Source organism: Haliotis asinina, chromosome 6, assembly GCF_037392515.1.
Source record: "Haliotis asinina isolate JCU_RB_2024 chromosome 6, JCU_Hal_asi_v2, whole genome shotgun sequence".
Taxonomy (NCBI): domain Eukaryota; kingdom Metazoa; phylum Mollusca; class Gastropoda; order Lepetellida; family Haliotidae; genus Haliotis; species Haliotis asinina.
The window spans coordinates 48,517,697-48,578,644 of record NC_090285.1 but is presented as its reverse complement, the minus strand read 5'-3'; the positions used below and the strand labels follow the sequence as shown (position 1 = coordinate 48,578,644).

The following is a 60,948-nucleotide window of genomic DNA, read 5'->3' as shown; positions in this document are numbered from 1 at the left end:
CCTTTCTTGTCAGCCAGACTATCGACGGTGTCCCATAAAAACAGGAATACGCTGAAACGGAAACCGGTATCCATGAAATGTAGAAGTTGAACATTAGCAGCGGTGTTTTTCAATTGTCATCTGTATGAGACAAACTAGTGGTAATAAAGAATACGCTAGGCTATACTAGGTTATACTACGCGAAGTAGGCAACAAAGTGTTTCTAAAGATAGATATCTTTCAGCGGAGTCGTGTGTTCGCCTTATCAGCGAGTGTCGGGTAACAGTGAAAACGAGATTCAAACATATACGGCATAGCCAAGTTGACAAGAAGCGGATTACTTCTAAGAGACTTTGCTTCTTCGGTAGTGAATATATTACTCCGAGGGTATATCACAAACGAAATCGCTGAAGGTAATTTAGATGTGCATTTTATCTGTGTTATGTATGCGTATTTCTCGAAATGCTTCCTTAACAGCGTAAGATACCCTTTCAATGTGGGTAAGAATTTGAGAGATATGTGCATGCATGGTCATGTATTTGTTGTCTATGATATTTTATCCACCTATATATGTCACAAGCATGTCACAGTGTATATCTGTTTACCCGTTTCGGAGAGGATTGAGGTAGCTATCACGCACCAGTATTTGAACAAAAATTGATATTTCATTATGACATCATTAAAGTGGATCAATTGTACCTTTACACGTGCCCACGTGGTATGTTTGACGTCATTACATGTGAATAGTCAAATGAATAGAATGTCACCACAACAAGAGACATTGTTACACATTCAAACAAACCAGCATAAATGATTGCGTTATTTATTCTATAAACTATTTTCATCTCTGATAAACACCATTTCCTATTGAGCATCTACTTGTTAAGATGCATGTAAAAGGGATGTTGATAGCTACTTTTTAAAATAAGATCCATTTTTTCCTCTGGGATTAATCACAAATATACATCGTTTGACACTCCTTTACACCCGATGAGCGTTACACAACATCATGTAAAATTCTCAGAACTACCAATTTTCTGCCACCATCGACCATAGGGAATGATTTAATATATGTACGTCCATTCTTGTGACACATTTTCGCAAAATCATCGAAATGTTAAGGAAAGCCATGTACTTATACAAACTGAAAAAAGAAAGGGCGTTTTAATAAGTGTTATTTTCACGTGTTCTCATGCTTAACATTCATACGTGTCATTTTGGTGGCATGGTGATTTTCTTCGTCTCAAATCTAAAGAAAACGTTGCTAAATATTTGCCAGTATGACGGCTACCATGTAACTTCCCCACTTAACGACGTCACAGACCACGATAGCCTTCAGTGTTCATACATTCACCCCATACTGGTCTTCAGCAACCCTTTCTTGTAGTAAAATGCTACTAACGGGATCGGGCGGTCAGATTCGCGGACTCCCAGTTGCACGTAGTGTTGCCCATGACGTCAAGCAAACACCACATGCACTCACACCACACATTATGTTAAATTAGAGTAGCCCTGTGAGAACCCGTCGTGATCTAATATGTTGCTGGTATCATGTCATGTTTTATATCGTATTCCGATGACGTTTGATGTTGCTCATGATATTAACCTCTTGATTTGCTGTACCTATTTACAGGAGTAGGGTATCTAGTGGTTAACGCGTTGTCACTGGTCACTCCCCTAGTCTAGGAGTAATCACCCACATTGGTACCATGAGTAAAGCCCATTTATGGTGTCCCCCGCAGCGATATTTGTTGAATATTGCTATAAGACGCATAACCTCACACTCAATCACTCATTTCAAAATTTGCAGGTAGATGCAAAATACTTGAAAGCTGTAAGCACAGCGTAAAATAGCAATCTGGACATCAAGGGTATTGAAAGAGCCTAACAGTCGTAATCTCACAAGCTATAACATGCATATCTTCATTGTCAAGCCGAATTTACTTTCCCCAATTTCCATAATCCATTACGTCAAACTTTGCGAATTTATTCAAATTGCATGTCCGTACACTAGTGTTACTATCCACCCAAGTTAAACGTCTAGAGCGGGTCTTTTAGCAAACGCGCACCTGCTTTAAGTGTCAGAGATAACAAAGTCGATATTTGATCGATCCGTTATCAATAAGAGGGCTTACTGCCGCCAATAGCTCACACGAGTGAGAGTTTTACTGCGGCTGTGTAAGTCGTTCACTGAGTGGTGCACGCCAGCTTCGTTAAGACACAGGGTTATGTTATGTCAGATCGACCTTACTCTCCAGTGTGTGGACAACGTGTGGGGAATGGACAGCAGGAGGATAGTGGACGTTTTATTTTTGTGATAACACGACACGTTGTTTGGACAGGTAGGTTAGGTTGCCCTTTGGTAATATGAGTCAGTCCGGAATGGGGTGGGGGATTCAGTCTGGGCAGGGCCAACTGATTCGTGTAGTTTCACCGAGTTTGATTCATTCCAACATTCATTTCCCCGTGTTGTCATCAATATCGCTGCTTACGGCTTACACCGTGGCTTATTACCAACAGAGTGAGTGAGGCTTAGTTTTTCTCCGCTTTTAACAATTCTCTTTCAGGCTCGCAATTCCTCGGGGAACAAAGGGTTCCATGCTTTTAGCACTATTTCAGCAACATTGCAGCAAGTCACGCAAGAAAATAAGTGCAACCCGTATCTTAGAGTATTACTCATAGAGGAGTTTGTGTTGTCGTATATAATGTCCATTTTCTTATTTATGGTTCCTGGTATGTTTAACGCCAGTATAAAACTTTATCAAATCAAAATGTTTGTAAATAGTATGGATATAGCGTCATTTGCTCTTGTTCTTAATACTGAAATTAGAGACAAAAATAGAATTGTTCTATTGTCATGTTTTAATTTGAATCAGTATTTCATGTTTACACGTTATTTAAACTATATATGATTTTAACAAATTCAAGTTTCGTATTCAAATTCTGCCTATCACTGGTCCGCGTTTTAGCACGCAACTGTTGCCACCAGTGCTGCTAACACCTGGTATCATCACTGTTTGAAAGTGATACTTAAAGACATGCCAGTAAATTCTGAATCATACAAAGAACTGTGCTTTTTACAAAGAGTTTCTATATCTAAGAAAAAGGTTGGTCGTTTGTTACAGGCTAAAGAGATATTCAGTAGTTTCACTCCAAAGTTTATTTTGAGGTCTGTCTCTCCTTTCAACTCGACAAAACGATTTCAAGCTATTCTGTTACTTGTAGATGCTTTGCTGTGGATAGACTCTGGTAAATCCAGAAAGTCATATGATCGATCTGGCTTTTCCCAGTGAGGATCCAGGTTAGAATTGTTCTTTAACAGCCTACGCTTGTGGTTAGTGACGATTAACAGTATCAGATGGCTTTGATTTGGTTGATGCACGTCATTGTATCCCAACTGTATATATCCATGCTCATGATGTTGATCACTGGATTGTCTGATCCAGACTTCATCATTTGCAGACTGCAGCCATAAAGCTGAGACATTGCTGAGTGCGAAGTATAACTCACTCACTCACCAAACAGACACGTGTCCATGCAGAAACCAACTGATGCCCCCCCCCCCCCCCCCCCCCTCTCTCTCTCTCTCTCTCACTGTCATTCAGGCACGGACACAACACCATTATGGCCGTTTTTGTACTCTCAAAAACTACTTTGTATATAGAATCACCTTGGCGTGCTTCCATACACGGTAAGAGTTTCAGTGGCTCTGATATATTAATAAGGTGTCCTGATAAGGTCTTATTATGCGGTATATGTTTGTCCCGACAGCCGTTGTAGGTTGCTAGTGTAATGGTTCAATCGATCTTGATACGACCATCATTAATACTGACACCCTTTCACTGGTTATTGGTACAGTCAATCGTACTGCGTCTGTAAACCATCAATACTTGTAAATGTATAGCATTTGTGCTCTGTATGACTGACACCTAGAGCCCAGGCCAGACTTAATGTCTTTAAGCAGCGACTGGTTTGTGCACTGAGTCTAGTTTATCTCCAGCACAGACTACTGTTTCCTAATTGAATAATTAGACCTAATCTGATTCAAATACCTATATATAATGTTCATATATAGAAACAGACTGATGGCCTTGTTTGGTTGCCAAGTAGTTTAAGCACTGGTACCGAGTTAGTTCCAAATGCCGATAATTTAAAGTCGAAGGACAATGGTCAAAACAAAACTTCTTTTGCTACAGCAGTTGATGATTAGCTGATTTGGGGTTTACATAAAAAGTGTCCTTGATCACTACCCTCGGTTTTCCGTAACCTTTCTTGTTGACGAAATCAAGGTCGAAAATGTCTTGTACATGTATAAAAAATTCAGTAACCTTTAATGCCGTCCATCAACTAAAGTGAGTGAGTGAGTTTAGTATTACGCCGGACTCAGCAATATTCCAGCTGTATGGCGGCCCATCAACTAAAGGCGGTGGGGTAGCCTAGTTGTTAAAGCGTCCGCTCGTCACGATGAAGATCTGGGTTCGATTATCCGCATGGGTACAATATGTGAGGCCATAGATGGTGTCCCCCGCCGTGACATTGCTGGAATATTGCTAAAACCGGCGTAAATCCCTCTCACTCACTCAACATCAACTGATACTATTTAATTACTGTAGACATCGAATAAGCTCCTTTATTCACTGAAGAGCGGTTCCGAAAAAAAAATTCTCATTCAAAGATATTTGAATGGATGTTACGAAATGGGTAAATTAAGACTGGCGAATGTGCACGCACAATACATGCATCGTCAAAAAGGCTGTCAACAAACAGCTGAAGTAGAAGTAACGCCAAACACCTTCAGGTGTCTCGCCAACCAACTGTCGTTACGTTGAACTCGTCAGTTTTCATATGCTTAATAACGTCATAATCACAATCTAGTGCTTTTTAATAAGCTTAGGCGAGCTTAACCCCGTATGTCAATCTAGAGTAAAGTCTTCTCCATACGCTTATGTATCTGGGCTAGAGCATAATCCCCAATAACACAACACCCCCGTACTGTTAAAGCTGACATGATCTTATTGACCCGTTAATTCGTTTGTATTTTGCCACTAATGCTAATGTGCAGCAATCCTCTTTTATTGACAGGCGTGACCAACTGTAAAATCTGGCGCTGAACTGACCGACGTCTGGATCTCGATTTGCTTCAGACACCACCCAGCGTGAAGTAGCCACAGATGTACTTTAGGAGTTTCAGTATTCACTAATGGTACGTGTTAAGCGGACGTTGGCAACACGATGACATTCCTCAAAGGATGCGTTTTTGTACAGCGAAATTTCATGATAACCAGTGATGCATTTTGATGGAGCGGATGAAGGTTTTGAACCTAATTATTCGTGTTGAAAGGATATTGATAAGACTAACTATTCGTGTTGAATAGATGTTGATCAGGATTTACCTTGATGGAGACACTGTTTGACACCCTGTTCATCCAGATGGTACCAATGTCTTTGGAAATTGGATGATTTGAAACATTTTTAAATATTTGATGACCTGACAATGCCTGCGCGAGAAAATCCAAGTTACAGCAGTTCCCGTGTCCAGCGGGCTTACCGCATCAACAGCATCGAGCAGAGCCGTCTCCATGGGAAACTCCATCTCCTGGAGAAGCAGAAGGTCCACCAGGTAAGACTGACCAATCAGGACATCAGGATGGTGTCCGTATCCTTGGACTACATCCAGAGTTCCAGTGGAAGGAGCCCGGAAGGAATGTCCCCCGAGAAGGAGAAACTGAAGTCCGAGTCCGAGGATGAGTCTGAAGACGAGGACAACGAGCCGTGCTTTATGTACGGAGAACGGATCGTCAGTAGACGGGCTAGAAGGTTCAAACGACCTCAGTCGGCGATGGAGAAGAGTAGTAACCGTAGAGAAAGTGTGTCGTCTGTTGTGTCTGATTCCCTGACGTCACTTCCACCCCGACCGCAAAGCAGTCCCTCGCGTCGTCTTCCGGCAGTGACGTTGCGGCTTTCAAGCGGAGACGATTCAGACAGACATTCGGATTCTGGTTCCGAAAGAACTGATATTTCCGGTCGTGCTACTCCCAAGTATGACTGGGAAAAGGATACATCTGACATTACTAAAAAGATTCTTCGAGCGCAAGCGGCAAAAAGAAGGGATCCTCGTCGAGCCCTACCTCAAGCTATTCGAAGACATAGCGCCTTTAACGACATGTCCTCCTCCACACTTTCTCTCTCCCCAGCTCCGTCTAGATCCCCGTCACCGAATCTCTACCCACCACGCCGTTCATCTGTGTCACCGTCACTTGGACGAAATGCTGGACTGTCGGAAATCCTTAACCAAAGACGTCCAACGATGTCCGCAGTCGATTGGCGGAACCATCTGACTAGAACTCAAAAGTCGCCGATGTCTATAACGGCGGCCAGACAGATGGCTAGAGACGATAAGCTGAGGGAGAATGAAACCGCCCGCAGCAAGGTACAAGTTAGAGTGCAGAGTTTCATGAGAGATTACCCAGTACGGAGATCCAACGTTGCCTCGTAACGATTTCTTTGACGACTCACGTTATTCTTGACACAAAGGCAGTGGTCAAGGAATGTGACTGTGATGCCATTCTCGATAATCAGTGAATTATGACTCATAACAATAATGAAAAATACTCTGTACCCATTCGCATACGTATCTTTAGAAATTGACATAACATCTGCATTATCATCTTTCCGTTGAATCCACCGCTTTGAATAAGATTTTTCATTTGATATTTTATAATTCAAACTGTAACATCTAATAGTGGGATAGCTTACTGGTTTAGGCTTTCCCCCGTCACGCCGATGTCCTGGGTTCAGGTTCCACATGGATGCAATGAGTGAATCCACGTTCGTGTTATTGCTTGAATATTGCTTAGATCGGTGTAGGACAATACTCGCTCATTCAGGAAATGATCAATCGGCACAGTGTTTTAATCAGAACACAACGAAGATGAAAAACCCGAAATAATAGTTGTTGTGAGACTTAGTGCTTCCAATTTCTGGGCAGACTGAAACTCATATACAACGACTTCCCATGGAATCTTTCTGGTGTTTTCTTCACATGGATGGTTTCCATGGAAGCAGTACTCCTTTGAGGACAAACCTGCAACACTTGATACCATGTCCACATATGCACTGGCCAATTATTTTGGAAATGACTGATCAGATTTTATACCACGACCATTAATGTAATAACCACCGACACTTCATTAACTTAACTGTAATCAAAATAACTGACGAGTTTTTGTCGACTTGTCGATGATTCGTACAGACGACGAGCTGAAGAAATCATATTTCGATATTTATCTGCAGAGATTCAGTGTGTCACCTTTAATTAAAGGTAAAATATATTATATCAAATGTGAACAGGGAAAATTGTAGTTTGGGGAGCAAACGTTGGAGTGCCGTTTATAAAGTGGAGGCTTAAGAAATTTCTGGAGTGAGTGAGTTTAGTTTTACGCCGCACTCAGCAATATTCCAGCCATATGGCGGCGAGAATTTTCTGGACGAAAACGAGTTAGAAGTTAGCGCTTATGTTGAAATATATGAATTGCAAGTGATTACATGCTTGACAAGTGCTTGACAATGCGTACGTGTTTCCACAAAACTGAAAACCGTCCACGCACAACTCTACTATTATGGCTTGCAGGCGTAACACCTGTTTAGACGACAAGTCTTTCCTTTATTTTGACAATGACGACGTTACAGATTCATATACTGTTTTCAAGCAACGTCGCCACTGCAATTGTCAAAACAAGAAGACACAGTCATTAATATTGCCCGCATTACCTCCAATTTCAGTCTAAGTCACATTTGTTGCCATGGAATAGCCAAAAATATTGTATTCAGAATTCCAAAACTATCAAAAGGTACCAGTACACTACTAGACCAATCTATGGGTCAAGTTTGGTGAAGAAATATTGAATGGTTTTAGAGTTCTGCTCCTGAAAAGATAAATGTGCACGGACGGACGGGGTTAATAACCTCCGCAAAACGCGTTGCAGGGAATAATATAGAGTGAGTGAGTGCGTTGAGATTTATGCCGCAATCAGCAATATTCCAACAAAATGGCGGCGCTCTGTAAATAATCGAGTCTGGACCAGACAATCCAGTGATCAGCAGCATGAGCATCGATCTGCACAATTGGGAACAGATGACCTGCGTCAACCAAGTCAGCGAGTCTGACCACCCGATCCCGTTTGTCGCCTTTTACGACAAGTATAGTCGCCTTTTTATGACAAGCATGGTTGGCTGAAGACCTATTCTACCCCGGAATCTTCATGGGTCCAAAATAAAGCAGTTAATCATCTATAAAGTCTTGTCACTCAAACAAAAGTACCAACTGCTGTAAAATAACGTTATTACTCTTGCTGGTATGCACATTTTCAACAGTGGAAAGAAAGGTACTCAGAAGATTTTTTAATATTTACAGGCGACATGCTACATACCGACTAGGTTGTACGAATTCTTTCACTGTCGACACAGGGCTTGGGGTCTTTTATAGCAAATAGGGATGATGGGGTAGTCCTGTGGTCAACGCTTTCGCTAGTCATGAGGAAGACCCAGGTTCGATCCCAGACATGGGTGCAGTGTGCTTAAAGCGGGGTAAAACTAAACTCATTCACTCACTCATGTTCGGCAAAGATACAGCACCAAGTCGATCAAACGAGCAACTGTGTTGCATTTTTTAGTATATATTAATTTACCATGTGTTATACCAACAGGCACATGTTACACTATTTACCGTGTGTTATGTTGTGTCATGTGGCAAGGATACATGTGTCTCGTTGATCTCATTGTTGATTTATAAAATTTATATGTATGTTTATGGATATACTTCAAAATAAACTATATCACGGTCTTGCCACTACGTCATCACAAGATATTTATATTTTGTTTGCGCATTATTGATGTTGTTGTGTGATTAACTATCCATTTAATAACCTTGTGTCGATTTAGATAGTTATGAAACTTTATCTTCACCTCAAATCACCGGATTACTCGGTCATATCAGTTACATTTTGACCTGTGTACCTTTAGCGTGGACACCAAGTGTCACATTTTTTCACTAGTTCTCGTGTTTACATATTCTTGTGTCATTGGGTAGCCTGGCGGTTGAAGCGTTCGTTCATTACGGCTAAGACCCGAGTTCCATTCTACAGTGGGTGACGCCTATGTCTGGCGTCCACAGACTTATTATTGTTGGAAAATGTTTAAAAGTATGATCGCTCACTCATGTAATCCACAAGTTGTTCGTCAGGTAACTGAGATTGATTATTTTCGCGTGCTGACGTTATAAATCTCACCCTGGCACGCTGAGTGATGAGGATGTGTTAAACTGACGGCTTGTAACGGCAGTTTTGACGTTCCTCGACGTCACGTTGATGCAATGTGATTTGGAGCGTCATAAAGCACCATTGCGATAAATGAATGAGTCGTTGTATTTTTTAATGTGTTCATGTAATCCAGCTTGGCACTTCACCTTGTGAAGCCAGGGCGGGTCTTTTCGAGGTCGAGGTCCCTAGTATCATATTTGTGGTCCACTTAACGTCATGCCATGGGATTCCTGTGACATCATGGTTGGCATGTATGACTATACCGAACCGATCATAAAATGGACATACAACACAGACGAAGACGATCGATAGCACTTCAGCTGAAGTTAGGCAAGAGTTGTCTCCCTTCCCATGTTTGTGAACATAGTCAACGATAGGTCAGCGTCATGTCATGAAATTAAACTGCAGTCAGCTCTCTGAGAATACTTCCACATTATTCTTCAGAAAATGTAACTTGCTTCAAAACTTCTTTAAATGGAAAAAATCAAACAAACATCATTCTTCTGTATACACATCCGTTTGTTTCGGAGGAGCACAATTGCTTGCATCATTTAAGTATTAACGTTGCCGCCATGTGGACCTAAGAAACTTGAATAAAACTGAAATATCATTAAAGACTCCATTAAAAATTACACACTGGGTTAAAGGGTACATGAATGAGGGAATTAAAATCTAAAGTCACATTGGCAGGGTTTGGTCTGGGTATTGGGAAACAGAGGTAACACAAACACGTAGAATAAATTAATGACACCAACCAACCAAACTCAGTACAGAACACGCATACACACACGCGCGCGCGCGCAAAAGCAAAATGAAATAGAAAACCGAAAACAACCGAACTCGCCAGGACCAGGCGTTTGAAGCGCTCTTACAATGCCCGTAGCTTGTCGACATTCGAATTGACCGAAAGTACGTTGACTTAAGTTACAGTTCGAATGAATCCGTGAAAATATATAACAGTGGATGATGGTGTAACAATGAATGAAGACGAGTACCACGTCACGGGGCAGCCTCCCAGTCTCAGCACTGCAAGCTGCAGATAATGGAGTCTGGCTCAGACACAGTCAGTAACTGACAAAGACTAACGCTTAGTCTCTGACGTTATTTATTCATGATGGTAACAAAAAAACCGCTAATCTCTGAGAGTGCATGTCTGTCTGTCTGTCTGTCTGTCTGTCTGCATGTATGTGCGTGTGTGTCTGACACACACAGAGAGAGAGAGAGAGAGAGAGAGAGAGAGAGAGAGTGTGTGTGTGTGTGTGTGTGTGTGTGTTGGGTATCAAATAAACCAATGTAATTTAGAAAGGAGCCCCTCGGAGATTCAGAGAGCATAGGGAAATCTAGACTTGATTATTCATTTAGCACTTTAGCATTGATTGCAGGGAGGGCTTGGATGTATGAAAACAACGTGGTTTAGGAACTGTGAGAGACTATAACTAACATTAAGATCACCGATCTGTGCAGTTGCAATGATACGCATCAGTCTGGTCAGCGATTATGATCATTCGACCCTCTTGGTCGTTTCTTAAGACAGGTTCTCTGGAGATTAGTTCAAACCCGTATCTTCACTGGTCATATGATCTAGATAATACTTATTGTTTTATTCTGTCTGATCAACAGCATTAAGGTGATAAAACGAGGACATGCAACGGCAAATCAATTCTTGACTGAAAAAATCCATGGGAGCTTGAATAAGGAATAAAGACACGCTGACAAAACCATTGTTCATTACTCGTGTTTACTCAAAGCATATATGTACGTAAAAACATACAACACAACAGTGACTTGACAGATAAAATATTCTACACATACTAATATTCAAATAAATAAGGTCAAAAGGAAATCATAAACTACACTGCCCTTAAGAGGTCGCTCTGCCATCACACAGATACACGCTTTAACTGTCTTCACATAAACTTAACAGACGCAACAACAAGTCATAGCAAAGTAAACATAGAACTCTTCGATTTCATTTCATAATTAAAAATATAATACTTTGTGTTCGTATTTACCATATACTGAAATATATCAGATAATATGTAAACGAGGCACGTGCTGATCACGTGATCCAGCTGCCGAATGGAAGGGTGGTTGATTCTCATTCTGTGAATAGTCTATTCTCAGACGATTTGTCTGATACACGTTGATTATCTGTCGTTGGAAGTATGTGTGTGTGTGTCAGTCTTTGTGTTAGTGTAAAAGCTTAAAGTTAAAATCTTAATTTTGCAGATATTGCTGAATAGGTTACACAAGCAATACCTGCATTTTTCAAATTCACAGCATATTTTTAAACTTCATGATGTCATCTGCGACCAACGATGTCATTGATAATCTGCCGTAGTATCCAATCTCCCCTCAGTCGAAACATGGAAAAGGAATATTCAATGTTTCCATATTGCTTGAAGCTTGAAACATTTAAACTCCATCGACTTGTTTGAGATTAGCTGAGAGCAGAACTTGCAGTACAGACGAGGTGATGATAATGTTAAGTTCTCCTCGACATATCCGGGTCATGTTGTTCAAGATAATGAGTTCACCCAGCAGGTTTTCGTCCATTATATGAAATCGCTCAAAAGCACGGAAATGAATTGTTTGCAACGATTTGATAAAAAAACATTAACCAAATGATGTTTAGGTTATAAATGAAGTGGACAGGTTAAAAAGATATAATATAAAGATAAAAGTTAAATTGTGTTGACACGTGTGCCTAGCGTGTTTGGCTATTTTTGGAGTTGGTCGTGATTGTTTCTGGGTCCAAAGGTCTCCAGAGACCATGTTCTGAGACCTCTAATATTCTCAGCTGTTTCTGATCAGAGACGGATAATATTCACAACTGTTCATGATCAGAGATTCATAATATCCTCAACTGTTTATGTCCCCATAAGACCCATAACATTCTCAACTGTTCATGTTTATGTTCCCATAAGACCCATAACATTCTCAACTGTTCATGTTCAGAGACCCATCATGGTTCTCAAGCGTCAGTGTTCGGGGACCGATAATATTCTCTGTTGTCCATGTTTGGAGACCAATATTATTCTCAAGTGTCTAGGTTCGAAGATCAATATTATTCTCAAGTGTCTATGTTTGGAGTCCAATAATATTCTCAAGTAACCATGTTCAGAGACCCATAGTATTTTCTTGTGTCCATGCCCTTGTTCGTTGCGTCGCGATGAAACATGTCCGTGCAGTATTAATCAGTACTAAGTTCATTAGACTGACATCGGTTCAAAGAATTTCATTATATTGCTTACATTTCAGCCATGACGCCCCTCTACACAACCGATTCCGGATGGTCTCCCTCCGAAGGAAAGCGCAATGTTCAACACATGTTCGGAATCAGGAGTAATGTTCTATATACACAGACCTATCGGGCAGGAATGGTCCGTGCTAACGGATTATCTGTGTACTTTTGTACGCAGCAGATTATTAATCTGTAGCCAGTGTCTGGTTGGTTCTTGTATGATCCCTCATACCATGGTTTCCGTTTTTAATACACGTGATAGTATCTCACTCGTGTCTTTGTCATTTGGCATGTTTGTCTTATTTGGTGTCCGTCTTCATAACATCGTACATACATCGATATATGTCCATTAACTTGAAGTCAGATATGCGGCCATTTTGACCCGTATTATTACGTCACAGGTCACGCGAGATGACCTCTCATCTCGCACGGATCTCGCGAGAAGCTGCACTAAGACATACCAGAAGCAAGCAGGTTCACTTTTCCTAAGGCAGTATCAGTCGAGTTTATTTCTTCCAGTCAGGGCCTGTCTCTGGACGTCATGTTTTCGTGACGCCATTTGTCAGCAGTTCATAGGCAACACATGTGTGTCACGTGTACAAGGCAGGGTTCTCCGACGATTTTCGACGACACGCGGGGCATGGTCGTGTCTTTCCAGCCCTTCCAAGAGTCGATCGGGCAAGATAATCAGAACACCTGAAATGTAAATATTAAGAAATTACTTAAAGGGCTGTGAGTTATTAAAATCTAAAAACGTCCTTGCGTCAAAAGCAAACATTCTTAGTCAGATTACAAAAAAAAGAGATATAGTCTTTTGTATTGCCAACTTTCCAATCACCAAATAAAATTGATTCGATCTACAGTGATACGCAAATAGACATTATATCTCATCTGTGACCTACATGTCGTTCGAAACAATTGTTCTTTGGAATCATCTAAATGAGCATTTAAATACAACTTTCAGCGATTTTCTATCGCTAGCAAACTATAGTCCGGTTTCAATCGGTATGAAATCTGATATTTATCAATATTGTCCGGATATTAACAGAAGAAAGAGTATCTTTTCCTGCTTAAGCAATGCGATATTGAGTGGTACCGCCATTTCTTCCTGCTTATTTTACAAAGGGAAACATCAAGCTTAGTGATCTTGTCATGTTGAAAACTTTATTGTTTACTTGTCGTTGATGGATTTTTGTCTGTTTGTTGTTTAACGCCGCACTCAGCAATATTCCATCTATGTGGCGTCTGTCTGTAAATAACTGAGTCTGGACCTGACAATCCAAAGATCAACATCATGAGCATCGATCTACGCAGTTGGGATATGATGGCATGTATCAACCATGCAGACCTGACTACCCGATACGACAGCATGGGCGGCTGAGGACCAGTTCTAACGGGATCTTCACGGGTATCCTTCATAGACATTCCTAACCTGCCGTGTATGAAGTGGCCACAGCGGAGGGCGTCTAATTTCTCTGGGCGTTCCCCGACAACTTCATCACAGACACCACAGAGGAGCTCCATCTCGTCTAATAACTGTCGCAGAACAGAGAAGTGGCGATGGGCTAGAGTTTCATCTCCAGTGGCAGCGTACAACGTCCTCAATCGGGCATGGCACCGTAACATCTCCAACTGCAATAAAACATGGAAATATCAAAACGTTATCAACAAGACTCTAGGAAAAATCACTGTATCTTTAGATTGTCCACAGTCGATATTGTTACGAGAGTGTGCTTTTCTGTAATTTGTATTATCATTGATTAAGTTGTAGTTATCAATGGGTCAGAGTTTTTAGAGTTTTGTGTGTGGATACCATTAGTCGACTCATACAAACAAGCATGGGTTACGGAAGAAGTTCCAACCCGGATCTTTACGGGTATATTTATTGGGATGTATTTAAGAGGGCCATCATAGTTGTATTTTAGACTTAACGTTTGCAGTTACGATTTTTTCATCTCCGTAGCGTTTTGATACCATTTGTATTTTTTCTTAATTCTTTACTGTAATGCTTGTCACGTTTGAACAAAAATGGTCATGCAAAATATATAATCAACGTACAGTTAGTTTTTTTAACACTACACAGAGTAATGCAACAGCAATATGACGGCGGGCGATAAGTCTGGAGCAGACAAACCAGTGATTCACGGTAATTATAACCAAAGCCCAACTATCTGACTGTCCTATCCATTCTGTAGCTTTCTGCATTTATGCTGGACTCCACCACTGTTATTCAATGGCAAAATTAACAAAGGTCGACATGTTTAAGAATGAGAATTCTAAACGATCTCCTTCTTAAGGTTTTTCGTATTTTCGTTTCAGGGTAACAATAATATGCTGTTATTAAATACGTTATCGCATTTAAATAATGCGCATACGGAATTGGTGATGGACCTCTATCAGCCTTAGTAGCAATACTTTGGACTACGAAGAATATAATTTGGAGCTATGGGTGTTGGTTACGTACCTTATTGCCGATCTTCTGCGATATATCTAATGCTTTCAGATTCACCTCCGTTGCCTGAAAGAGAAGGAAATATCAGAATAAAATTTACAGAATAATCAGCTAATAATGATAACCGTGATAACCGCTGGTCACCGTGGTCTAACATCCGTTAATCATGCTGTCGTCCACTAGTTTGCACGGCATAGTGAAAGCGTTCAGTTTTACGCCACACTCCGCAATATTCCAGCTATATGTAGGCGGTCTGTAAATGATTGAGTCTGGATCAGAAAATCCAGAGATCAACAGCATGAGCATCAATCTGCGGAGGTGGGACACGATGACGTGTCAAGCAGCCAGCGAGCCTGACCATCCGATCCCGTTAGTCACCTCCATCGACAAGCATGAGTTATGACATTATTATAATAATACGAGGCAACAAAAATAATATTATGGCTTTGCGGTGTAAAACAACATACATTCAATCACTAATACAGGTCGTACATAGTATGTGCCGAGGTAAATAAAAATGGCAATGTTCTTTGACTAATATTTGAAAGGTGAGCTGCAGTCCCTTGTAATACATTATGCCTTATGAGACACACATCAGCACTTTGGCTACACGTAACGATCCCACCGCTAAACATAGCACCTTGTGTTATCCCGAATACAACCGAAAACATGAGTAAGACCTACAGCAATCGGGAACTATGAAAAGACACGCCAAGAACATTCCGGAGCTTTCCCACGGAGGTCGCATTACGTCGCTTTGCTCACCCACTCCTCAACTCCATCGCAAAGCGCACGAGCGCGTTATTTTGGGACCAGCCTTCTACCTCATTGGTTGAGATTCACGAGCATGCTTCTAAATACTAGATTGAGTTTTCAAGTTTAGACTTTTAGACGAAAATAAACGGATTTTTTCTGTGGGAACCGCTCTCTGCAGTTGCAGATGATGCCGTTCCGACGTGACCGGGAACTGGCTTCTTGCGATACTCGTCCCCTGTAATCACTAAAACTAAAGGCACGTGGATTGTTGTGATGATCTTGTCATATCATATGCAGCGTTCGTCACACGGGATCCTGCACACGCGCATGCGTAAATGACCTTATCTTGTTGGATGTTTTTGTTACTGTCAAGTGCTCCCGATCACCTCGGGTAATAACTGACTTCCGATGTTTTGATACATGACACATATGTCCCATGTTTAATTGTGCTGATGTGTGCAACATTTGGTTTACATTTCAGAGGCATATTGCACTGGTCGTATCATTAGCTGGAATCATGTCGACAGTGCAAAACCTGTCAGAAATCGGGATACATTGCAATTGTTGAATTTACCTATTTTTTTCAAATAAATTAAAGCGACAAAACCCTTTAAAAAAAGCAAGTTGGTCTCTCGAGTTGTACATAGATGCGAGAATAGATGCAAAATTGCTAATGCGGCATTTAGCAAATCTTACATCACTTACTTACTCATATAAGACATTTATTAAAGTGAGTGAGACATACGTTGTCTTATTACAGAGAGTAAGTGAGTGAGTTGGTTCTTACACCGCTTGTAGCAACATTTTAGTATTATCACGGCGGGGAACACACGAACTGGACTTCACACACTGGACGCATATAGGGAATCGAACCCGGGTTTTCGACTTCACGAGCTAACGCTTTCCCCTCATGGCTACCCCTCCGTCCCCTTAGTTTAGTGAGTGAGCGCAAAGCCGTTTAATCAGAGTGTATCCACGTTATCATTTTCATAATAAGACTGTGATAAATGCGGTTTGTTATAACCATAGTGAGTGAGACACAAAACATGTGTCCAAATGCAAAGGGGCGGTGCAGTAGCCAAGCGGTTAAAGCGTTTCGCTCGTCACACAGGAGACCCGGGTTCGATACAGGCAGATACAGCTACACCAATACATCTATGATACTCGAGTGAGAGAACCATTGTTCACTATTTACGACAAATGTATACACATTACACTATTCTTCGCCGGAAGCCTGCAATAAGTATCGTGGAAATCACCCGTTTAATATACACACGCACCAAGATGCTATACACATGTGTTACACATTCCCAGGAAATATAAACATTATTGCATGTATATTATAGGAAGTCGAATAATGGGCTTCTGTTAGTAATTCTCGTGGGTTTCACTAGGCCACACGTATCTTATGACAATATGACAGTATCATTTTATATAGCTGAAGATCATGCTCAACGAGACGTTGAGCCTGACTCATTCATAACCGCTCATTCACTCGTAACGTTTCTACAATAGTCGAACGCGCCGCAAGGGCACACTATATACAGCGTGTTTAGTCGATGATCGATCTTTCGTCATATCGTGAGTTTCACTTTATACGGAGCAATACTCCAGCAGTTAGTGCTGTCGATGTTGACCTAGTCTGTCTCACAGTCTCTGAACCATATTATGTCCCTTCTGCCCAGCACTCCCTGCAATGCTAAGGCTTTAAATGAAGCAGCTCTAAGATTTCCGGATTCCCTGGTCTCCCAGACGCTCATTTTCAAATTAAATTGGTTTACTTACTACCATCCAAATTATGTATATTCAGAGACTAAGCGTTAGTCTTAACCAAACACACACACATTTTGATAAGCATTTCAAACGGCGTCCCTCGCTCAGAGGTTGTTTGATGAAGGTTGCAAGTGTCAAGTCCTCGTAAACTTTCAAAATGTCGTTTATGGCAGACATGTGGAGGATATTTTCAAATTTGAAGCATCAATGACGAAAATGATTTCAGATGCAGTTCTCAATTTTTATTTATACCATATGTTCCAGTGGTTTCCTTCATTTACGTGAACAGCTGATTTGCCTCAACGTTTAGGTGAACTGATTGCCTCTACGTGTGTTTGTGTCAAGAGGGGTAGGATACGCTGATCGTTTAGGTGAACTGATTTGCCTCTGCGTGTGTTTGTGTCAAGAGGGGCAGGATACGCTGATCATTTACCGAACACTTGGTATCTTCACCATTTACTGTTTTAATTAATACATGATCATATAGGCTCTTCTACCGATTTATTATGAATTATGGTAATATGTTTTGTCGCCTTAGTTCATTGTGTGGCTAGAGTTTCTGAAGCTACCATTGCGTGTCTGGTGTGTGTAGAAGACACAGCCACATAGCAGGAGCGCCGTCGTGCGACGATTGGTAACATATACGTTATGACGCTTATCTCTAACACTCGGTGTCACGACTGTTTTTCAGTGACCCATTCACATAATTGCCTCGCCATTGTCCTCCTACGCTTCATGGAATATCTTTATTCGGATAATTGATACCCGTTATTACCTCTGTATATTCACCTGCCTCTAATTCGATAACAGCTGTTAGTCAATACCTGTATAATACGCCAGTCTAAATTCACAAATGAAAATGATTGATATGATGCAATTATTGAGTCATTGGAATAAATATGCCCCAGACAGGCCAGGTTTTGTTCCGATCTGGAACATGGGAGTTGAAAGTTAAGGGAACATGGCTCAGAATGATTGATTGAATGTCGATAATGAATGCCAAATACAATTCGAATTTCTGAATGAGCACCTACACGTCAACATATACTGACACCAATCTTTCAGGCAATAACAATTATGAACGACAGTTCCCATACGGTACAGTTAGGCAAGGTTCGATAATTCACAAGTGATTGTGTTTATGTGCGGATGTAAATTTACATTGGTTACAACAACTTTCAGAAGGTCTTCGACCCATGACAAGGCTCTTCCATTCACTAACACTGCCGGGTCTGTTAAATAGACCCAGCAGCAAATAAACACATTCAGCCCATGCACGTCTAGAGTGTGTCTCAAGTCTAGATTACCATAGTTTCAATTTCGGATAATAAAGGATGTTTCTGGTCTCCATTTTTTTGTATTTTATTAACATGGCTTAGAAACTTTTTTTTCTGCACAACATGTTCATTTCAGAGACTGATTCATTCTCAGTCGACAAGATGTTACTCGTAGCAAAACATGTAGGGCAAAGGATATATATGCACCTATGTTAGATACCGCTCAAAATGAAGCAAACGGAAAATGGTTATTAATTGATGAGGATGCAACTGATTAGGGTGGCATAGTTGTGTTTTACCGTTTGCTTTATTAAGTTTGCAGTGTTTTGACTGTTTCAACCTATAATTAACTCTGCGAATGTTTGGTCAAATCTGTGTTTAAGTGTATACCTTCTTTTGGCTGAATTTGAGGTTGGGTAAACCGGGTAGACTCCAAAAACTAAGTTTCGATTCCCTAACTTGGTATAATGTGTGCAGCTCGTTTCCGGTCTTCTGTCGCCATGTTGCTGAAACATTACTACGAGCCGCGTAAATATTTATACTTTTGTACTGCAGTTTAGTTTAACAACCAAACCGTGCATTCTGCTTATTATACATCTTTGTACACTGTCCACAGAATGCCCACCTTTACTGATAACAGATTGTGATATCGAGATAGCAACACTATATCACGCCAGTGTAATTATTTGTTTGGAGACAGTAAATCGGATTTAATCGTATCCGGCCATAACCTGTGTTGACAAATTTGAAGTTCAAGACAAACAATTTAGTGTAGTGTAATAAACGTACTATAACAGTTCTGAAGCAGGTATACCTATTACATTTACTGCTCGGCTTTGATGATGTCATACTCACACAGACAGTATCCGATGGGCCTCTTGTTTAAAGAAAGTTTAGTTTTGTGTTTTTCTCTCATGACACAGACTCATGAACAACAAACGTGTACGAAGAGTTGACTCGCATCGGCATTTGTTAAGTAATATAGCGACGAGACCAAGTCTGCATGCCCAGACATTTTAAGTACAAAACATAAATGATTTGCATTTTTCAAAAAGCAGATTTGTTCATTTCATTATTATTGACAAACAGACAATGTTATAGCACCAAGTGTAAAAATACAGAGTTACAATTTATGGTACAAGTCGCGGGTCGACTTCCCTCATGTAGTTAACAATGTGCGAAATTAGATCGTGTACGAAGAACGAGGATAGTTTCAACAGAATTTTGAAATGAACAGTGGTGTCTAGACATAAGTTGATTAGCTCAAACTATTTCTGTTTTACATCATCATGTGGCGACTATGTTAATAGTTAGGCCTTTCATTTTTACTATATGGTTTACATGGCTATGATCGGTGGTAGAAATAACATAGAAGATCATCAATCTTGACTATCTTCAGAAACGATTCCGTTTGGTGTGAAGGAAAAACAGCTGTTACGATTATATGAGTGTATTATGTGATGACACCAGGTGTTTGCAGAAAAGGTTCTGACTTGCTGGTAGCATCCGCCATTCACAGCATAGACATCAGTGTAAAATATCAGAGAACTGCAAGCCTCCATTATCCCCGAAGCAGATTCGTGTGCGCTCCCCTGTGCAGTAAAATACCGTTTATTTCAAAACCTTGTTTTCGTTCTCGTCAGCACTGTACAGCAATCGAATTAAGAAAAAGTACCAACCCGACTTTCTGGGTCATCGATCACTTAATTGTCTGGTTGTTCTGCAACACGACGGGTTTTTTTCTGAGTTGTAATGTGATGATAATATCTCGTGGCAAACAGGTCATTTGTAGCTGACGTTTCAGTTAATTACGTGTATTTTTGAAAGAATATAGGGTCAGTTGCTTCAGAAAAAAACCATCCTGAACAAAATTTTGTTCTACCATGTGTATGCAGTCGGACATGGCAAACCAAATTTTGATAGCGTTCACGTGAAGAAAACCTCATCCTGTTTAGAGAGGTTACTCTCCATTTTATGAATGGCATTTGAATAAAGAGTTACGGGCTACTAAACATTCAGGATCATTCTCAATAGAAACAAAGAAACAATTTGTACATTTTTCACAAGCGTGATCTTCAGAGTTCATCGAAATGTGATAAACTGTATTTTCGGTATTCTTGATCTCAGAGGAACCGATAACCAAATTCTTACTACAGGACGCCTCACCTTGGCAAGGTCTCGCTGACAGGTAGCAGTCTTGGCCATTCCGCTGAGGGCTTCAACCTGCCCCAGACGGTCCCCTGTCTCAGACATGATACTGTATGCAGACTCATATCGGGGACTGGCACGCTGGAAACACACAAACAAACAAATGTCAAAGAACCCCTTTATGTTGAACCTCTGTGGAACTAATAGTTCAACTGTCTGTGTACCGAAGCATAGTTATATATGTGCATTGGTGTTTTGGATGTCACTGTCACCAACATTATTGTACGTGCATAACAATATAAGAAAATTGAAACACCTTTTAGAAGAGCGTTGCAGGGAATATACAGACTAATGCTTAATCTCTTGATGTATTTGATTTTTAATGAAACAAATAATTCCGTTAAACTGAAAAGGACCACCAGTGAGTTCGGTGATTCCAAACGTGGGGAAATCTGAACTTGGGCTCATTTTGGACTGGAACATTGCAGGTAAAAATAAACGGTTGGGGAATAATGTCTCTCTCTCTCTCTCTCTCTCTCTCTCTCTCTCTCTCTCTCTCTCTCTCTCTCTCTCTCTCTCTCTCTCTCTCTCTCCTCTCTCTCTCTCTCTCTCTCTCTCTCTCTCTCTCTCTCTCTCTCTCTCTCTCTCAACTTTCTGGGGCAGTTGGGTAGCCTAGTACTTAAAGCTTGTGCTGGAATAGTGATTGAAACCCATCATGCCAGGAAGAATCGCCATTACGTCAAAACATACGAACCTCTAGATCGTTCCTCTTCCTATGGATGTCCGCGAATGTCAGAAGGCACCTTGCCTGAACAGGACGGTCTCCGTACAGCATCGCCAGTTTCATAGCGTCCTGCAACACGCGGACACTGGACAGTCAAGCCTCACACGATAGCAACTATACAGCGACACATGTCATCCTGTTCAGCTTTACCGTAGCGGACGGGTAGCGGGGTCGTTTTAGGGTGTAAACGTTTGTATTTCGAAGCATAGTGTTCCTCATAAGACAGAAGGTGATATCTATAGGTGATGGCAGGGTGACAATATACTCCGAAACGTCGTACACCACACGACGCTTATGTTGAAGAACACTAATTACCCCCTTTTTGTGTTTCACTTCTAAACGCCATTCAAAAATTTGAAATTTTACAGAACACCTGGTGGCATTATTATTTATCAATATCCAAGACAACTATCACCTCACGTCTTGTTCTGCAGTTCCTGATCCTTAATGCATTGCCACGATGAAGACGAAGCTCACATGAAATCTTCATCTAGACGTTCAGATATCAGGATGCTACCGAGTTTATCAGTTTCGTTATTTAAATCCTCTGGATAATAAATCTATAAATATCTCCTTTCATTCATATACATAGTCTGTCATACGGACCTAAAGCAAATATATCCAGGAAAGCCAAAGCAAGTCTAGAAAATGTGACAGCTCTGGAGATTCCACAGCTTAATCCCTGGGCCCCTTTTTATTGCATTTTCAATTTCAATTTGAAAACTTTAATTTCTGTAAAATATGTTCATTTCAGAGACTAGCTGTTAGTCTATCATATACTCCGTGTACAACTGTGTTCTGAAATGTGAACAGTTCACTGTTAAATATATGCGTTACCGTAGTTTTCAGAAAGGTGTAAAACGAAAACTCAATGTACATTCTATATATCTTGAACCTATCAAATTTCATATGTTACGAAATAACTATAAACACGCATTGCTATATAAAATAAATATCACGCCTTACATTGTTATAAATATATACAGTAATACTTCACATGATTATATTCGACCAAACTATAAACCCTGACTACTAAGCCTGACAATTCAACCCCACTATTAAACCACTATTCAAATCTGACTATTCCACGTGACCATTAATAAGTTAGGGATATCGGTATATTGATTGACATTTCATCAGTGAGTCAATGAATAAATAGATCATTATTCATCATTTTCAAAATTTACATATATCCTTAATTACTTTTGTCCAGTATATTTTTAAACATCTTAATAATTTCTTAACAGGGTGATTCAAATTCATAGAGTCACTATTTTCGAAACACAATATGTCCCCCACATAAAGTCGGTGAGAAAAAAATCATGATTCACATGACACGAAAACGATTTCAAGTCGTCTACGGCACATGCTGCCACTTTACCTGAGTTTAAACATTTATGTAATCATGTCATTAAGCGAAACTAAAATATAAGTTATCTTAATTTACATAGTTCACAATCTGTATATATACATTCCATACATAGGCAATGCAGAATTGACTTTGAATTACCCACAAACTGACGTTTTCTTGTAAGGTTCGTAAATATTTGAAAGTAATGATATCCTAAATACCTATAACGCTTCATCCCCACAGTCTCGCTAGTTTTGCGCATGCTCGCGCGTTGCATGAGTTGCACGAGATTAAGGCACGTGGAGTAGGATATTTACATTCACAGACACGCGAGGAATGGCGGAAATAAATTGGAAACACACACACATGTTCAAGACGTGGGAATACCCCAAACATTTCAAACTTAATGCTAACCCAAGTATGGCCAGGTGTTAACGCAGAAATGCCATCTCCACACCGACCCTTCTAACAATCTAAGCACCAGTATGTGTGCTAAGCCATTCCTATAACAACGGTCACCGCAAGAAATACGATTAAACTTTTTTCAGAAAAATAGGAAATATAATTCTACACTGTATGATTTTTTTGTTGATTATTCGATGAGCCAGTAGAGACAAATAACGTCGTGTACTTAAGTTGATTCAAATTTTTTTCAAATTAATACACTTTAAAAGCTTTGTAGCACAGGTGATAAATTTCGGTTCTTATAAAAGTGGATAATTAATTATTTTTAACGTAGGTGAAATGTTTAAATTAATATGGATCTATGAGTCATTTCCCCTAAATTTTTCATTAAGAGAGATACCATCGTTACTTAATACAAATGGTGGAGGTAAAACACACTAGCAAATACAAAACCGGGATTCGACCTCAGGATCATCAGTTTCCGAGGTTTTAAGGATTCGCTCAGACAGACAGTGTCATCCTTGCCCTGTACAGCCAGTGTCCTTTCATTCTAACTTTAGTTATATATCAGTATGAATCGTCTCCCCTTTGATATTTTTGGCCGGCGGTTTGTCTCTGTTCTGTCTTATCAGGGTTTCATAAGAACTGACTAGTCAGACACTCCTAATTGCTAATTAACAGGGAAAACCTTCCAATTGAGACTCGTTATGAACTTGTTATAAAATTAACCATCTGCTGTACGCTAGCACACAACATTGTCCATGTTTGCTAAGGAGTCTGGTGCATGAACTCCAATTGGGTATAATGATATTAATGATTAGGTATATATAATGAGTGTATTTATAGCTCCGGAAATACCAAGGCGTTTTATCACGGTAATAATATTAGGATAGAGAGGAGGGGCTGGAACATGAAGCCATCTCGCTAGAGTAGATGGACCGAGTTACGGCCAGAGTTTTATGAAATCTGCTTTCTTCCTAGGTCATACTAGTGGTCTGTGGCGCCGTCGATGGTTGAGAAAGCATAAGAGTACCAGTAGAGGAGTCGCCCATTGAGTCGAATTGTGCTCTGTTGTGTCCCTTTATGTTGCCAGAATTCTGAACTAAGTTTGATTTTAAGCCGTTTTTAGCGATATTCCAGCAACATCACGGCGGGGACACCAGAAATGGGTTTCACATTGAACACATGTGGGGATTCGAACTCGGGTCTTCGGCGTGACGAGCACACCCTTTAACCACTAGGCCATCCCATCTCCATCCTTGATTCGGATATTAGTCTCGGCCTGATATATAGATGTGATGATATGCATTTTACGGCGTTTTCCAGTTTCGTACAGCACATGAATGGGTAAATGTTGCCTCATACCAAGAATTGTTATCAGGGTGAGTCTGGGCATGATCCTGTTATCCCAAAGGGAGGCAATTACCACAAAAGCTTTAGTTCTCTATGACCAATTTACAGGTTGGTATGTGCAATGTCAATGAGTACAGCAGTTACTAAGCTACCTCACGCACCTGACAATGTGGAGCGCAAAATAACTCTGACACAGAAATAGGTATACATAAAGATATATAATTATTGCTTTTATATGGTGATGGATACGGCCATCTATCACAGTGTTTCTACGGGTTAGGCTAGCGGTTATAGCTTTCGTTCGTCACCGGAGATCGGGTTCGATTCTCCACATGAGTACAATGTGTTAAGCCTATTTCTGGTGTCCCCCGCCGTGATATTACTGGAATATTGCTAAAAGCGGTGTAAAACCATCTATCACAGCAACAACAGCCTTGAGCATTGGTTCCAGTGTTAACTCACCCAGACATTATGTTCCATCAGTGCCCAATCCCAGTTTTAAACAAGCCCATATGTGCAACGTTTCACACGCCACAAATATACAACCGTGTCGTACAACCCCGACCGGCACCGCTCCCATATGACGCAATCACCACAATTCCTGCCGTGAGAGAGACCTGTTAACATGGTCCATATGGCAGGTTACGTGACCCCCTCCCACCCTCTCCTCATCCCCCCTCCCCTACCAGAACCGCTATCACCCAGGTGCTGCTTTATCTCACGGGATGGTACCCCCGAGGCCGGGAAGAGCATCTTCTGCTGCTAATATTTCAATGGCGGGATCATCTTTAAGATAGCCTCGAACCACAAGCACAAGCGACGGAAGTTCAATACCCATGGATTTCCGAAAATCAGGCGTAGTTCTTTTTGAATTCGAGGCAATTTTAAACGGCCATCTCTGAATTTAACAGTTAAACGGCTCACAATTTTAAGTCACTCTGTGCACACATGGATACACGGGAGACCTGTATGAGTAAATGTACTAAGAGGAGATCGGGTGGTCAGGCTCGTTTCCTTGGTTGCCACATGTCATCGTATCTCAATTGCGTAGATCGATGTTCATGCTGTTAATCACTGGATTGTCTGGTCCTGTCTGGATTATTTACAGACCGCCGCCATATAACTGGAATATTGCTGAGGGCAGCGATAAATACCAACCAACCAATCAGTCATTACAAATACATGAACAAGATTTAAGGAAAAGAAGACATCTGTTAAAGTAAGCGACAAAACTATTCCACGAACAAGATACCTTTATAAAAGCTATTTCTTGCTATAAAAGGTGTTGCTTATTTATGACACGAATGTTCTACAATTTTTAAAATCAACCAATACATGAACCATGCTGATGAAATCATTCATTTGTTCACTTAAAATAATTAGAATCAAAACAAAATATAGGTTGGGTAGGCTCATTTACCTCCGGGTTATTTATCTCGAGAATGCCCAACGATCCCAAATAAGCAACAGAGGAAAAGAGTGGATAATATCCATGTTTATAATATGTTTATAATTTTTTGAAATGATGCACAAGTTCAACCAGGAGAGCTCTGCGGATATACAACTTATTTTTCCTATTGCTTGATGACAGAGTTAACAGCTAAACTTGCATATATTAAGTATATAGCTGTATAGCCTTTGTACACTCCCGGTTGTTCAAAACTCAGAGTTTTAAATGCCACTTAAAACAGTCATTGCAGAACTTATACCTTTTATGGCTTCAGTATGTATGTTACATCAGCAATTAACGGAAATATATGCAAATTTATTCATATAAATTATAAATGCTTTATGTGTGTTCATCTGTAAAAATAGACACAATACATTTCTGGTTGTGTTGTTACTCGACCACAATTACTAGGTAAACAATTAATTGTTGATTATCGATCCCTACATGACGATATTACAGTCATGTTTCTAAACACGTAATTGTGTTACTGGAACTCAGCCATAGAAACCATGTTTTAGATTTTACCCCCTGTAGTGCCTGGGAAATCGGGATCTGATGACTCAACCATTGTCGGAATAAATGAATAATTGGCAATGAAAGGAAAACATTGAATTGCCATGTTCCATTCATAACCCAGCAAAACTCGAACTACCTGCGCCGTTTTAATGTTCAATAGTAGACATGCATTGGACGCTGTGGCTCATTAATTCAGCCGATATCGATCATTTTCATGAGTGAACTGGGGCTCGCTGGGGCCATAGTGTACAATATAGCATTACACATGTATTGCTGGAACTGTCATTACAAATAAATAAAACACAGCATGTGATGAATAATTGATCTGTGAAAGAGAGGTCTGTACGTTCCATGCGTGCGTTCAGGAAAACTGATGACTTGCCTTTGCGTGTGCTTGTGAGAGGCGCGACCCGGAGGGCATGAGACTCAGTTTACTCGAAACACTCGGTTTTACCACGTCTCGATAGTGTTTGTTTATTGTTTAACGCCATACTCAGCATTGTTCCAGCTATGTGACAGTCGTGTTTAAATCATCCAGTTTGGGGCAGACAGTCCAGTGACAGACATCATGAACAACGTTCTATGCGACCAGGATACGATGACATACATCAGCCTAGTCAGCGAGTCTGACCCAGATCACTCTCGCTGTTTATTTTTCTCTACATTTTGAGATTGTCTGATACAACACTACATGGTACGGTAGTAAGTCTGACTGACTACCTTTCAATAAAGGTATATTGGTTAAGCGTTCGCTCGTCAAGACGAAGACCCGAGTTTGATTCCCCACATGGGTACAACGTGTGACGCACATTTCTGGTGTCCTCCGCTTCGTTATTCTGGAATGATGCTAAATGCGGCGTAAAACTAAATTCACTCCGTCGCTTTCGATAAAGCCAACTATGACACAAGGATGGCCAAACTGGAAACATTTAAAATATGAACCCTGTACATTATTACAAGAATTATGCGAGATAATTACCAGGTCGTTAAAAGATCATTCGACATATCTGGATTTGAAGGCAGGTTTTGACACGTCTTAGCTCGATTTTTGGTATTCACATATTTCAGTTATACTGATGTCATTCAACTATTTGAATTATGCTGGAATTACATGTTATCAATGGAAGGAATTCGAGAAATAACGAAAATGACACCAGGTGTTCCTGAAGATCATCGTAGTCTCACATTCACGGCATATTACTTCCCTACAGCCTAGTCCTCTCTGCAGTGCTTAAAACCGTAAATGACGCAAGCCTTGATTTCATCAAGGTTCTTAACCCCGGGCCTCCCTTATGGTCCTTTACAGCATAAATGGGTTTATTTGTTTCAATCAAAATTGAAAAATTATATTCAGACATTAAGCGTCAGTCTATCTTCGTCAGTGAAACACCAACCTTAGGGTAAAAGATATCTGTGTTTCTGCATGTATGTACTTTAACAAAATCATCTGAAATACCAGTCGCGTGACGCACAGACATGAAGAGTACATGAATTAAGAAGATTAGAGTTCTCTTTCATTACTGTGAGTACATACATAATTTATATTTCATCCACTTTTAATTAATTGGGTTCATGGCTTGAAGAGTATAGTTTAACTACGGAGAGAGTTTATCGAGGGATGAAAAACTTATGTCTTAGTCGCGCTTACTGCTATAGTTTTCACTGAATCATGGCCCGTCAAAGGGAGGTAACTCTGCAGCGCGCGCCCATCGCGGAGAATAGACCCCCCTGGAAACCCGTGTCCCAAGTTCAAAGTAAAAACTCACGTGTCAGGTTTTCTCGTGAGATTCTCAACATCAGCTTCCTATAGTATTGTTACAAAGGCGGTATGAGATGTGAGCGCAGAGTAGGAAAACAGCCCTGATAATCTGAATATGAATGAGCGATATTCACTTATCCCGAATATGTTTATACGATCTGATATCGGTCAGAAGACAAATACCACATATACATGTCGATAAAAACACATCTGAACAAAACGATTGTGTACTTTCGAAATATCCTCGGCGCTGGGGTAGTCAGCGTGGTTAAAGCGTTCGCTCGTCGCGCCGAATGCCCTGGTTCGATTCCTCATATGTATACAGTGTGTGAAGCCCATTTCTGGTGTCCCCTACCGTGATATTGCTGGAATATTGCCAAAAGTTGTGTTAAACCATGCTCACTGACTCACTCACTTACTCAAAAAATACCCTCACTAAATTTAGTAAACACACAACCTGAATAAACGGGTATAAATAACACAAATCATGAGCAATCCGTATACACATACCCTGACTGAACTCCCACCCTTAATAAACGACTACTTTAAATAGTTTAGTTTGTTTAATAGTTTAATAGTATTCGAGTGACCATTGGGTCTGTGGCAAAGGGTAAGTGAGTGAGTGAGTGAATTTAGTCTTACGCCGCTCTAAGCAACGTTCCAGCGATATCTCGGCGGGGGACAGGCACCGAATACAACTATAAGTAAAAGTAATTTTGTATGTGGACTCACGAGATAATCATTTGATTTTGTGTTTTGCATTCACCCTAACACAGCCCCTATGACAAATATGTGTAACATTCTTCTTACACTTGCACAGGGAAACACAGGGTAAAGTTTGGACATCGTTTGCCTCCCGGCTTCCAGTTCTACTTACAGACATACAATATGCACGCTGCATATTTCCCCAATATCGTCAGCGTTACGTAATGTAGGTATCGTGGTTTGAGGCGAACCTGAAGCACATTCTTCATATAGAAAATACCATGACATTACGTAACCCCGGACTCCTGTATCTGATTGTACATGGGTGGTATTCTGTGAACCCCAGGGCTTTTATTCTTCTGTCTCTAAACATACACCCTGTAAATGCCATACTCCGTTATTCGATGAGAACAATTGCCTCTCCGAGCTGGAATGTTGCGTTGATCGCATATCACATCTTTGAACCTTTACTCCGTGTTCCTTGAAGATTCAGCACCAGCTGGCATAATGGGTGAAATAGTGATAATCTGTACTTAAACACTTTGAAGATGCCTTTATCGGGGAGATGATCATTGGTTAAGTGGATAAAGAGTTTGCCCGGAGCATGGAAGGTGATTCGATCCTCGGTTCGATACCAAAAATACAGTACAAGGAAAAACGGGTAGTCATCCTAGATATAGCGCTGGTGGGTTCGAGTGAGTGAACTTAGTTTTATGCCGAATTTAGAAATATTCCAGCAATATCACGAAAGGAAACATCAGAAATGAGCTTAACACATTTTACCCAAATGGGGAATCGAACCCAAGTCTTGGGCGTGACGAGCGAACGCTTTAATCGAAAAAATAGGTTACCCATCCACCCCTTGAGGGTTCTGGGTCCACATGCTGTCTTAGTCTCAGCTGGGTTGCCATATTAAACTGTGGAATGGTCAGTGGGTTTTTATCTGAACTATTGCCAGCAGCCACACACACGTGGATTATTCAGGTGTCCAGTAATCTTGAACTTGACCTAAATGTCTATTTAACTTTAGGTTTGCGCTGTAGTCGACAAAGAGTTAGTCTCTGAATATATATCAAACTGATAACAACAAATATACCCCTAACTGGGAAAGAAATATGACCACCTGAGGGAATCTCGACTTGCTTCTTTTACGGTTTTAGCATTGCATCAACTGCTGGGCAGGAAGGGCTTGGTGGCAAACACAAACATATGCTTCAGGGACTGTGAGATGTACTAAGCTATAATCTCAAGCTATAGTCTCGAACTATTGTTAGTTCGAAGTATTATTCATTTGTTGAGGTATTGAAATTCGCCGTTATTTAACCTTCGCATTTGGATATTTTTCCGCTGCTGAAAGAAAATTTTATCAATCTTATTCGGTTTATAAACTCCCGCTGGTCACCTCGATGAGATACCACAGAGGTAGACAAACTAGTGGTTGACAGTTTGAACAAAAATCTTCACAGTCGGGATGGAGATCTGTAGCTTAAAGGAAACAGACTGTTGACATGATGTTGATAGCACGACTCACTTTCTGAACTCTCGAGGTACACATTGTAAATTTCAAATTAAAAAGCCAAACCAATGGTTGATAGCACGAAGAACAGTCCACGCTGAAAGGAAATCAAAAACACACAACCATCCACATTAACACACGAACTAGGAAACTGTTCCACCTAGGAATCCTTGCTATGGAGGTCATTTGAAACACAGACGCACGGAAAAAATAGAAAGAATGTCACAGAACATTAATTTTTAGATAACTGCAAGCTACGCAAACGAATTGTTTATTAACCGTGAGGTAATTAAGCGTCTATATTTGACAAGAACCGGGAATGCCGGCACAATCATCAATGCTCGACTCCCGTCGATTACATAACACGAAGCCTCGGAGCTAAGAATAAGTCCGACATTAGCCACGATTAGGAGCGCGCGACTATTTATAGCCAGAAACCGTTGTAACGCTGGGGGGATGCCGGCGGTTGATATAAATAGGTGCACGTGGAGACGTGAAATACACATTACCACTTCCTCTATAGTAAAAACAAATTCAAATTTATGTCGGATGCGAAACCCAAGAACGGAAGCCTGTAACAGTCGTAAGTGTCGAGCGCGGGTACAACTTCGTCTACTGCGGAAATGTTATGGTAAAGGATGTGTCTTCAGACCACGTTTGAAAGAACTGGAAGTATTTGAAACTACGTATCATAGAGCCAGCGAAATGATGATGATGATGATGATGATGATGATGATGATGATGATGATGATAGTGGTGCTGCTGCTGCTGCTGCTGCTGCTGATGATGATGATGATGACAAATGATGAAATTATATGAGTGAGTCGGTGAGCTCCCGTCAAAACAGGGAGCGTGGAATCGAAAGAAGGATGTGACGTCGTCGGTAGGCAGACAAATTGTTCAACTGAGTTCAACTGGTGTACAGGACACAAGGTCGCTGTGGGTAGAAGAGTTGGACATTGTATTTGCAGCAGAAATTAGTTTCCATTCATCGGAGCCCTGTGTTCTACTACAAACTACCGCCAAGTCCACGTAGAGCATAATGTCCTTCTGCTCAAATTATAACCGAACCATTGACCATCGAACCACAAGCAAACATGATCAATGTCAACCACGTACTATTTTTTGTCACGTTTCCAGACAAGATAAATATTATCTGTGGCTATAGAATAACAATATACTGGCCCATATATTTACACTAAATTATTGATATGTACCGACCGATATTCCGTGGCCAAACATTCACAAAAAAGACATGTCCCATCGTGCTCAGAAAATGACGATTGTCGTGAATAGGTGCTAAAATAAATACGATGGCCATTGTTACTAGCCCTATCCATACCTAGTATTCCATGGCCATTATCGCGGCATTAGCCTTGTTTGGGCCAACCTACACTCCGTATGTTTGAAGTAAAACTTCTTTCTAAGATGGGGGTTCAATAAAAATGCGACTGGAGAAGAAATTAGGATACCGTCTTTGTTAACTCCACCTAACTCAAATTTAGAAATGAGAACATAAATATTTGATGAAACGATTTAAGGAAGTGAAAATATATGGCTTCCTTTTTCCCTTGTAAATTCGGGGTTTCTTTTCGTTTTTTAGTAAACAGAATTTTCATTCAGATGTTCTGGTTTCTAGACACATTAAAAAAAATCTACCCTCACTGAAATCTATATTTCAAAGATAGACTAAGACTTAGTCTATAATTTTCATAAAAACAATAGTTCATTTCAAATTGAAAAAGAGCCTCATGTAAGAGAGATAACTTCTGGAAGACTTCATTTTACATATACACATGTCTATACTATTATATTTACATATATATCCCATTCGCGTTGACTATGCCATGACAAATCCGCTAATCCTGTATACTTCAGTGTTTGACTGAGTCTCAAAGTGAAACAAAATTCCAAAATACTTCTTATTCTTTTGTGATGTATCGGTTGCAGGAATGTGTGTTTGGAATTTAAATCTGAAGTTTTTCGGTGATTGTTTTCTGTTTAATAACGTTTTGTTAATATTGCTATTTGAATATTTACACTCTTTCGCCCGGCAGTTCATCTTACAGGTTAACAAACTCCAATTACCTCACAAAATCACATTTAAAAGACGCCTGTCTTTTTTTCAAAGTGTCGATGAAATTAGTCAAAGCTGTAAATAAAAACATGAAGGATACATTTCGTAAGGTCATGGGATCAGTCATTCCTCAAAGGTTCTCACCCAGCTGTTATTGTGTAGTAGATTTCACATACAGTTGGCTGTATTTAACAAAGCAAAAGGTGCAAATGTGTATTTCATTGAGTGAGGTGTGTCTCACGGACAGTTCTCAATCAATCACGTAACGACGTGTACCGTACATGCCAAAGTCGGTCAAGGTCACCACAAAGGTTAGCATTAAATATGGCGACGGACCTGTGGGAATGTTTCCGTCCTTTTCGTGACAGCTTGCAAAATAAAAGATCAAATCCTTTTTTCCTACTGGTTTCCTTTACGAGTGAACACATACTTCCTTAACGATTAAAATGTAGCAACAACGTGTTTCCTGAATCGCACGTCCTTGTATGTTGTATATTTTACACAACAACTGATTACGTATACATGAGAATATGTATAATGATAATAATAATAATGCAACAACAAAGTACTTAGTTGGTTATATACGACTGAATAAATACATCTTCGGGCGGTTCATTTCATGCCGAAATCCGGAATTGACAGCTGCTGGATAGCACAGATTTTAAAGGGAAAATATATGTACAACCCACAGACGGGACAGAGGATTTATGCCGGTGTTGACAACTTGCTGGATAGGTCATCAGCCGGTTAGAACAGATTCCACAGTAATCATATTGTCTTACCTGTGCTTTTTTCTGCCCTGATTTGCTGTATTTGTCCGTAGTGTTTATGAAACAGCTGCTTTGCCCTTGCATGTGTTTGTGACGAATGACACCCTTTAGATAGGATACGCTTTCCCGTTCCTGATAATACTGGTTATTATCACTATTACACATACATTACCACATGCTGTAGTCGGAATCGTACACCTAGCTACAGTGTGGGTACGACTTTCGCATGGAAATGTTTCTGTTGTTGATATTTTCGTCGGGGAAGAATAAACGAAACAGGCATATCATGTTAAACATATGTTTGTCCTTCAAAATAAAACGGCTCTTAATTCATGCAGTGAAGTGTCTAGAGGAAGAAGTCGGTGAGTCGGTGGTTCGACACAAACCGCTTGCGTTCAACTTCTGAACTGAATGCTACGTGTACTTACTTTCTGTCACTGTTTCTCGAATCTGGAGGACATACACGTGTTAGAAATACGAATAAAACGTAAGAATACAAGCATTTGTAACGAAATATCGAAACAGTGCTTGTAATTACAAATGGTGAAACTGTGCATATTGATAAATTTATATCTTGAAGAATAACATATTTCGTCTTGCTATGTTAATCCTTGTACGCCTTTCTGAATAATTTGTTTAAAGTAGAATTAAGTGAAATTTTATAAGTGTTTTTCGTGACACAATTACAATGGTACAAGGCTAAATGATACCTGGACAACTCGTGACCCTTAAACAAATCTGAAAAGAACATAAAAATGAAATAGATCTACCCAAAATATTGTTATCAGTTGTCACCACTCATTTAGAATGATACTCATGGTTATATTTACGCAACACATTCCAAGAATGTCCGTATGACTATAGCTCTTTCATCGCCAGAATGAACCAACCGTCACGACCTTCCATCTAACTACCAGTACAATACCTGAACACTATGTGCTGAGTGGTAATGTCTGGTAGCGAGTGGTATTAGTGTACAGCGGGGGAGAAGTAGGAATGCCACAGTACATCACACTAGCTGCAGGAATTAATGGAAATATTCTTCATTCCGGCCATAGTCTGCTCGGTATGACTTACCCTTGCATGTCTACGAGAGCCTGGCCTGCCATTAATATAACGTCTTAGAACGTACCTGGTCAGTTATGGGTGCTATAACGTCTTAGAATATGTAAACGTTCGCTTGCCATTCAGATAGCATGAGGTCGGTTGTCTTTGGTAAATAGACGTTTTCCACATCGATAAGAAATCTCTGCTGAAAACAAAGTCGACTGTATAATTCTGACTGTATTATGAGCATGCGTTAAGGTTGTTATTGTGTATAGCTAGGTTGACGATGTTGCATGTCGTCTGTACCAAGAGGGTTGGCGTTGGTATGACGTCTTGAGCATATCAGATTGGTTGGAAATGTTATAACGTCTCATAACGTCCTAGTTCGTTTGGTGTAACGTCTTAGAGAGTCCATTTGCACCGTGTGATGTACCAAGCCCTAGATTTTCGAAGCTCTCTTAGCACTGAGATAGTCGTAAGTTAATGTTAATGTATGGCACTTACGACTATCTTAGCGCTAATAGAACTTCGAAATCTAGGCCCAGGTCTGTTGACGTTTGTATAACGACTTAGATCATCCAGTAACTTCGATAATGCTCCGGGTCGGTTGACGTTTGTATAACGTCTTAGAGCACATGAGATCGACTGACCTTACCCAAAACGTGTTAAGTCGGTTGACGTTAGTCTGTGAGATCGGTTGACGTTGAGGTTGACGTTGAGGTTGACGTTGACATGTGTCTTATGATGTGTCAAACCGCAGCTATGATGCGTACCTCGAAGAGTGACGTTAGTATAGAGCCGTTGAATACACCAGGTCCCTTTACGATGATTGACGCCAACAGGCGTTGACATGGCGCATAATACCACTGACGTAAAGTTATATAAATATAGCTCCGCATCTTATGAAGTAATAATAGTGGACATATTTATCGTTGGATCGAAATTCTGTGACCTCTTTTAAGAGACACTGGGATTATTGATATCAGCTTTCAGTTCTAGCAGATTAAGAAGATATTTCGGAAGTACAATTTCGGAAGTGACACAAACACTTCTGTTATCACAAGAAATTATAGAGTTCGTTAATTCATTGCCCTTTTGTTTGTTAGATACCTGGAGTCCACTTACAAGTGAGCGTATCCTGTTCTAACGCTGACACCTGTTACAAACACATGCACATGCAACCTATGTGTGTAGCTGACAAACACTGAAGAATGTGCAAATTAAATTAATGCAAGCATGTGATAGCGTCAGTTACGACGATGCCTCGTACTTGAAAATGTCCTCCACTTGTCTACCATAAAATGTTTCAAATCAAGACATAAACTCGGACACTCCGAGCCTCACCAAACTATATATCTTTTGAAATAGGGCATGTGCGAGTGCACCACATCAAATGTGAAATGAGGAAAATAGGAACTGGTTGAATAGTAATAGGTGATAACTGTATTTGTGGTTGTCTATTGAAGAAGGTTGTATACACCTACATCGATCAGATGACCTGTAGAAAACATATGCATGTTTATATTCTATTCTGAGCTGTTGCTGAGAACAATACCTGATCAGGTATTGAGAACATTACAGGTGCAAATAGCATTATCAATGCGTCTAGTACCTCATCTGTTATTTAGGACATTACAGGAGCAAAAATACCAGATCAGGTTTTTAGAAGAGCGCATGCCCAATAATTACCTGATCGCATATTGAGAACCAATAGCTGCAACTGGTACCTGATCAGATATCGAGGAGATTATATATCTAATTCGTACCTGATCAGATATTGAGCACATTACATGTGCAATTAACACCCGGTGTGATATTGAGATAACTACAGATGATATTAATACCTGATCATATATAGAGCGCATTGCTGTTGCAACTGGGACCTGGTCAGTTATTCAGAGGACTATGTATGCAGTTAGTACCAGATCCGATACTGAGAACATTATGGGTGCAATTAGTACCGGATGTCAGTTAGATAGAACATTGCTGGTGCAAAGAATTCCAGGCCGTTTACAACGAACGTACTTGCTGAAGCTGGTTCCCAATCAGTTACCTAAGCATTTTTGCAAATTGGAACTTGATCTTAATCTGTTATTGAGAAAATTACAAGTAGAATTAGAACTGAAGAGTTACCAAGAACGTAACAGGTTCCATTGTAACTACAACGTTATCGAGAACATTATAGCAGCAGTTAGTACCTTGCCAATTATCGTGAGTATACCAGGTGCTGTTGAGGTGAATATATAGTCAAGTGCACTTAGAACATTACAGTAGTTAACACCTAATCAGTTACCGTGACAATTGTAGGTGGAACTTAGGATCTGATTAGTTACCGAAATCGTACAGGTGCACCCAGTATATTATATCTTACATCGACGGTGACATAAGTACCTCTTCATTTACCAACAACACTGAACACCGTGCCGGATCAGTTACCGAGGACATTAATGTGCATCATTGCAATCAACATATCAGGTACACGAATATCAGATCAGGCACCAAAGCGAAAAACAGGTCCCTTTCCGTTATCAAGAATACTACCTAATCAGTCCTTTGTTCTTTGCTAACGAATATATGATAAGGCACCATGGACACAAATAGATCCCTATCCATTATCAAGAACACAGCCACACTAGCCCTGCGTTCTTTGCCATGAACAAATATTGGCACAACGAATACATAATAAAGCACCAAGGAAACACAGAGATCCCTACCCGTTATCAAGAACGGTCATGAACATATGAGGTACAACGAATATGCGATCAGGTATCAAGGCTGTCATATCCATTATCAAGACCATTATCTCATCAGTTCTCTGTTCTCGGTCATGAACATATCAGGTACAACGAGTATATGATCATGTATCAAGCCAGTCATATACATTATCAAGAACATCATCTCTTCAGCTGTCTGTTCTCGGTTATGAACACATGAGGTAGAACGAATATATGATCAGGTATCAAGGCAATAAGGGGAATCATATCCATTATCAAGAACATTATCTCATCAGTCCTCTGTTGATTGCCATGAACATTTCAGGTACCAAAAATATATGATCAGGCACCAAATAGAATCCTGTGCATTTTCAAGAACACTACCTAATCAGTCCTCTGTTCATTGTCATGAACACATCAGGTACAGCGAATGTATGATTAGCTATAAAGGAAAATACATACATCCCTATCCATTATCAAAAACGTTACCTCATCAGTCCTCTGTTCTTTGTCATGGATATATCAAATACGGCGGAATTCATAATGAGGTATAAAGGTCACAAATTCAAATTTTTAATACACGATGGAATGCCAGTCATTTAACTCCCAATAGAGCGTTGCTATTCATACACCACGTGTAGGATTTACCAGATATCCTGGTAATTAGATCACATGCGTTTTCCCCACTAGAGTCTTGCTCTGCATATGATGTCTTTACACTAAGGTGTCATTCATATGGCATCAGTGGTTTTAAGTAAAAGTTTGTTTTAACACTGCACCTGCATGCTATATAAGACTTGGAACTCTTCATGATCAGTAATGTGGAGTCATTGCCGAAGGTGCCTGTCAATGTTATAACATATGGAGATATGCCGCTCTAGACAGTATGACGTATGGTATGACGTATGTAAATTATCGGAAATTATCACACATGTTATAACACCCATAGGTGATGAGGTATTTGAAAGCAATGTTATAACAAGAGTAGATTAACGGAAATGCTGTACATTTCATGGATCTACTGGATCAGAAAATATTGTTATGTGATTTGTATCATCTGTGGGTGACATTGTATATGTTAGTGTATGTACGGAAACGATTTTGACATGCAAATGTGTCATTAAAGGCCCCTAATGTTATATCATGTATAATATAGCAGACTATACGACGTTAAAACACATGTCCGCGTACAGGACTACAAAACAGTGTTATACATGTTCATGCTCTGGGCAAGGTACCTAATGCTATACCAACTACAGATGTGTCAGACATGGAACGAGACTAACGCTTAGTCCTTGCACACACACACACACACACACACACACACACACACACACACACACACACACACACACACACACACACACACACACACCCCACACAAACACACACACCACACAAACACACACACGACTGCGTCTCGAATTGTCTTTGGGCGGATTCAGAAAAATCGATATTGTCACACTCATCCCGGGGCTTTGGGTTTAGACGTGCCAACCTTTTTAATAGATTACGGAAATATTTGTATGTTTGAACAGTACATTCCCCCAAGTCTTCCCCTACAAATACAGTGATTATTGATTTAGGAATGCATTGTCTGCACATTTTCCGCCCTGGTCGAGAAACACGAGAGTTAAAAACAATAGTCGGCAGAAATATGTGGACGAAATATTTCACTTCTCAACCATCGTGTCGCCATGACATAATACACCGCCCAGTTTAACACATTTCACATGTCGATTGCAACATGATGTGGTACTGCATTTTAGAGTCGCAAGATTAGCCATATCCTGATCATAGTCTAACCCTTGGTCTCTGAATATTTATAATTTTGGCAGTACCAAATTGACCCATTTAAATCTAAAAGGAGCCCCAGTCAGGTGGGAAATTTAGAAACCTGAGGGAATCTAGTCTTGCTTCATCTAGGGCTTCCGCACTGAAGGTAAGGGCAAGGTAGTAGGAAAATGTAACGTGGTTCAGGGTCAATGACAAACTATCCTTGTTTGTTCTCGACGTGTTTCTAACAGAGAGTGTAGATTGTGTTTTAATAATTTGACAGCAATATTCTAGTTATATCACGACTGATGGAAATTATCGAATCGTAATCAAACCAGATGTCGACAATATGAACAACAATCAACCAAATCAAGCACGTGACGGAAAGGCGTTGTGCATTAATGAACTATTACACCCTTTAATTATCTAGTCAGCCTTGATAGAAAAGGAAGGGCAGAGAGAGACAGAGAAAGGGGGGATGGGGAAGGAAGGTGGGGTAGAGTGTGTATGGGGTAGGAGCTATGTATTCTCTAGTATGTGTAACGGGGAGAGAGATGAGAGAGAGGGAGAGAATCAGAGTGAGAGAAGAAAGAGGGGGAGGAAAAAGGGCGATAGAGAGGTGAGAGAAGAGGGTGTGTGAAGAGAAAGAGGTAGATAAAGAGTGGAAGGGGTGAGGGGAACGAGAAGAGGTAGAGAGAAAAAAGAGAGAGTGAGAGATATCTCTGTTCACTGTGTCCTCTCCGTCCTATATATCAGCATGTCGTGCACGTTGACATTCCCACTTATCAGACACTTAAGATGGCAGGAGGATATCTGTGTTTACCTCAGTAAACTGCAGTCAACATCGTTAATCTTAGCCCGGGGAAACTTATAACGACATGGAACAACATGAAATGAGATTACACTGGTTGGATTCTGTATGTCAGTATGGGCTAAACTACCATAAATTATCCACTATCAGTTAACGATAGATATGCAAGTTTTATGTCGTGCTACATATTATTTCATTGCTTCCCCTGACTGTTTTACAGTGATTCATAAACAACACATGTAACAGTATTGGGCCTGGCCACTTACAGAGTGGAAGATGGAAGTCGGTGGTTAGTGGTCTTAAGACTATCGTATTTAGTTGCCCCTCATATTTTATGAATAACCAGACCCTAACTAAATAATCTATGCAATACTATACACCTATGATACTGGAATCTTAAAAGAGTACAACAGTATCTGACAAATGTTATGGATGTCAGTTAAAATTGTATACAAGCGTTTCCTGGGCTATTCCTTGGTCCACCCTCACGTGAAATTTCACACGAGTTTAACCCGACTAAGGGACAAGGACAAGCCCAGAAACGTTCATTTTACTTAAATCAACATTCATCATCATCATCATCATCATCATCATCATCATCATCACCATCATCATCATCATCATCATCATCATGCAGTCATTCATTGTTCCCTCCCCACCAAATAATGTTATTATACATTTTTGCGACCCTAATTTCCCTATTTTTAATTGTTATATTCCTTATTAATATAATGGTAACATATAATGGGGTGTTTCGAACTCGTACAGTGGAATGTGGTTTTAGTGCAGATTTATTATATTTTGTGGAATAGTGTTTTATTTGTTTGTTTGGCTGTTTTGTTGTCACCTTTACATCATTCAACTAATCTGGGAGCGAGCACAATACTCCGTCAAAGGATACAATGGATAATATCTCACTCATTCCTGACACTTAACAAATAGCCAATATATATACATAATGTATCGTTGTAACTGCAGTCCTTGGTAGATGCACTGAGTTTACCGATATACACATTCGCCACAATTTCAAGGCGTTACTCACTGACTGAATCAATATCGATGTCCCATAATGTGTGAATGGTGTTATTCACGCAATAAGGACATGAATGGGTATTTGCTATAAACACGCAGTTGCTTCTGAAGTTTCTGTCACGAATTATTCACAGCTTCGTTATAGCGCAAGATCAATGACCTGTCTTGCAAAGTTATACCTGCACTTTAGTAAACATCCAGAATTGTTAAACATCGTTGCCATTTAAGATAGGCCATTAAAAGGATAATCTGTTCCAGTATCATCAATTCAATACTGTTGTGTGTAATAATGAATGTAAAATTTCAGAATACATACATGAATTTGTGTAAAAGTTATTAGAGGGGTAAATATTGTCACTTACCTCACAGTAATCCATTGCCTCGTTATACCGCCCGGTCCTCCTATACGGTGTGGCGATATAAACCGCCAGCAAACGCCTATACCGGACATGAGGGTCGCCCTCCGGCAACCCACTGACCACCTCCCATGCTTTACAACAATATGCAAGTCCAGTGTCGTAATCGGTCAGCAATGAAAACATGTGTCCCATCCTCGCGCTGGTCATCAACTCCAGAAATTTGTCATTTTTAGTCCTTGCCAGGGTTAAGGCTTTGGTGTAGCTGCTCCAAGCTTTAGGAAACTCACTAAGTCCAACGTATGCATTTCCTAGACACAGGTGAGCGTAACTCTGGGTTCGATCCGCCACCTTCTCTGTCTGCAAACAGTACCGGCAGTAGGATATCGCCTTGGTGAACTCACTTAACTTCTCATTACATATGGCATACATGAGAAACGCCTCGGATTTAAGCTGGGGGTCGTCAGCATCGTTGGCCACTTCAATCTGAAGACCTGAATGAGTCAACGCATCCCGATACTTTCCGAGATCACATAACGCAAGACAGATGTTTCCCAATGCTTCGAACTTAGTCCGTGCTTTGGTCATCTTTTTAAGAGCGCTTGACCACTCGTCCACAGCTTCGGCGAAGCGCTGTTCGTGGTATTGTTTCATACCCTTGTCCATCTCCCTCTTGGCCAACGCCTGCCCCATCGTGCATTACCCGTGCAACCTCGCCCACTCTGCCAAGCCTGTACAACAGCATGTGGAATACGGTAAAACTCACCTGGTCCGTCGACTAATGAGCTATGGTGTATAATGTAACTCTCTGGAGTGTTGACAGACTGTCACGTGACTAGCCTTCCAGCAACTTGGCTGAACGGGACGGCGTGTTACTCATGGTGTCGTGAATCGTATCAATGAATGTCGTCACAACATCGTACAGAACCACTCCGGGGCTGATCTATCCTCCATTTCGTGGATTAAGTCACACACGGGATATGGTTCTGTGGCTGGCGAGAAGGCTGTTTCCACGCGAGATCGTCATTGTCCTCGTTTGAACAAACACCGGACGAGAACACAGCGTAGTCGCACCGAGACAACAACCTGCCTTTCCACAAACATTGACACACACAAGCGTCGGCTTAGAGAAGATCGAACTCCGAACAAACAACCTGCGAGATACAGTTCCTGTCTAAATGAACACGAAGTAACAGGCGCTGTTGGTCCAAAGAAATGCTTCTGACCACTGGCCGAGGCAGGACCACTGACCGCTGTATCCTCTCAGCCCTGCCAGGAATGTTTGTCCAGAGCTATCTGCCCCTGAGTGAGGCGAACCTACATTGACACAGTTCACGGTAACAAATCAGTACTTGTCTGAGATTGTGTGTGCCCACGTGTCTCTCCTCCAGCAGACTCGGTCGTATCCCTCCTCTGCCCCTCTCTCGCTCCCTCACACATCCATCCTCCTTCTCTCCATCCCTCTTGGTCCGTTATTGAGAGTGTTGGTACTGATCATCTCTGCCAGTGATCAGTAGCCCCGCTACTTCCAACTACCTAACTACGCTATCCCACAGCCCTGGGAACAGGAACCGCGAGGAGGGTGAGACGGCGTGACTGGATTCAGCCATAGTTACTGATACAGAATCGGTCTGCTAGGCTTGCATCCGTCGACAGTGACACAGTTAGGGGGATTATTTTCCCTCGCGACAAATCTCAAACCCAGATTCTCTCTGCACTTTCAAAGTGCATCGGGAACGATGCATTCAAGTTTTTATCAAGACAGTTGAAGGTTTATCAGGCACACGTGGTAGATATACGCCACCGGTTTAATACACAGCTGAGCTCCGTATAGAGGCAGTGGAAGCAATAACATTACCTCGGTTTACACACACACACTTCGTAGGTGTACAGGTACAAAGTGCGTGTATGTACAAAACCTCTTAACAATAACCGAGTCTTTTACAGAAAATGGAAACACATACACCTGCATCAATCTCTGCTTTGCATGGAATGAATGAAACATGTGCCTACGATTACACTCTGTTAGTAGGTATCTGTATACAGTTCTCGTGCATATGTAAGCATTTTTTCATATGTGTGTATATGTATGAAGGCATCATACATGGGTAGGTGTACACAATGTCATATATTCATATACATAAACGTACATGCTGTAGATATGCCCGTATGTGTTTATGCATAAGCATGTATCTGTACATGTGGAACTAAGCATGTTCATGTGTGTATACATAGGATTATGCACATATGAGTATATGTCGGTAGGTTTGAGGACATTAGTATATGTTTTGGCATATCCGTGCATATGGTCGTAGACATATGCTTGTGTGTACATGTTGGTAGGTATATACATGTGTGTGAATATGTTGGTGGGGATATACGTGAGTGTGTATGTACAGGCATGTGCCTATCTAGGTATATGTTAGTAGGTGTATAAATGTGTCTGTATATGTAGGTATATGTACATCTATGTATACGTTGGTAAATATAAGCATATGTGTGTATGTGTTGGTATATGCATGTGTGTATGTGTACATTCATAGTTGCCAATATGTTGGTAGGTATATGCATGAGCGAGAATGTGTAAGTATGTGCATGTTTGTGTATATGTTGGTAGATATATGCCTGTGTGCATGTGTATTTATATGCCTGTGTGCATGTGTAGGTATATGCCTGTGTGTATGTGTAGATATATGCCTGTGTATATGTTGGTAGATATATGCCTGTGTGTATGTGTAGGTATATGCATATGTGCATGTTTAGGTTTATGCATATTCGTGTATATGTTGGTAGGTATATGCATTCGTATGTGTGTAGATATAAGCATATTTGTGTGTATGCTTGTTGGTATGTACAGATTATCCATAAGTGTATGTGTCTGTGTGCGTGTGTGTGTTGTGTATTGATGAAAGATTTTCACAAAGATCATAAGTTAATCATTTTGTTGGTATGTTGATGTACGTAAATACTGGTGTGGTAAAGCCATAGTGCTTACATCAATGGGCTGTTTTACAAAACCATTTGACTATTATCGAGTACATCTTGGTAAAATTACGTCGTTTAATAGCCTCTTTGTACGTCGATTATTACAAAATTATTACAACATTATTACAACATTAACATGACAATATCCCAGCCATGCCGCCCGCCGTATTCTAGGTATGTTCAAGTCTCCACCACCATCCCCGTTCCTTTCCCATTACACGTTGTGATGTTATTTTCCATGGTCGATTTAGTTAACGACTTTAACCCAGCCATTCATGCGAACGCTGCCTCTTAAATACCAACAAACAGTAAACAGTTGCAGACCCGTGATAATAAACCAGGAAGTAGATCGCACGTAGAAATGAAGCCCATAGTCAATACAGCATCATCAGTATATGCACCCAACATCATCAGTATATGCACCCAACATAGTCAGTATATGCATCCAACATCGTAAGTACATGCATGCATCGAGTGATGAAAAGGTCCGGTTGTGGTGTTGCTTTGCAGCGTTTGGCAACAAACGCCTTCTTTTAGGGCTTATTGTATGAGTGCATGGTGCTACTGTTTGATCAAAGCGTGTTTATCCTTTTCTCGAACACCTGGTGCCATTACTGATTTTCACTGATCCTTTCATAACATTTTCATCACCGTTTTGACTTTAGTGATCAAATGGAATGTGTTTGGACAAGTGAAGTTGGTTGATTGCTGTTTTACGCTACACTCAGCAATTGTACAGCAATATGATGACGTCGGCATATAAGGGGGTTGATTAGTCTCACGATATATATTTACACGAAGGAATGCAGTTCTTGGAAGAGGTTACACGGAAAATCTTTGTCTAAATGAGTTTGATGAAACTTTATATAAGATCGGTTGGTTGGTTGGTTGTTTAACGCCGCAAAAAGTAATGTTCCAGGTATATGGCGACTGTTTGTAAATAACTGAACACAGAGAATGCCTGTGGTCATCATCATTAGCACTGGTGTACGCAACTGCGATATGATGACATGTGTCAACGAAGTCAGCAGGCCTGACCTCACGTCCCCCTATTCGTCCCTTACGACAAGCACGGGTTACAGAAGGCCAATGCTAACCAGAATCTTCGCGGCTTCTATATATTTTCAACATGAGGACATGGCGTTAAGGTTCATTGGTCTGATGAAAGTCGCTCTCCTCTGCACTTATTGTTTAGTATTCCTCTTCTATAAAATATATCGTTACCAGCTTTCATTTTCTCCTTTGTTTCTGTGCTATTTAGAGTAAAGGTGAGTTACAACTACCACACAAATGGGCTTAAAAGCATTAACAACGACACGTGTTTGTACTTGTTATATAAATATGACGGTAATCCTTGATTAATACTCATCTGCATAGTAACGGGTAAAATAATGAAAATTCAAATATTTAGTTCATTGTCCACATGATAACAAAATTGCACATTGCTGGTTGCATTTTAAGACCAGCGCGGTTTTCTATAACTTAAGTACTTTTCGCATGCAAAACGTATTCTTGAAAGGATTTTTCACTTATTTCCCGACCCACCGACCTAAAACGTTGACAGAAACGTCCTCAAACAACTGCATAAATGGAACAGTGAACAAAAAGTGTCGACAAAGGTCAGCAAAACCGGCTTTCCGTGACATCTGCAATACCGAATTTACCCCATAAAATACAATATAGATGTGACGGTGATTCAGCTTTCATGGGATGTACTTGGGAGTCTGGTTGTCTTGCTGACATTCATGCATTCTCTTTATCTTCAGTGTGATTGGTTTGGCTTAGTAGTCTTTTAACGTCGCCCTCAGCAATATTCCAGCTGTAAATGATCGAGCCTGGGTCAGTCAATCCAGCATTCAACAGCATGAGCATCGATCTATGCAATCTGGATGACATGTGTCATCCTTGTCAGCGAACCTGACTACCTTATCCTCTTAGTCGCCACTTGCGATTAACATGCTCATCATTGCTGAAGACCAATCCTAACCCGGGTCTTCACGGGTAATCGTCCATGCGATGGATGGATGATGGATGGCTTCATGAAAATGTGTGCAGTAGACATACTTTTTTTTAAACTAAATACTTAATGTTCCGATTACCTTTTTAAAAGAATGTATTTATCAAATTTATTCCCGATAAATCGTCGAGTTGATGGCCGGGGTTCGATTCCTTCAATCTATTCAGCCAATTTCTGTTGTTTCTGGCCATGATATTGCTGTAATGATAAAAAACGGTTTAAAACCAACTCACTCACTCACTCATTCACGCACTCAATCATTCACTCACTCGCGTGTCTAATTATGTTCACGTCAGTGTTTACAGACAGTTATGAATTGTTTTAGGATATTCGTGTGTGCGTTAATAAATTGCTCTTGTACTGAACCTTCTTTTTCGTCGAATACTGAAGTTAACACGCTGGCGAGAAACAGAGAGTCGAAGAGAGAGACATAGCACCATTATGCACTATCGAAAGTAGAACTATTTCATTCAAATGTGGTTCATTCAATGAAAAGACACAGAACCGAGGAACGGAAAGCATACGTTAACTGTCTCTTAGAGCCTTGTGGCAGCTGTAAGGTGTATTCACAGATATTACAGATCATCTTGTATAGATGATGAGGATTAATAAACTCATTCACTTGAAGACAAAATGTGCTTATATTAGGTGCTACAATTTAAGGATAAAGAGCGCAGCGACCCTTCACATTGTACTTAGCAACATAAAAGAATAACAAGCGTTTTACCATATGTATCGGACTAAATGCACCCGTATGAAGGATGGATGTAGAAGAGGATAGTGGGTAAGTATTAGGTTTACCAACCATGGATACTGGGGCATAAAATGGAAGGATGTTATGAAAAAACAACGTATTCAACACAGGGTCTGTAAAAGGAGATCATGTGTTTATTAGGTTAAAAATGTCCTATCTGTTTTGGCAGGACACAGGTTTGTAATACAAGATGCCCATTGCCCGTCCGTGTTGCATATGTATACCATGGTCTTAACGGTACACAAGTAACGGGGCACATCCCATTTATACATTTAAATGTCGCGAACGTAATGTCCAGTCACGCATCTAGTGTCACGGTCGACATGACCTTTGGTTCCGTACGTGACAGAGCACACTCAACGACACCATAATAGACGTTCGACATACCCTATTACTAATTTACAAAGTCGTGGCATATGTACAGCTTCAGGGCTTAGAACCATAAAACCATTAAACGCATGCTTGTTTGTTTGCGTTTTATCTCTTCTATGTCCATTAACGCTTTTTATGACATACACACACATAAACATTTGGGAAAGAGAAAGTACACGCTTCAAAATCGGATTACGTCAAAAAACTTACAAATGTTACCAACAACGTCCGTTGGTTAGAAACCGTCGGTGTTACACTACAAGCTTAGGACCGATAGTGTATGACGTACGTTACAATCAAACACCATTTTCTGTTTCCCTTTATCTACCGCCATCAGGACGAGAATTGATCTTCAGCAACTCATGCTTGTCGACTAACGGGATCGAATGGTCAACCTCGCTCTGGGTGACACTTGTGATCGTATCCCAGTTGCGTAGGTCGACGCTCATGCTGCTAATTACTGGATTGTCTGGTCCAGATACGATTATTTACAGACCGCCACCATATAGCTGGAATATTGCTGACTGTGGCGTAAAACTGAACTCATTCACTCATTCATCTACCGCCAAACACGGGTGTGTACTTTCTCTTGGGTGTATAAATATATTAATATGGCATAGAATATCTCAAGTTCCGTTTTTCTTCCGGGACTATTTGGCTTGCTCAAGTTTCTCAGGTAATAATTAATAGTTTAAGTGATGATTTCTCAAAAGTCATAAACAAAAGACAGGTCCGCGTATGCAGACCTCACTCTTTAAAGGATAGAATTACTATGTATGCATGTGCTAAGCACTCAGTGTAGTTTTCGATCAAGGCTAAGTACTGTTAACCAGCCTTATGAATATAATTACACAACTTTTACGTTTCCAAGTTAGATATGTGTTAACGTGTGTTAACGTATACACATATACCTTCCGTGACTTCCAGTTATGAAAGAAATGTTAAATTAGTGTCCAAATGAACAGTTCTGGAATATGCTCCAATTACTTAATGTGACACATGTCAGGAGATCAATTACCTGGTTCCATGTCGATGGATTTCTGAGTAGTATATGCTTGCGGGCATGTACTGACATGCAACAGATACATTGTACACGTATACCGTTATCCCCCCAGGCCAAAAATATCATCTCTCGCTACGACACATCCGGGTTACAGCTGGGGCAACTTCCGGCGTAAACAATCTCCATTTACTGCTTAACACCGGCTTGTTTATGCGTTAGGTGCGATATATTACAGAAGCTAAAACCGTTTCAACGGAATGATTTACTGCATCGTCGTCTTTCAACTTTCTCCTAATTTTACACAATATAAAAATAATTAATTATTTTTCAAAACAGAAAATGTAATTTCAAAAAAGCAGTGGCCATGTATACTGGAGAATTAGGATAAAACCAACTGAAAACATGGTGGATTCGAGCGACTGAACTAAAAGTATATCATAGTCAAATAACCAAAATCACAAACCATTATTGTACACATTTATGAAATAACATATCCGAATCGTGATAAAGCTAGAATAAACTTCGATTCAAAATTATTTTACAGACGGAAAGGGACAATTTATATTTATGTTCATTAATATATAGTAATGTTACTACCTGTTGTTAATGTTATTTTGATGCATGTATATTTTTGAGGGGAAACATATTTATAATGCATGTTAAGTCTCACACGTTGAATTGGACATTTGGATATAAACATTATTCAAAGCAACGAAATAAAGCTTAACTTAATGACTGAAACAACGTGGGACATGGACATGTACTAATAATCGTCATTTCCTACTTATCAACTTAGACAGTGCAAATGACGTTTTCACTGAAGGCCAAATAACCACAGGTTAAATACCCTGTCATGTCGGCAATGTCCCACCATGTTCTGAAGCTTTCCATATCAAATGGCCGTTAACTGCCTCTTTTATATCCCCGTACCTGCTGATAACCCCATGATATTTGACAATGCAGCTGTACGTCGATTTTGTGAGACAGCATCATTAAGGTTCATGTCATATATATCAAAGACCCTATTAAGCAAGGTGCGTCAACAATATCTGTTGGGGGTAGAATGTCAGAAGACGGCTGTCTGTTCGTGGGTCAATACAATCGAGACATTCGTTCGCTGGAACACGAACACATGTCCACATTTATGTAAAAACCTTCCCATGCAATGACCGGTGAATTCATACAAACGTGGATTATGGTATTAGTGTTTGTCCGATAGTCTGTCATAGAGACCCTGAAAACAGTAAACTACGTTTAAAGCGACCATGCTTATAACGAGCAATGGATATAACTAACCCTTTTGGCCCTGACCGCTTGCTGTATACTTCAGCCGGAATGCTTGTAGTGAAACAAAGGTTGTAACGAAATTACCATAGTCCCTTATAACCGCACGTTACTGTATCTCCGGTACAGTCTCTGTCAGTGTATACTGTGTTCCTCCTTACTATATTTTTTCGATGACAACCATCTGTAATATTTGGGGAATATTTTTATTTTAAACTCTGTCTCTCTTTTTTTTCTCTCTCTGTCTCTCTCTCTCTGTCTCTATATATATACACACATACACATAAACACACACACACACACACAATATATATATATATATTGTGTGTGTGTGTGTGTGTGTGTGTGTGTGTGTGTGTGTTTTGAGCCAAATGTATGACATTGCGTATAAAATATTTTTCATATAAATGGCTACACGATACAGTTCACAACTCAAAGGAAAATTTCTATTTACCCTATACTCTAGAGTTTTAACATACATACCATGTGTTTATATATAAATCCCCACCAATGGTGACACCATGTATTCGCCGTCAAGGGAAAACCGCGTGATAATTATAGTCTACATATATACAAAGCGTGTTACATTTCAACCATGTTTCGTTCATCAGGACATTTGTTAATCCGAACGATTTAACTGTGCAGTGTCCGAATTAAAGAGGTTTCGATGTACGCAAATTCTATAAGAATTTACTACACCGCCCTCTGTTTTAACAACCAACCGTGAAACGTGTAATAAACATAAAGTCTTTGAATGGCATTTAGAAGTAATATACATAAAGGCACGAGTTTTCTTATGGATGACAAGTTCTTTATTGTAATAAACATGCCGGACACTGAATTTGATTTTAAGTTTCTATATTTAGATTTAAGTATGGAATAAAAGTGGCATTATAATGATATTTAAATGCGATTTGCAATGTATCACATTGGTACCATTCTCTACTTGTGGCCTCCCGGCTTCCGTATTCCTATCTTTTCACATACTACTTCCTCTTGAATTCTCCGTACAAGAGCATCACTTCTTCCTTCATTGTTTACATTCCGCAGCATTTCTTGCCAGAGGGCGGGCTGGGGCTTGCTTTCAGGACATTAGTGGTCATTGCTAATGCATAGATAAACCGCTAAAATAAGACCAACGTTGCCATGGGAACACGCAAGCTAAGTCTCCCACGAGCTATATTTACAATACGCGTGCCTCCTGTCTGTTGATGGGTGTATTTGGACCGCAATTATCGCAAGAATGTTACCTGTCTGTGTAGATCGGGAATATCTATTGCATTTATTTTTATTCATTGTACTGCGATAGTTCTTGCTGTTGAGAATAATAAACAAATATCTGAGAGAACGGTTCGAGATGTCTCTAATTGGCGGTTTTATGTGATGTTGAGAGTGTTATTTACAGTAGGTAACAGAATTATTTCTAAATGAGAGGCTTTTTTTTGCGAATATTTGACTTTCTCAAAGCTGTAATGCACTCTACGTGTCGCTTGTGTGTTCCAAAATAGTATCGGCCTGGAGTATTCCACGGATTGGGTTTGTTGGCTCTTAATCATTCAGGCGTTTACTGCTTTTTTCTTTCTATTTGGATTCTGTTTCATTGAAGTGTCTACCACTTTCATTTATTTATGGCGCGGGTGGTCTCTGTTGTTGTGCGGGGTTGCATTTCCCAGGAGCGTCATTATGAGATGGTAGTGGTTTCGAATCTCATAGTTACCATTATCAGTCTGTCTGAGCCATATTCTGGCCAGTGAGTGGCACTAAACTTAGAGAACTTAGGAAACACGTAGAGATCCCAGGTAGGACTGGAACTAGACTTTCGAAGCTCTTTTAGCGCTAAGATAGTCGTAAGTGCCATACGTTAACACTAACTTACGACCATCTTAACGCTAAGGGAGCTTCGAAAATCTAGGCCCCGGTCTCCAGAAGCCCATGCTGGACGTTAGCGGCGACTAAGGGGATCGGGTGGTCAGGCTCGCTGACTAGGTTGACACATGTCATCCATATGACTGACGTATGGCACCATGTCCGTATTGCCTAGACATAGCTCATGATGTTGATCACTGGATTATCTTGTCCAGACTCGATTATTGACATAGCTGTAATAATGCTTAGAGTGTCGTTCATGAAGAAACAGAGAACGACCAACAGAGGACCAGTTAGTTCTAATCCGGAATTCTCAGTGAGGTATATGTCTGGTTAACTGGCACATTTTATGTCTCTGAAATACTGATAGAGGCAGCATCAACTCGCGTATTTATTCACCCTCTCCTAGCATGATGTACATTTGAGTTGATGTTTTAGAAACACCCAATCCACGATCAAAACCTTTGCTGCTCCATCCAGACAAACCCATTTATAATGAACAGCTTTTGAACCAGACAAACACATTTATATAAAAAAAACCCTCATCAAACATTGATGCACTGGTGACCTCTAACCTGTCCAACCAACTTTAGTCAATTCAGTATTCAGGGAGGCTGATTTGACACAAACGTTGTTGTTTTGTTTTATTTTTTTAATATGCAAATATATTCTCGACAAAGCATAGATGGGAAGAAGATGGCTTTTCTGTCTTAAAGTCACATTTCTGTCTTAACTCTCTTCAGCAATAAAGTTAGTTACAGAAATTATATATTTGGACTTCCTTGAATGTGGAAGACTACAGTGATTATATAGATATATGGGATTGTTATAGTATCTGTACCAGTGGAACATGGATTTGCACCCATGATACTTATGGTTGTGTGTACATTGTTAGTCAACATTCGGCAGCGAGATGTCCGTCCCATTTCGCAGCGTACAGCATCACTGTTCTAACCTTTGCGTTGGAGTGAGTGAGTGAGTTTAGCTTTACACCGCTTTTAGCAGTATTCCAGCAATATAATGAGAACACAAGAAATGTTCTTCAAGCAATGTACCCACGTGGAGAATCGAACCCGCGTCTTCAGTGTGACGGGCGAACACTTTAACCATTATGATACCCTTCGGACCTTTTCGTTGGAAGTAGATGTTGCTGCTTTTATACACGACACTTAATTTCAAAGGTCCCGTCTACGAAGCATAGATTCTGAACCAACGCCACGTCAGACATCATACATACTTTGGAGGTATGTTCATGAACGTTTTGCTCAACATACCACATAAATATTCATCACTTTCAACTTTAAGCGTGCAGGTATGGTCTCATATAAGTGATACCATCTTGGTAATGCATTAGATCACATGTGTGTCATAGACAGTGCTTCGTGGACTCGCTATGTGTTGAAAAGCGAAGTAATTAAATATACAGCCACAATCAAGTGTTACGGTGAATAATTTGCCGTGACAAAAGGTATAAGAAATCCACTCAGAACCAGCAAAATGTAACAATAAGTCTGAAATTTTCAGTAATATGCTTTGAGCAAAAGCAAAGGCAATATACAAAATAACAATAAAGGTTTCATGTAAAAATACATCTGAGTCAAATCTAAAATAATGGGTCACAAATATAAGGTCAACTTTGTGTGAGAGTGAGAAATAGCTTTACTGTGGTCAGGCAGCAGTTATGCAGGTCATGCGCTGACGGAGGCAGGAAGATTTATGTACTCTAGCTAATCCGTGTGTGTCCATCGTCAACACAATAACCAGCCTTTATATACACAGTCACCGATTCCTGAATGTTCCAGCACAAAACGACAACTACCATTAACGTAGATACTTCTGGTAGTCTCCCGGAAGTAAGCTTTACTAATCAAAACACAAACGCAAAGGGAGGTAGCTATAAAGTGCTACCATAGAGCTTGCTGCCAAAGTACGAAAAGCACTGAACATTTATGATACGAAATGTGATAAAAAAATAATTATTACTCAAAACTGTAAACATTGTGGGCCAAAGAATAATTATCGCTTAATCAATAATACAATTTACAGAAGATACACTCTAGTAACGCAAGGTATATATATTCTCACTTATCCCCACAGAGGCGGCAACTGAACAGTTTCTCGCTGGTCTGTATGAACATGCAAGTTAGTGATAGCCTACATCACCAGGATCACGGAACCCACTTGTTTAATGGTGAGAGTATTGTACGCAAGATTGCGGTAAAGCATATTCCATTGCAACGCATATCCACAAGACTGTGTAACGGTATGACAAGGCACCTTTCCCTCCATGAAGAGCTATGTTAGAACAGCTCCCTCTGCATTTAAAAACCATTGGGGTGCACCCGGGCTAATATCTCATACAGACCCTGAAGCAAATATATCCAGGAAAGTCGACGCAAGAGTAGAATGTGCGGCAAGTCTACATTTCCAACAATGAAAATGAGGAAAGCCTCAGGGCTCCATTTCCATATATTTTGTTTACGTTATTTAGTGTGGGCTTCGGTAAAATATGTTCACTTCAGAGACAAGTTGCCAGTGTGCATTCGAGCATGCTATTTTAAAAAAATCAAAGAGCGATGCTCGCTAAAGCGATGCTTTATCGAGATTATTAATAACAATAATAATGTGTATCTATAGCGCCTAAAATACACCAGTAATGTGCTAAGCGAAGTTTTAAAAAACATGTTGTAACGACAAAACGCAAGTAAATATTCAGTTTTTGGAATTACAACGTATAGATTACAGTATTCAAATCCTAGCTATTTAAAGCTTCCAAAATGTTTGTGAGAGACATGCTGTGGACATTTTCATACTTGATACGTCAGTCATCCTCAGTCTCGTCGTAAACTTGATTAGTTAATGAAATGTCATATATTTGTCTTAGAAATATGTTCTTATCAACACCGGCAACTGCACTCCGTCATAATAAACGTCACAAAAGAAACAATAACAAAAAAAAACGTTGTCGTCGATTTATGTGTGTCGATGAATGCAAATGTTTGCATGTTGTTATTGTTTAAATACTAATGTTCGATTCACGCTCTTGTTTATTTTCACTCCTGCCATAAAAGTCAATATTCATGTTCCTTCAACGTATCAAAGCTCTTGCAGTTTTTGTCCAGTCAAATATGATAAATTCAGCGTCATTGTGTGGCATCGATGGCAACTCGACGGCAACATGTTTGTATAATATATTAGGCAGAGCAGTTCATCTCATACGCTTAACGAGCAGATTGTGAAATGATAACGAACTGGCACTTATCTTTCTGAGTTCACAAGGGCTATGATAAAACAGTTTATGGTAGTATCAGTGTCTGTATTCGGGTAAGACTGACGGAGTTACTTCCCGCGTATTATCAAAGGCTGGCCGGTTAGTTAAGACTTTCCATTTGTGAAATGCGTGATCGTACTACAAGTCATACATCACGATCGTGTAACATGTAATACTGGGGTGAGTGAGTGAGTGAGTGAGTGAGTGAGTGAGTGAGTTTGACGCTGATCATAGCAATATTCCTGAAATATCACGGCCGGTGACCCAGAAATTGGCTTCACACTAAGCCATGTGGGGAATCGAACCTGGGTCTTCGATATTACGGGCGAATGCTTTAGCCACTGGGCGCCCCAATGTAGGAACAAATCCGGCCTAGGCACATGGAATATGATAAAGGATCACATCTTCGACACTTCCAATATAAGAGAGGATGATGACATGGACACATGCAGTAGAAGAATGAATCCGACCTAATAAATTAAATAAATAAATAAATAAATAAATAAATGAATGAATGAATGAATGAATGAATGAATGAATGAATGAATGAATGAATGAATGAATGAATGAATATGCAAAGTAGGAAACGTAGGGTGTAGACAAAGAAGTAGAGAAGTCAACACAACCTACTTTCAAGTAGTATGGGGATGGACCATCTTAACTCAAGGAGAGCTTTGAAAATCTAGGTACTGGAATAAACCACATCCTCGACACATGCAATATGGGAATAACTTACAACCTACTCATATAAAAAGAATATATAATTCCTGGACAAATGCAATAAAGACATGAATTGCAACATAGACACACGAGAAAGAAATATATAATACCTGGAAAAAGGAAGATGTAATTCCTGGACACATGCAATACGGACATGAATTGCAACCTAGACACATGAAAAAGGAAGATATAATTCCTGGAAAAAGGAGTATATAATGCCTGGACACATACAATAAAGACATGAATCGCCACCTAGACACATGAAAAGGGAATATATATAATTCCTGGACACATACATTAAAGACATGAATCGCCACCTAGACACATGAAAACAGGAATATATAATTACAGAACATATGCAATAGAGAAGTGAATCGCAACCTAGACGCATGCCATACACGAATAAACCCTGCTCACACATATGCAATGTTGGAATGTATACGACCAAAACTTATTGTATATGAAACAACTACTGTTCTTTTACGGCCGCTTCGTGCCATTACAAGACCATCGTCCACAGCAAAATATTTGGACGAGATGTCTATTTATCTAAGGATCATTAAATTCAGATATATTTGTCCGATAATGTGCACCAACATGGGGATCTGTCCGTGCCGTTGTGTGGTATCATAATTCATGGGTTACCTCCCTTTGGTCAACACTGCTCCTGCCACCTGAAACGACAAATGTGTCTGGCATTTCTTCAGCACTGTCAGCATTCTGAAGTAAATGAGGTAAAACAATATATCAACAGATTTTTGTATTTGTAATAAATACTTCTTTGGTGTGTATCACTAATGTGAAATGATATTTTTATGCTGTTTAACTAAATCTAAAAAAAAAAGAATAGATCATTGTGAATATGAAATTACCCATTACCTTCAACATCATTGAGGCCATTTTGACTGGTAGTGAGTATATCTTTTATCGACGCTTTGGCAATATTTCGACGCAATATTTCATCACTGTCACGGCGGGTCACGCTCTTAACGGGGTTCACGCTTTTCACGTATGCTGGGAATCGAACATCGGTCCTCGACGTGACGGGCAGACGCTTAAGCAACTAGGCTAGTGACACAGGCTACCCTCCCCATCATGTCTGTACATGATCGATTGCATGTCTATGGTTTGTTAATAATCAAAGCGGTATCGTATATTTTCCATGTAAATCAGAAGAACAAAACATTCATTAAAACAAGAAGGATGTTTTTTTTGTTTTATCGAAAACCTGCTGCATACTCCTCCGCGCTTGGCACAATGTAATGTGTATATGTGTATATATGTATATATTAACTGTCAGCCTGTTAGTAATGAAGACGTCAAGGGAATCATTATAAGAGAAACACGAAGACGCTGTATCGGTGAGTGAGAGAGTGAGTGAGTGATTTAGGTATAACCTTGACAGTGTCGTGGTTCACGTCGATCACACCAACAATGTAACAATGAGTCTGACTCGTAATCCATTCATCAACCAGGTGAAGCCGAGAATGTGACCTTTGTGTTTATCTTTGTACATTTAATTTCTGTATCAATATACTGAAAAAGAATGAATCATCTCGCCATCGTCTACGGTAATGCATGCAGATGTGTTGTTATTTAGCTCAGATCTCAACATTAAGCAATACAGTATGAATACATACTTTCGTTTTTGCCGCGTTTTATGTTTATTTCACTGATGATAATGAGGTCATGTTTATATCAAATGAGGTCATCTTTATATCAAATGAGGTCATCTTTATATCACGGAAGTAAATCCATCCACTCACACTGCATTTTACGTGGACCTCTCGCATCACACTGAATCAGTGTGCTGTGTAGATACATTTTCAGTTTCGTGAAAGATTCTGATCTGCTTTCGTTCTCGCCGCACCCACCTGATTATTTTGGTGAAAAGATAAACACGAAAACGCTGCAAACATGACGCATTTATTCATGAGTTTGGAAGAGTGTGGTTTTACGTGAGTGGGGTTTTATGGTTCAGCAAAATCAGGTCGGGGTATGCAACAAAAGCGCTTCATACATTGTAGATGTGCTCGAACCCGGGTGTTTGGCTTGCTGGCTTGACGAGCGAACGTTTTAAATACTAAGCTAACCCACTTCCCCGTATCTAGTTCAGTGATGGAGGACTGTAATTGTGAACCTGTATCGATGTTTACTGACAAGTCATTCCATGATTTAGGTCAATCACTGCTGTTTGTATTATCCAACCTCTCCAACCACTGTTGTCCAAGAAACACACATACACTAAACGTCAAAACAGACGTTACCCAGCTTCCTTAATGAATTTCACCATTCTTTTGGAAATAGCCCGAAATAATTCGCGAACACTACCGAAGCGCCGGTAAAATCCCCATCCTGCTTGTTTCCTCGAAGACCCGCCGTGGAAGGGAGAGAAATGTGAATCAGTGAGTGAGTTTAGCTTTACGTCACACTCAGCAATATTCCAGCTATATGGCGGCGGTCTGTAAATAATCGAGTCTGGACCAGACAATCCAGTGATCAGCAACATGAGCACCGATCTGTGCAATTGGGAACCGATGACATGTGTCAACCAAGTCAGCGAGCCTGACCACCCGATCCCGTTAGTCAGCTCTTACGACAAGCATACTCGCCTTTTATGGCAAGCATGGGTTGCTGAAGGCCTGTTCTACCCCGGGACCTTCACGGATCGAGAGAAATGTGGCTGGTAACATAATGACGGATATCAAAGCTCGTGACAACATACTAGTCACAGCAAGATACACCAAGCACTGAGCTCACCAAGGACCACATGCTCAAGGCTTCGTTGAGTACATGTATAAGGTAATCAAATCAAACGCGAACAGCCATTTTCAGATACATAAATAGATGAAAAAAATAAACCAACCAAACATGTGAATGTGGTCTCGGGGGAATACATTGCGACATTTCCGGAAAAGTCGATTAAGAATACTGAATGTTGATTTCTTTGACAGAACAATAGATCCGAGAAACCTCGTGACGTCACATCATCCCCTCAAAGAGTGTAATCTACTGCAAGAAAAAAAACTCTCTAAAGCTTCTCTCTGAGTTAGAATGCTTTGAAAGTCCATCTGTCTTTACCCGAACGCAGACTCAAGGAAGCGGGCACCTTGATTAACACCTCTTTAAGCAAAGCACTGGGGCAGGTGGTGGTTGTAATAAAATGGCTTCAATAAAACTTGAGCTCGAAAATTAGTGAAAAAACAAAATTTTAGTTTAATTGTATGGTTCAAATGTACATTTCAAACTGTTCGAGTGAGGGGTGTTAACTATGGAGCATGTAGATGTTGCAGTGGAATTTATACTTTAAGTGAACACCTGGTGTCATGGCCTATCTTCGCGGGTTTGTGGTTTTGACCACTGTTTCGCCGATCACTGTTTCGGCACAAAATCGAAGCTGGTTGATTTCAAGCGTTGAGGACTTTTATTTGGTTCCTGTAAGAGATTTTCGATATTTTGAAGAGCTTTATTTGCTTATTTGCTTTCAGTGCTGGAAAACACACATAAAACAAATCTACCTTTGAAGATTAGAAATGATCTACAGTAGCCCATGCTTGGGCGACTAACGGTGGCCACCCTCACTGACTTGGTTGACACATGTCACCGTATCTCAACTGCTCATGCCGTTGATCACTGGATTGTCTGGTCCACACTATTATTTACAGACCGGAGTGCGGGGCAAAATTAAGCTCAGTCACAAAAAGAGTTCTGAAATTCATGAGATTTCTGTCCAGCTTTCAAAACACATTGTGATGCTTATAATACCACGAGTCTCTGGACCACTGGATCTTCGTTTGGAAGTGATGCTGGTCGTACCAAATGGATCTGGTGATCAGGGTCAGTAGTTTGGTTAAATGCATGGCATCGCAAGCCGTGTCCAATGTTTTGTTACTGCCATGTGGTCGTGTGGCGGAATGGTGTGAGGTTATATTGTGTTTAGTTTCGTTGTTGGTTTGTTGTTTATGCCGCACTCAGCAGCAATATTCCGGCTACAGTGGAAGCTGTTCAAACCGGCACTCATTGGGACTGAAGAAATAATCCCGTTTAGACAACATGCCGGTTTGTAGAGCTGATGATAAATGTACAAGCTGCGGATGCGACTGAAGTTTTATGCTGGTGTTTACAACTTGCCAGACTGGACAGATGCCGGTTTTGACAGCTTCCACTGCATATGCCGGCAGTCTCTGAATATTCGAGTCTGGACGAGACAATCCAGGGATCAACACCATGAGCATCTATCTATGCAATCGGAATACGATGACTGGTATCAACAAAGTCAGCGAGTCTGGTCACTCGATCGCCTCAGTCGCTCCTGGCGACAAGCATGGGTTACTGAAGGTCGGTTCTAACCTGGATCTTTAAGAATACTTTGTGTTTGGTGGTATGGTGTGGCGTTATATGACGATACGTGTTGTGTTGTAGTGCAGAGTAGCCAGTTCACTCTAGTATTGCCAAGTATGCATATGTTTCCGGATATAACATTAATCTGCTCGTGAGAAACTACTTACATGAACTTAAACTGTATATGAACATTCAACCGAATGACGAGGGCGTCCGCTTTATCTTACTTTACACATATTCACATAAAACGTCTGAAGTTAACCGTTTGTGCGTATTTTGCTATGTGCGCTCATTTCAGAGAAGAAACATGCATTATAAAAATGACCTCAACCATCAACGATTGCACTGCCAGTATTTGGCGTTAAAAATATCAGTATGATCATACGTTGTTCATAATGGAAGCTCAAAGCATGCTTTCATCAGGCACTTTCTCATATCGTATATATAATTATTATACTATTGTGTAGATTTGGCAGAGTCGGTTTCTGGCATGTACTATTTAAAACAAAACTATCAAAGCGAAGTTTAAGAGTTATTTGATACACAGATTAACTGCAAATTGATATATCCTTATTCATGGCGTCATTTCTGAGATTGTATCTCAAAAGCACTGTAGTACCGGTGAAAATATGCCTCTCCGCAAAACCGATCAAAGGAGAATACTTTTGGAGCAAGGGATAAAAAGAATTTGTAAATGAAGAAAACAAATAAAAAACTTTTCAATTATCTTGTGTCGGGTATGGAAGAGAAAACTGACACCATTTGCAAATCCTATGTTAATTTTAGATGCACGCCTTTCGAATTAAAATGTGGTCTGTTTTCTCAAAAGTACCGGTATTGGGTTCAAGCTGCGCTAACATATCGTCATATCAAATCCCAAACTTTACTGATCAACTTTCGTGTAATTCACGGTTTTTAATACCCCGGGGGTGAAAGTTTAGATAAAACGAAATAATCATGACAGACA

At 40.2% G+C, this 60,948-nt stretch overlaps 2 protein-coding genes across 4 annotated transcripts; one reads left to right on the top strand and one right to left on the bottom strand.

Moving 5' to 3' along the window:
• The first annotated feature begins 279 nt into the window (after nt 1–279).
• On the top strand, nt 280–8,843 carry LOC137287452 (uncharacterized). 3 transcript variants are annotated; one of them, XM_067819755.1, is made up of 2 exons: nt 280–392; nt 5,062–8,843. In XM_067819755.1, the coding sequence occupies exon 2, from the start codon at nt 5,474–5,476 to the stop codon at nt 6,473–6,475; it is 1,002 nt and encodes a 333-aa protein (XP_067675856.1). In that variant the 5' UTR covers nt 280–392; nt 5,062–5,473; the 3' UTR covers nt 6,476–8,843. The 3 variants fall into 3 exon arrangements, with proteins under 3 accessions (XP_067675856.1, XP_067675857.1, XP_067675858.1); XM_067819756.1 differs by lacking the exon at nt 280–392 and adding an exon at nt 2,135–2,321 and having other exon boundaries at nt 5,062–8,827; XM_067819757.1 differs by lacking the exon at nt 280–392 and adding an exon at nt 2,366–2,500 and having other exon boundaries at nt 5,062–8,841.
• Nucleotides 8,844–11,017: 2,174 nt separating this feature from the next.
• LOC137287572 (43 kDa receptor-associated protein of the synapse-like) lies at nt 11,018–42,928 on the bottom strand. Its single transcript, XM_067819937.1, has 6 exons — nt 41,375–42,928; nt 21,701–21,799; nt 20,965–21,087; nt 15,005–15,058; nt 13,973–14,172; nt 11,018–13,236 (listed from the first exon to the last, which is right to left on the bottom strand). The coding sequence occupies exons 1-6, from the start codon at nt 42,059–42,061 to the stop codon at nt 13,131–13,133; spliced, it is 1,269 nt and encodes a 422-aa protein (XP_067676038.1). The 5' UTR covers nt 42,062–42,928; the 3' UTR covers nt 11,018–13,130.
• Between the last annotated feature and the right edge of the window lie 18,020 nt (nt 42,929–60,948).

Excerpts from the sequence above, each read along its gene's own strand:
- LOC137287452 (XM_067819755.1), top strand. The coding sequence starts at position 5,474 with ATGCCTGCGCGAGAAAATCCAAGTTACAGCAGTTCCCGTGTCCAGCGG.
- LOC137287572 (XM_067819937.1), bottom strand. The coding sequence starts at position 42,061 with ATGGGGCAGGCGTTGGCCAAGAGGGAGATGGACAAGGGTATGAAACAA. Across the intron at positions 14,173-15,004 it reads CGCAGAAGATCGGCAATAAG|TTGGAGATGTTACGGTGCCA; the intron begins GTACGTAACCAA and ends GTTTTATTGCAG. Across the intron at positions 13,237-13,972 it reads GGCCACTTCATACACGGCAG|GTGTTCTGATTATCTTGCCC; the intron begins GTTAGGAATGTC and ends TTTACATTTCAG.